The sequence below is a fragment of the Arachis ipaensis genome, chromosome B3 (genome assembly GCF_059453495.1).
Source record: "Arachis ipaensis isolate K30076 ecotype BB chromosome B3, ASM5945349v1, whole genome shotgun sequence".
Taxonomy (NCBI): domain Eukaryota; kingdom Viridiplantae; phylum Streptophyta; class Magnoliopsida; order Fabales; family Fabaceae; genus Arachis; species Arachis ipaensis.
Genome location: NC_142438.1, coordinates 77,717,844 through 77,789,932, shown reverse-complemented (window position 1 = coordinate 77,789,932; position 72,089 = coordinate 77,717,844). Strand labels below are relative to the sequence as shown.

The 72,089-nt window shown below is 33.7% G+C and overlaps 3 protein-coding genes and 1 pseudogene across 4 annotated transcripts; 1 reads left to right on the top strand and 3 right to left on the bottom strand.

The window, feature by feature from the left end:
- Positions 1 to 8,169: 8,169 nt before the first annotated feature.
- Positions 8,170 to 12,514, top strand: LOC107617641 (ras-related protein RABH1b-like). Of its 2 annotated transcripts, XM_016319457.3 has the most exons (6): positions 8,170 to 8,464; positions 9,081 to 9,151; positions 10,036 to 10,124; positions 10,832 to 10,943; positions 11,573 to 11,663; positions 12,125 to 12,418. In XM_016319457.3, the coding sequence occupies exons 1-6, from the start codon at positions 8,342 to 8,344 to the stop codon at positions 12,257 to 12,259; spliced, it is 621 nt and encodes a 206-aa protein (XP_016174943.1). In that variant the 5' UTR covers positions 8,170 to 8,341; the 3' UTR covers positions 12,260 to 12,418. The 2 variants fall into 2 exon arrangements, with proteins under 2 accessions (XP_016174943.1, XP_088365230.1); XM_088509104.1 differs by lacking the exon at positions 11,573 to 11,663 and having other exon boundaries at positions 8,177 to 8,464; positions 12,125 to 12,514.
- Positions 12,515 to 46,033: 33,519 nt separating this feature from the next.
- Positions 46,034 to 50,836, bottom strand: LOC107617651 (chaperone protein dnaJ 10). Its single transcript, XM_016319469.3, has 10 exons — positions 50,591 to 50,836; positions 50,382 to 50,441; positions 50,210 to 50,292; positions 49,719 to 49,872; positions 48,628 to 48,757; positions 48,115 to 48,273; positions 47,840 to 48,012; positions 47,489 to 47,569; positions 46,495 to 46,629; positions 46,034 to 46,407 (listed from the first exon to the last, which is right to left on the bottom strand). The coding sequence occupies exons 1-10, from the start codon at positions 50,675 to 50,677 to the stop codon at positions 46,345 to 46,347; spliced, it is 1,125 nt and encodes a 374-aa protein (XP_016174955.1). The 5' UTR covers positions 50,678 to 50,836; the 3' UTR covers positions 46,034 to 46,344.
- Positions 50,837 to 54,033: 3,197 nt separating this feature from the next.
- LOC107628773 (putative invertase inhibitor) lies at positions 54,034 to 55,049 on the bottom strand. The gene has a single exon (XM_016331373.3). It carries the CDS (start codon positions 54,994 to 54,996, stop codon positions 54,427 to 54,429), a length of 570 nt encoding a protein of 189 aa, XP_016186859.1. The 5' UTR covers positions 54,997 to 55,049; the 3' UTR covers positions 54,034 to 54,426.
- A 2,397-nt stretch (positions 55,050 to 57,446) lies between these two features.
- On the bottom strand, positions 57,447 to 57,862 carry LOC107628781 (uncharacterized; annotated as a pseudogene).
- Positions 57,863 to 72,089: the final 14,227 nt, after the last annotated feature.

Sequence of the window (72,089 nt, the reverse complement as noted above, 5' to 3'; positions counted from 1 at the left end):
TGGACATCCAACGAATTTTTTGCTTGATCTCTCAAAGAAAATGGGAAAAGCATCATTTTGTAGACTTCAGGATCCACTCCATGAGTCTTTACAATGTCACAGATCTGCAAGAAATCTAATATAAACTTGTTGGGGTCTTCCTGCGGAAGCCCATGAAACTGGCAAGTTTGTTGCACCAGGATGATCAATTGTGGGTTGAGTTCAAAATTGTCTAATCCAATAGGAGGTGTACTAATGCTCCTTCCATAGAAGTCAGGTGTGGGAGCTATATAAGACCCCAAAGTTCTTCTGGGTTGTGCATCCTCATTTGGATCCATAGTGATTTTTGGTATTCCTTTACAAGCAAGAGACAAAGAAAAGTGGGAGTCTCTATGTCAAAGTATAGATAGCTCCCAGTGAGATACCCAAAAATAAATAAATAAAATAAGAACTAATTCGAAAAATAAAATAAAAAATTTAATTAAAAATCAAAAAAATAAGAAAAGAAAATATATGACAACCAATTAACTAAAAAAAGAAATTTGAAAATTAAATGGTGATTTTTGAAAAAGGAGAGAGAGAAATTAGTTAGGAAATTTTGAAAAAGAGGAAAGAGAAAGAAGAGTAGAGAAAAGAATAAGATAAAATAAGTAACCAGCTAATCAATAAGATTCAAAAATAAAGTAAAAGATTTGATTTTGAAAATTTGAAAAAGAGAGTTAAAGAAAGATTTTGAAAATTAAAATTTGAAAGAATAAGTCAAACAAGATAAGATAAGAATTGAAAAGATTTGAAAAGATTTGATTTTGAAAATTTTTGAATTTGGATTTTGAAAAAGATTTGATTTTGAAATTTGAAATTGATTCAAGATAAGATATGATAAAGATTTGAAATAATTTTTAAAGGAAAGATATGATAAACATTTGAAAAGATTAGATCTTAAAATTAAAATTAAAAATTGAAACTTTGCCAACAATAAAACACCAAACTTAAAATTTTTAAATCAAGATAAGAAAAAGTAGCAAGATTTTCGAAAATTTGAAGAAAGATAAGATAAATATTTTTTTGGATTTTCAAATTTTTAAAGAAAACAACTAAGAGACACCAAATTTAAAAGTTTTAAGATCAAAGACACTAATTTTTCGAAAATTAAAAAGACAAACAACTAAGAGACACCAAACTTAAAATTTTTAAGATCAAACAAAGAAAAACACCAAGAACAATTCAAATATCAAGAAGAAAAACAAGAACAATTTTTCAAAAACTCAAGAAAAGACAGACCAACAGAAAACCAAGAAAAGGTTCCAAACTTAAGGACTGACACAAAACTCAAACAAAATAAAAAGATTACTAAAGAGAAGGAAGGGTTTTGAAAAATTTTTTTGAAAAAGAAAACAAGAAACACAATTGAAAGAACAATTAAACCTCAAAAAGTACCTAATCTAAGCAGCAAGATAGTCCGGTAGTTTGTTAATCTCAAAACAATCCCCGGCAACGCCGCCAAGAACTTGGTGCGCGAAATTGACTCCGCAAACTTTCGCACAGATGAACCGGCAAGTGCACCGGGTCGTCCAAGTAATACCTCAAGTGAGTGAGGGTCGAATCCCACGGAAATTTTCGGATTGAGCAAGCAATGGCTATCTTGCAGATCTCAGTCAGGCGATTAGAAAAGATGGTTGTTTGGTTGAAAAACGCATAAAACAGAATAAGAAAAGAGTTACCGAATTAGTGTTAAATCAATGATAAGAGAGAGGTTGAGGCTTTGGAGATGCTTTCTCTTTCTGGATCAACTTTTCTCATTGTCTACTTCAATTAACGCCAGGGCTAGTGGTCATTAATCTCCTCTGCTTCAGATCAAACGCCGGTGCTAATGGTCATCCAATTTGAACGAGGGTGAAGCTCTAACAATTCAGTCCCTTGAAGATCCTACTCGAAACGCCACAGACAAGGTCGGATATTCCGGATCAGAGAATGAAGCCTTATGATCCTAGCTTATACCACAAAGGCCCTAATCGCCCCGTACCTTGGCTGAACAGATGTTCCCATGTCCCCAACGAAGTCGTGGATTAACTGTCTAAGAGATGTATAATCAAGCTTGTGGTTCAATATTATCTTGCTAAGGACTCGCAAGATCCCATATAGAAAACGGGTCATACACTCGTTCCACCCGGTTTCATTAGATTGAAGAACGAAGATACATATTAGAATGGAATCAAACACAGATTTAAATAGAAACAGTAATATTATTAATCCATGAGAATCATAAGAGATCCTAACATTAATCTAGGAGGTTTAGTTGCTCATGATTTACAGAGAAACAACGGTGAATTCGAAAATATAGCAAAAAGTCCTGAACAAAGGTGATCCTTGTTCTATATATACTAATCTAGTAACTAGAGATTACAGAAATAAGACGGACTAGACTCTTGGTGCGAAAATGCACTTCTTGAGCCCACTTGGTGAGTGTTTGGGCCGAGCTTTGAGTGAATCCACATGTTGAGGCTCCCCTTGGGGTGTTGGACACCAGCCTTGCTCCCTTTTGGGCGTCCAACTCCAGGCTTGCTCCCTTTTGGGCGTTCAACTCCAGATAGGGGGTAGGATGGGCGTTCAACGCCCATTGTGGACCACCATTTCCAGAGCAAAGTATAAACTATTATATATTTCTGAAAAGATCTGGAAGTTAGCTTTCCAGCGCCGTTGAGAATGCTCCATTTGGACCTTTGTGGCTCCAGATATGCTCGTTTGAATGCACGGAGGTCAGAATCTGATAGCATCTGCAGTCCTTTCTTAGGCTCTGAATCAGACTTTTCCAGAAATTGCCAGAATCACCCAAAAATCACCTAAAATCATAGAAAAACCACAAAAACTTAAAGTACCATCCAAAAAGTGATTTTTGCACTAAAACTAAATAAAACTTAACTAAATATACTGAAAAGTGTATAAAATATCCGCTCATCATTCACTAGCCTATGTTTCACGAAACATTGCATATTACATAAAGAAAATTGAAACCATACATTGACCGATTCGCAATATGCTCAAACATCCCAAAAATTGGATTCCGACAAGCTTCCAAGCACAATCAATCCACCAAACTCAAACCCAAAGCTCCAAATAGCCAAAATGACTCTAACAAACACCAATGCACAAGCTATACACATTTAAATTACCACAATCATTATCTAGGGCTCACAATTACATTAATTCACAAGAGTTTGGAGAAATCTTACCTTATCCAATAGTATTAGGAGCACAAACCAACAATAATCCACTATTTGAATTTCGAAAAATCTTGCCTTACCCAATAGTTAGTTTCAATCATATCAACAGAAAATTCTGCGTATATTTCACATAGATCTATTTGTATTCTCTTTATATTCACCTTCTAAATATTATAAATAGGACTAACAGAAATATTTAAAGTATTCTATCTATCCTTAATCATTATACCTTTTAGACTATATTAACTTAAACATCGGAATTTGATATTCCCACCCCTATGGAGATGCCAACCCAGAACAAGAAGATTCGTTGTAGTCTCGTGTCTCAAACTCTCAATCATACAAATCTATGTTCCACGACTACAAGAGTTAATCCTATAACTATAATCTCACCTTCCGAACAAAAACATCTGCGAGTATTTTTATTAAGAAATAAAAATAATAATATTTAAAGTTCTCGTAATAAATAATTACAAAAACATTATCATATTGGAGAAAGAAAATAATAGGCAGTGTATGTGTTAATATCGCCACCTCATCTGGATTTGGTTCTGACCATAAATTTCAGCAAAAATTATTCATAAGAATAAGAATGTCACTTTTATAAAATGATTATGGAGCCAAATGTTCATATGGACAAAAAAGAACAGGATTAAAAGTTTTGTAGACTAAGAGAATCATCTAAACTCTAAAGTCATTTGGCAGATGTCTAGAGATAGTGGATAGTAGTTGACCTGTATAATTTAAGGTAACATACAAAAAGTGTCTATATATATATATATATAATTTATTAGTTTTTTTTATTGGATTATATATATAATATCATAAACAGAGGCGGATTTAGGAGAATTAACATGGGTCATGGCCCCTCTTAAATTTTCAAAACTTAAAATACATTAGATATAATGTTTAAAAGTTTTGACAAATATATTTTCTAGTTCAGTGGTTAAAAAAAGCTATTATATACTTCAAAGCATGGATTTAAGTCTCATGTCATGCATTTAAAATTTATTTTCTTTTGTTCTTTCAATATTTTTATAATTTTTCTATCTATTATTATATAAAAATACTTTGATTTTTATAATAATTTTTAATTGAATATAATAAAAAATATATACATAAAAATAAATTAGATTAAATTTTATTTTGTATAATATTAAAATCAAAATATATTAAGTGAATTATTTATTAATATAAATATATCTTATATATTATATTCATTAATTTATTTTAAATATATATATTAAAAGTATTAGAAAAATAAATTTATATTATTTATGTTATATCTTTTATAATAAGAATAAAAATTTAATTTTTTTGTAATTCTTCTATCTATTATTATATAAAAATATTTAAGTTTTTATAATAATTTCTAATAGAATGTAATAAGAAAATATATACATAAAAATAAATTAGACTAAATTTTATTTTTTATAATATTAAAATTAAAATATATTAAGTGAATTATTTATTAATATGAATATATCTTATATATTATATTCATTAATTTATTTTAAATACATATATTAAAAGTGTTAGAGAAACAAATTTATATTATTTATGTTATATTTTTTATAATAAAAATTAAAATTAAAATTTTATGAAAAAATTTTTGATATAAATGATTTTTTTAAAATTAATTTTAGTTTAAAATAATATTAAAATATACAATTATTTTTTTATTAAACTTCATTTAAAAAAATAAAAAAGATATATAAAAAAAAAAAAATAAAAAAAAAAAAAAAAAAAATAAAAAAAAAAATAATAAAAAAAAAAGAAAAAGAAAAAAAATAAAAAAAAAAAAAAAAAAAAAAAAGAAAAAAAGAAAAAAAAAAAAAAAATAATAAAAAAAATAAAAAAATAAAAAAAAAATAAAAAAAAAAAAAAAAAAAATAAAAAAAAATTAGAAAAAGAATAGAAAAATAATAAGAAAAAAAATACACTTTTAATTTTTTTTTATTTCTGACTTTTCTTTATAAGATTTTTGAATCCGTCACTCATTATAAAAATATATAATTTTACATGTGCATATATGTAATTAACAAAAAAAAAAAAACGTCCCAATAAAATTGAACTGTGCATTTTAAGAAGAGAGGATAGATCCCATGTTTTAATATAGGGATCGATTTTATGAAGAAGGAGATCAAGAAATAATGTTCTTCCAGCCACTTTTCATGTCTTGCACCCCACTATTTGTCATAAGAATGTCCTGAAACCTCTGCCATTTCTTTCACCGTTTTACTATGTATGAACACCTCATCTTGATGGTTGAATCACCCCCTCATCTTTTGCTCAACACAATGCCACCTTTAACCCAAAGTTTCAAGCTCAACCACGCAAGCAATACCTAAGCTTTGTACGGTCAACCTCTCTTACATGCCAACTTATAAAAATTTTGTGTTCTTATTTGGTGATAAATTATAACAAATTATGAAAATTTAATTTATTTTTATCTTTCTTTTTATTCAAAAAATTTGAGACAAATAATATAATAATAAAAAATATAATTATAAAAAATTAACAAGAATAATAAAAAAAATGAAAAATGAGTTATGTCTCTTGTTAATGTCTTCATGTTCTTTATGTGGACACAAAACACACTAATTCAGTATCTCTGGACATATTGTTTTTGTTATTACAAGAAAAGAGAGCTATTTTAACACTTTTTTTAACCGTCATAATTAAGTATAAAAATTAATATATATTTTTGACAAATATCACAAATGTCAAATTTTCTATGTTTTCTTGATAAATAATTTAACCGTAGAAAATTACTCCTCAATTTTGACACTCATTTATTTTCAATTTACTCCGCTATTCCTCCTTTTCTTTGGGCTCCTTCAATTTCGGCATTACACTGATCTTAGTTTGGGATTATACTACTCATTTTTTATCTTCAAAATCTCAATTTATTTTTCAATTTCAAGATTTCATCTCATTCTTTGTTAAAAATTTTTGTTGAGAATTTTTATGATCAATAAATGTCAAAATAAATAGTATTTTTGACGGTTAATAAATATCACAGAAAATATATTCTCAAATTTTTCTAACAAATTATTTTTGACAGCTAATATTTATCAAAATAAGATTTAAAATTTTTTCACAATTATTTATATGTTAAAAATACTATTTTTGACAAAACTTTTATTAACATATTTTCATAGTTAAAATAGTATCAAAATTTGTTTTTTTTGACGAATTTTAATTCCTTTTTGATACATATAGCTCTCAAAAATAATTTAATATTGTTGTAGTGTATCCATGTCTCTTCTATCAAATATAATTTTGTATCTCTGAGTCCCTGTCTCTGTAAACAAAGCGCAGCTTAAAGTATCGATCCTCTGCTTATAAAATCACCAAAAATCATGTTGTTCATGTTCTAAATCTTTAAGGTGAATTCCAAATACGTTTCTTTGACCCAAAATAATATTTTGCCACTCCAAAAACCTAATAATAACCTCATTATCATGTATTTAAAGATTTATGAATGAAAATGATAATTCTCAAGGCATTATAACGAAAGAAATGGACTTTGTACCAATGTTATACGAAGTTAAGGTCTGAGTTGGCTATTGGTACATTCATACTCATTTTTATGGACAGTCTAGGGCCGGAATTGGCTGTCGGTAATGTCAGTTGAGGGATTGAAAATCGACTCGTGAACTCATAGTCAAAGATATAGAAAGGCATGTGATGTATGCTTTATATAATTGTGTGACACTATATGATAATTGATAATCTAGATGTTGATTCTTGAATAAATGATATATAATGTATTTCACTAATCTCTACTGTAAATCATGTTGCAATTCTCACCCTTATTGTTTTCTTGTGTTGTACCCTTTCTATTTTGAGATTATACAGAAGCTGACCCTAGTGGTGTTCACTGAGTTGTCTAAAATCAAAGAGTTTGTGATAGATTTTACCACCGAAAATATGTACATAGTAAAAATACCTCATACGAATACATATCGTCACTCACCAACACCCACAACGTATTGTTCTCCATTAACTCATGACTCATCTCACCAATCCTCCACACTAGTACATATTAACCATAAGATAAAACCCATACCCAGGATCACTTGGAGAGGCTCTTGCTTCCTTTGTTTAAAAAGTTTCTCCAACATGTTCTGAAGAGAATCCTTTGAAAACCTCATCCGCACTACCAACTAGCATCAACCAAAAGCCCTCCTAAGAGTTTTATGAATTCACTTTAGTTGTTAAATGTTTTAAGCATTTTCATCTTTTGTTATAGCATTTATACTTGAGATTATTATTTTATGCATGTGTGGTTTATGTTTAATGAATTACGAATTCACCCTTTTATCATATGTATTTTTTACGATATGCTTAATTATAAAATGGTCAATAAGATACTCATGCATTAACTAAGTTTAACATCTTACTTAATTTAGCATTTTAAGTGTTTCACAAGTAGGAGTATTACAATATACACTTAATTATGATATTCATATTTGTTAAATATTTCAGGATGTATTATTTTTATTATATTTAAATTATAATATTTTGTTTATTTTATTATAGATTTATTAATAGATAATAACTAAAACATAATAAGTACTTAAATTATTTATAATAAAAAATCATATATATATATATATATAATTTTATTGTCATCTTTTATATATATATGTATTTGATCAACATTATAAGTTATAATTAATAAATAGAGAATACATATAATTAATAGTTTTTATATATAAATAAAATTTATACGAACTATAAATTATGTTGATGTTATTTAATTGGACTCGTAAGTTTGAACTAGCGCATAAGCTTTTGAACCGAATTTAATTGTTACAAACATGCTCTATTTGGCATGGCTTGGCTAGTTGGCTTAGTTATGGCCTAAGTGGTATATTTAATTATTTATATAACATATTTGGTCTTGTAATTATTAATTATTAATAACATATATATAATGGATTTTCTTGTTATTAGATGTAATGGTGATAGAACGAGGGCCAGTATTTGGAGAAGAGAAGAAATTGCAGACAGATTCAAATCACGTATACATTGATTGAATCATTTGTTAAGAACTGAGAAATTAAAGAGGGAAGGATGCAAACGGAAGGCGAATTGAATTGAATTTGGAATCTTTTCGTGTGAGATAAAAAATGGCGGGATTGTCAGTGTCCGCTCTTGCGAAATACAAGCTTGTGTTCTTAGGTGATCAGTCCGTCGGAAAAACCAGCATCATTACCCGATTCATGTACGACAAATTCGACAACACCTACCAGGTTTGTTATTCTTTTTCAGATCCAAGATCATGTCTTCGTTTCTCAAGTAAAATTCTGATTTTGATATTCTTCTTGGAGATTAGGAATTGGTTAGGTTATACTCAAACCACTGGTTACTGGCCGGTGATGGTGAATTGATATATAGCATAGAAGGTTGAGGGAAATGATAGAGACAACAAATTAAAATGGTTTCCTGCATGGGTTCTTGGGTAATGAAAATGAAGTAATGTTTGTTTACTAGTTTTTCATTTTTTATCTCTTACATTGAGCCAACACACGCTCCTCTACCATTTGATGCTGTGTGAGACCCATTTGACGTGGATGAGACAAAAATGATTATGAATGTGGTACCTTAACAAAAGTTTTGTCACCATTATTATATATTCTATTTACCGCATCATAGTTTACATATCATTAATTTGCTTTCCATTTTTCAATCTGGGTTATTTAGATAATTCTTATTTTTTGTTCTTATTTCACCCAAATTCTTGATAATTCATGTTGCAATATTAAGATATAATTTGACTAGACTCTATTGTGCAAATTCCAGCATTTATGTGCATTTTATGTATCTTTGGCTAATAAACAAACTTGTTTTTCCTTTTTTTCCAAACAGGCTACAATTGGTATTGATTTTCTATCAAAAACTATGTATCTTGAAGATCGAACCATTCGGCTGCAGTTGTGGTAAGATATGGCATGCTCATCATTTTGGAAATTCTATTGGGAGGTGAATGGGATGGTACTTGTTAACAAATGAAAGAAGGAAGGATTGGGTGGTTTTCCCTCCCATTATATGGTCTTAGTAGAAGAGATAAGGGGACTGTAATTGCTACTATTGTTACCATTTAATCTCTTCACTAAAATAAAGGATATACTAGAATACTAAATGTTGGAATCATGCAGTGATTTTAGATAACAAAGTGTGATTTCCCCATATCCTAAGTGAAGAATGTAAGCACAGGATCTTATACTTTAAAAACACATTCACCTGTATACTTTTAGGGGTATGTGGTTTGTAGAATATTTTTAAATTCTTGAGGACTTACACTGAAAACACATTCCCATATAAGATATTTTTAGTGTAAAATTCCCAAAATTTAAAAGCATTCAACGAATCACAGACCCCTTGGTTCCTTTCCATGTAAAACAAAATATCTCCATGGAGTTGAGGAATCTACAACCCCTCCCTTCCATTTCTTTCTGTTCTTACATACTACTAATCTTTATTTTATTTCTTTTGTATGTCATACTTTATATTTGAATGACTTCAAGAATTTTTTCTCTATATTGTACTCTCAAGATGTGATGTTTAATGTTTACTAAAATCAAAGCTCTTTCATTCTTGTTTTGGAAAATTCTATCCGTTTGTATTAAATTCATTGACTTCTGTTTTGTAGCTTTTTAATCTTACTATAATGTGTTTGTAGTGGCTTTTGACTATTATTATTTAGTATTTTCTCATTTGTTCATCTGGATTCTACTTGAAAGCATAAAATAGGTTTTGAAGTTGATTAATTTATGAATAAACTAAACATGGTGCTACTTGTTGTATATATTGTATGCTACAGGGATACTGCTGGACAAGAACGATTCAGAAGTCTTATTCCAAGCTACATTAGAGATTCATCTGTTGCCGTCATCGTCTATGATGTTGCAAGTAGGGCATTTATATCATATTTTCTTCTCAACTATCTTTTTTTCCCCTGACGGTCTCAACTGTTCCATTCTTGACAAATCATATCTGCTTGCAGCTTTTGTATCAAAACAGAGGTTATTAGTCTACTAAAGTTATTTTTGTTTGGAACCTTAATTAGTTTAAAATGCTTTAAATAGTTGAGTTTTCCATTTGTAATTTTGCTTCCAGAACCTAGAAATAAATAAGACTGATTATCCCTGAAAGGAATATATTTATGCATCTAAGTGGCATATATAGTAAAGTCTTCCGTTTTCTCCTTATGTAAGTGATTCCCGTTTAGCATGACTGAAATTTTCATTTTAAAAATCCAGAAAACAGAACCCTTACACTCATTTTCATCTAAGTTAAGCACCTTAAAATGGATTGCATGCTAAAACTCCTAAAGCTTGAGGATACAACAGTTGACCTCCATTCTCTAACACTATTTATGTAAGTCATTAACATTGAATCAATGTATCTGAATAAAACTGTATCCAGTAGACAAATATACTAATACTTGGATGTACTAAAATGTGACGATGATAGAGGAAGAGAATGGAAGGATTATTTTCTTACCCACCTTCTTGGATCCCTATAGATGAAATTGCTCATGCATACATGATATTTGTTTGTTTTCTAGATTACTTTGACGAATGCTTTTTAATTGTATATTTATTCTTATGATATAGGCCGTCAGACGTTCCTAAACACAGTAAGGTGGATCGAGGAGGTGCGCAGTGAAAGAGGCAACGATGTTATTCTTGTTCTTGTTGGCAACAAAACTGACCTTTTGGACAAGAGGTAGATGCTAATGAATGTTAAACTAACCTGAAAATAAATAGCTTTTTTCTGTCGCTACCTGTTTGGCTTTTTGTTCTCTTTTGTCTAAGATCAATTTGATTGCAATTTTTTTTTAAATGGCCAATTCAACACTTAGGGCATGTTTGGTTCAAAGGTGAAAAGAGAGCCGGGCAGGATTCATTGATGAGTTTCATCCATAGTTTTACACATCAAACATATCCATACTTTTCTCATTGTTTCCTAACTAGGTGTTAAGCTTGGGACGTGTTATGTTTTGGGTAATGTCTCAAGAAGACAAAGAACTCCGAGGATAAATTAAAATATGCTTGGAGAAGGGGTCAAACAAAAGCTTTAAAGAAACTTTTTTTGCTTCCAAAACAGAGGAAAATCAAAGAAATTCTTATTGATGATTTTCAAGCTACTTTTTGTATCTCCCAAGAGAAAAGAGACACAAGATGCACATCTCTACCACCTCATTGTCTTCATCATTTTTAATAGTTTGGCCATAGAGAATTTTTCTATGTGGGATAACAGCCTTTGTTAACTTTTACATTTTTTTCCAATTGCTCATTTCTAGCACAGTCATATCCTTAGAAGTTAGAAGCAATATTTTTTGCATAAATATACAGGCAGGTCTCTACAGAGGATGGGGAAGAAAAGGCACGTGAGCTAAATGTTATGTTTATTGAAGCTAGTGCAAAAGCTGGTTTTAACATAAAGGTAACTAAGTCCCTCTTCTTTTGTCATAGAAATTTAATTTAATTGTTTACCGTCAGGTTGAACATTTGAGAATAAGTTGTTCACTGTGGCATAAACATTGGTAAATGTATTTTTCTTTATGATTAAGCATGGAAGAAAAAATAGATAAAATCTTGTATTTTCAACTATATACCTTATGCACTAGTGTGTTAGGTGTCTTTCAATGAAAGTGAAAAATCTTTTAAATAGATACATTTCCAACCTTTGTTTAGCACTATTTTATTTTATTTTTATTTTTATTAAGTACTATTTATTAGGAAGATTATTTGGAGAATGATTTTGAAGGATCATTCAAAAGGCCACCAATTTTAGTAACCAGAGTAACACCATTTGCCTCCATGTATCTTTATTTATTTATTTCATATTCTATGGTGTTTGACTTATTTATACTACTTTATCTCAAACCTATGTAATATATTTAGGCTCTCTTTCGTAAAATTGCTGCTGCGTTACCCGGAATGGAAACATTATCTTCCTCGAAACAAGATGATATGGTCGATGTCAACCTTAAAACTTCTGGTGGCAATGATTCTCAAGCTGAGGGTGGTTGTTGTTGATCCTGCCTTGTCTTCCAGTTTTTATTTATTTATTTATATTTATTTATTATATTTGTGTATCTGTCTGCTCCATGCTGCCTTGTTTTTGGATGTGTTTGCTTCATATTTGTAGAAAAAAAAGGTTCATTAGTCTTTTTAGACTTTGTTAGCATATGCAAGAGGAAAACAAATTAGACAAAACAAGTGAAGATTCGGCAGTGACAAATTTGTTCTCTTTGTTATATGACTAAATTAATTTAATTGAAAGAATTTTTGTAATGTTCCCGGATCCTTTTGATATTAGAAGATAAATTATCATCTTTTATGTATTATTACTAAAGGTTTGTGAATGCCCTAGGAGAAAGATGGTTGAATCTATGGTTTTTTTTTTTAATTTCCTTTGGCTTTTTGTTTTTCATTATAATAGAAACTTTGTTTTCTCTTTACAATGTGTTTAGGAACAGAGCAACTCTTTATTTTTGGATAGCTGTGACTTTTGAGAAATATACAATGTAGGAGATTTTTTTATTTTGTCTCTTAACGAAATAAAACACAAAAAGAGTAGAGAAGAGAAAATCACAGTTATGTATCCTTATTCAGCCACCATGTGCAATGTGACCTGCATCTAGTCTCCCCACAACAATGAAAAAATTTTCACTATGTTTTACAAAGATTATTGTTCGGTAGGTCGGGTACCGGATGGATCGGATTGCTATGCTGATTGGTGATGATGGGTCTCGCCTCGTCGTGAACTGCCGGTCTGGTGCAGGCGAGGTCCCGAGCACTTCTTGTAGAGAGGGGGGAGGGGGTGTCACCTGCAAAGATACTCCGACGCTCTAGTCAGTAATGTGCAGGCGAAAAGGGGGAGAGTGATGTGTGACGTACCTTGGGGGAAGGGCAAAACCTTCCCCTTATATACTGTGTCAGAGGTGGGCCCTACAAGGACAAGCCCACCTTTTCCGAGACGTTCTCCCACAGCTGTTAGTGAGCTGTCTGGGACGCGTGTCCGGGTCGGTTTCGGGGCGCCTCACCCTTGACCGTTCGGGTCGGGTGGCGCTCGGGTCGGGCTGATCCGTGGAGGGTTTGGGCCAGGTCATAACATTGCCCCCACGCGCCAGTGATAGTCGCGGGAGCTATTCGTGGCGTGTTATTTCACGTTCCACGTATCGTCGTTAGGTCGGCCGCCCGTGGAAGGGACATGCCCCCTGCGCGCGTGTCTCTTGGTTGCTGAGGCAACCGTTCGTCGCTTCGTTCTTCGCGCTGAGCATTAAATGCTCATAATGGGTCGCAAAACCCCATGCGCAAATACTATTTTGCCCCCAAATCTTTCGCGCTTCCTGAGTGGCAGTTTTAAATAGTTTGCCTCAACTTTTTTCCTTTTACACTCCTGTTTCTTCCATCTCCCTACTATCTCCCTCTTCTTCTTTCAAAAATTTCAGAGCGTTGTTGCAGTATCCTCGTGCATCTTCCCTTCATCCTTCTCAGTTTTCGCAACAAATTCAGGTAATCCTTGGTCCTCCCTTTTTCCTACTTCATTGTTGTATGCTCGTTGTTTGTATTTGTTTTGTGTTCTTGCTGTCTTGTTTGGTTTTTGTTGTTAGATGACCTTTTAGTGCTAAGTAGATGTGTTAGGGGAGGGGTACCATTCCAGGGTAGGTTTTTAGGTGGTTTTCGTGATAGTTGTAGCTTTGGCCATGCTTGAGCTTAACTGTTGAATAGGATGGACATAGTTTCTGGATTTTTTTCGGACTCCCGACCTCATAGACTGATGGAGTGGTACCCCCATTGTAGGTATGCCTCGCGTCGTCTCCCGGGCTTCTGTTTCCGCCGCGAACTATGACCCCTACGCCTGGGTGACCTCAGATGTGAAGGACTCGCCAAACCAGATGGATCTGGAGGAGTTGACGGAGTTCCGGCAAACCGGGTATCTCTGCAGGGGGACAGATGAGGAGGCCAACTACGAGACCTTCGTTCCTGTCCCCAACGAGCGATTGTATGAGATTAATTTCCGTTCTCCCCGGGTCACCAACTGGATTTGGTTTTACAAAGCCATGTTCACCCAGGTTGGCGTTCGCCTGCCATTTTCCGATTTTCAGATGTCGCTTCTTAATCGGATATCCGTGTCGCCGTCGTAACTCCATCCGAACAGCTGGGCTTCTATCCGCTGTTTCGAGATGGTTTGTGAATATCTCGAGCTGCCGGTGTCAGTGGATGTCTTCCTCTTCTTCTTCAACCTTACCAACCCCTCCAAACAAGGGAAGGCGAGAAAAGGGTTCCTGTCCTTCCGGTCTGCCCAAGGCCGGAGGATATTTGGCCTGTTCGAGGACTCTTATCATGGGTTCAAGGACAAATTTTTCAAAGTTCGTCCCGTTGAAGGTCATCATCCCTTTTGGTTATCGTTAGAGGGGGAACGCCTCATCCCGACTTATTGGAGCTTCGGGGCGGGGTCTAATTCTTTCCTTAAGGTGACCTACAAGGGAATGTCCCCTGTGAATAAGAGGATTGTCGATGTGCTGTTTGTTCTTTTTGGAAAGAATCCCGTGAACCCCCACCTCCTTATGGGTGAACGGAAGTCCGCCATGAGTTATATTTGTGAGCTGTTCTGTTTTGTGCTTTTGCGTTTTTTGCTTTTTAATTTGTTCTTCCCAACTTCATGACTAACGTGTTTGTTTCTCTGTTGTAGTGGAGATGTCTGCTTCGGTGACCGGACTCGAGAATTTGGTCAAGACCTTCTTGGAGGATAGCGATGAAGAGAAGGCTGACGAGAAGGATGCCGGGAAGCCGGAAGGTCCTTCCGGGGAGAAGGAGAATCAAGCTGTACCTTTCTCCCGGGACGTCGAGACGTCCGATAAGAATTTCGCCGGGAGGCATGCTTCTCCCACTCCCGATGAGACGGTCGGTATTGAGCAGTCGCCCCCTACTCAGCGGGAGCATGATGACATGAAGATTGTCCCCACTCCCAAAAGACGAAGGGCATCTTCCAGCCCGGAGGGAGCTCTCACCGTAATGGAGAGGAACTTCGATGCCGGGGCCTTTATTGATAATCAACTGATTCCCGGCACGGAGGATCATTTCCTTGGGACCGAGCTCGCAGGGCAGGCGAGGTGGATGTATCATACCCTTCTTCGTGGGGAGGTGATAGCCCGGAAGGCCGAGTTCGAGTTGTTGGGCATGCAGGCGTTGCGAAGGAAGCTCGATACTGCCACCCAGGCCAACAACGAATTCAAGGTCCAGGTTGAAAAGCTTCAGGAGCAATTGGCCGCGGCGGAGAGGGGGCGCAAGGATGCCGAGGAGAAGGCTGCGTCTTTTGAGAAAAAAATGAATGCCTCCGACGCCACCGTCTCCCGTTTAATCGAGCGGGAGATGACTCTAGAGAGCCAGCTCAACGCCACGCAGGGTCGAGTGGTCGCTGCGGAGAAGGAACGTGACGCGGCCGTCTCGTCGGCTGAGGCTGCGCGAGCCAAGGCGGAGGAATTGAAGAGGAAATACAGGGCAGTCAGGGAGCAGAGAAAGAATGCGATCTTTATGACCGAGGAGGCTCTGAAGGCCCAGATGAAGATCGTGGTCCCAGAATTCGATACTTCGGCTATTGGAGTCTTCAAAACAATCCAGGATGGCAAGATTGTTGATATGCCTCGAAAATGAGCTCTTGTAACTTTGTGTTATTGTGTGGCTTTGTAAGATACTTCTTATAACTGTTGAGACCTTTGTTGCTTTTTAGTGGTCGTCTGATCGACCTTTTATTATCGCTTTTATTCTGTTTGTTTAGTAGCACCTATGTTTTGTTACCATTTTTCTGGTGTGGACTTATTGCTTGTATCCGTTTTGTCGTTTATGTTGGTAACGGCTGGAACTGTCTTGGTCGTGTTATCACGGCCGTTAGTCATGGTTATGGTTCGACTGGCTCCCGGGGTGATCAGTCCCGGGTTGCCGTTGCAGAGCGCGATTGTGTGGAATACGTATTGGAGAATAGTAGATAAAAGAATTTAGACAAGTAAAAATTAGTCGTTAGCCAGACAAATTTGTGAACATGGCAGGTATTTGATAAAGATAAATCGCTAGTAATTGACACGTGAATGGAGTAAGCATCTATTGGCTCGTCAGGCCACTTGGCCGGTGTGCCCAAGCTACGAATAGAATCTCCTTAGGTTACCTGCATTCCATGTTCTCGGGATTTCTTTGCCGTCGAGTCTCTCCAGCTTGTAGGCACCTTTGTCGAGCACTTCTTTGATTCTGTAGGGGCCTTCCCAGTTTGCCGCCAGCTTTCCTTCTCCTGGGGTTGGTAAACCGACGTCGTTGCGTCGCAGGACGAGGTCTCTTTCCTCAAATTCTCTCCTGAGGACTTTAGTGTTGTACCGTAGAGCTATTCTTTGTTTCAGTGCTGTTTCTGACAAGTAGGCCATCTCTCTGGTCTCGTCCACCAGGTTCTTTTCCACTGCTTCTTCTACTCCTGCAAGAAGTAGCCGCGGGCTCGGTTCGCCAATCTCCACAGGTATCACCGCGTCGACCCCGTATGTTAGGCGAAAGGGGATTTCTCATGTGGAGCTTTGTTCGGTTGTCCGATAGGACCAGAGGACCGAAGCGAGCTCGTCGGCCCATGCGCCTTTCTTGTTGTCTAAGCGCTTCTTGAGGCCTAGTAGGATGACTTTGTTTGCGGATTCCACTTGTCCATTCGTCTGGGGATGTTCAACTGAGGAAAACTTTTGCTTTATCCCCAAGTCGGCGAGGAACTCCGTGAACTTCTTGTCGGTGAATTGAGTCCCATTATCCGAAATGACGACCTCTGGTATGCCGAAACGGGTTATCACCTGCCTCCACATGAACTTCCTGCAATTGGATGAGGATATGCTGGCTAGCGGTTCAACCTCTTTCCAATTGGTGTAGTAGTCGATGCCAACTATGAGGTACTTAACTTGTCCTGGGCCGACCGGGAAGGGCCCCAAGAGGTCGACTCCCCATTGAGCGAAAGGTCGGGTAGACGTCAGCAGGCTCAGCTCGGAAGCCGGCGCTTTGTGGAAGTTGGCGTTTTCTTGGCACTTTATGCATTTTCTGACAAATTCCCTGGAGTCTTTCATCATTGATGGCCAGTAATACCCAGCTCGGATGAGCTTCCTTGCTAGGGCTTTGCCACCGATGTGGTGACCGCAGCATCCCTCGTGGACTTCTCTAAGTACGTAGTCCGTCTAGTCGGGGTGCAAGCACTTCAGTAGGGGTTGGCTGAGTCCCTTTCTGAACAATTGTCCCTGTATGATTGCATATTTGGCTGTCTCTCTTCTCAACACTTTGGTCGCTTTCTCATCATCAGGTAGTGTGCCATGTTCCAGGAAGTTTATGATGGGGTCCAACCAGGAGGGGCTTGCTTTCGCCAAGTGGAGGGCGACCGTTGGCTCCTTTACCATGCCTTGGATGAGAGACTGGTTGCCCGCTCCTGGCTTTGTACTTGCTAGTTTAGACAGGAGGTCCGCCCGTGTGTTCCTTTCCCTTGGAACGTGTTGGATCGTGACTTCCTGGAATTGCCTGGTCAATTCTCTAACCTTTTCCAAATACCTTTGCAGCAACGGGTCTCTTGCTTGATAGCTTCCGTTCACTTGCGAGGTGACGACCTGTGAGTCGCTGCACACTTCCAGCCTTGTCGCCCCGACTTCCCTAGCTAGGGTCAGTCCTCCCAAGAGGACTTCATATTCTGCTTGGTTGTTCGATATGGGGAATTCAAATTTGGTCGATTGCTCGTACACGACTCCGGCTGGGCTCTCTAAGATGACCCCAGCGCCCCCGGACGTCTAGTTGGAGGCCCCGTCTACATGGAGCCTCCACCGTGTGCCCGTTTTCTCGGGGGGATCGCCTGTTACCTCCACTAGGAAATCTGCCATTGCCTGCGCCTTGATTGCATGCCGGGGCTCGTACTGCAAATTGTATTGGGAGAGCTCGATGGCCCATGTCATCATCCTTCCCGCCAAATCAGGTTTTTGGAGTACTTGACGGATTGCTTGGTCCGTTCTCACGACAATACGGTGGCTCTGGAAGTACTGCCTCAGCCTTCGGGAGGAGGTTAGGAGTGCCAGCGCCAGTTTCTCCAATTTGCTATACCTCAGCTCTGCTCCTTGTAACGCCCTGCTTACAAAGTAGATTGGTTGCTGAGCTTTCCCTTCCTCTCATATCAACACTGCTGCAAGCGCTTCCTCTGTTACGGCCAGGTAGAGGTAGAGTGGTTCTCCGGCCATTGGCTTCCCGAGCACTGGAGGTAACGCTAGGATCTCTTTGAAGTGGTTGAACGCTTTCTCACATGCAGGAGTCCATTCGAACGCTATCCTTTTTTTCATCAGGTTGAAAAAGGGCAGGGCTTTTGCTGCCGATGCGCCGAGAAAACGGGATAACGCCGTCAGCCTTCCTGCCAATCGCTATACGTCTTTAATACAACCCGGGCTCTTCATGTGGAGAATTGCTTGGCATTTCTCAGGGTTGGCTTCTACCCCTCTTTGGGTTATCATGAACCCTAGGAACTTCCCGGCTTCCATGGCAAAGGCGCATTTGAGCGGGTTGAGCCTCATGCCGTTTTGTCGGAGGGACGCGAACACGCCCCCCAGGTCGCTTAGGAGATCGTCGGGTCGTGTGGTTTTCGCAAGGATGTCATCCACGTAGACTTCTACTGTCTTGCCTATGAGTTCGCTGAATTTCTTGTTCATCAGCCTCTGGTATGTGGCGCCAGCGTTTTTCAAGCCAAATGGCATCACCTTGTAGCAATAGATCCCTCCAGGCGTTATGAACGCCGTTTTGTCTTCGTCGGGCTGGTACATCGGTATTTGATTGTACCCAGAGTAAGCGTCCATGAAGCTCAGATACCGGTACCCGCCGCCGCGTCGATGAGTGTGTCGATGTTGGGGAGGGGATAGCAGTCCTTGGGGCATGCCTTGTTGAGGTCGGAGTAGTCCACACACATTCTCCACCTCCCATTGTGCTTTTTCACCAAGACCACATTCGATAGCCATGTCGAGTAGTCCAGCTCTCGGATGAACCCCGCTTCGAGGAGGTTGGCCGTCTGCCTGGCCACCTCCTCCGCCCTTTCCTGCGACATCTTCCTCCTCCTTTGGGCCACTAATTGAGCTCCCGGCTTGACGGCCAGACAATGAGACATGAGTTGGGGATCTATTCCAAGCATGTCGGCCGGTGTCCAAACGAACAGGTCGGCATTGGCTCTGATCATCTCCATCAAAGGTCCCTTCAATCTATGGGGGAGATTTCTGTTTATGAACGTGAACTTCTCCTCCGTGTCCCCAACCTTAAATTTTTCCAGGTCCCTTTCTGGCTCGGGTCTGGGTTTGTCATCTATTCTGGCGTCCAGGTCGGCTAGAAAAACCCCTGATGCTTCTTTAGACTTTTTTCTCAGGGAGAGGCTGGCGTGGTCGTAGGCGACTGCCGTTTCCAGGTCTCCTTTGATGGATCCGATAGATCCGTCATCAGTAACAAACTTCATTACAAGTAGTTTTGTGCTGATCACCGCGCCAAGTTCATTAATGGTTTTTCTCCACAGAATGATGTTGTAAGCTGTGGAATCTCGCAAGACCACAAATTCTGCCATTACTGTCCTCCGTCCCTGTCCTTGTCCCACTGAGGTCGGGAGGGAAATGATCTCGTCCGGCTTGATGAAGTGGTCGCCTAACCCTACCACACCGTGCTGGTGGGTCGCTAGGTCGGTGTCACGCAGCCCCAGGGCGTCAAATACGTTGCGAAACATGATGTTCGAGTCTTCCCCCGTATCCACGAGGATCTGTTTGACGAGGCCAGTTCCGACTCTGGCCGTAATGACCATAGGGGGACTTTCCAATATCTCGTCAAACCAATGGTCTTCGGGACCAAAGGAGATGGATGGGAGCCTTCGGGAATTTCTCGCAGATGAGGAGGAGACGGCCATGACCTTGGCGTCTTTCTTCTGTGCCGCTTTCGACTTCGGGGCTGAATTCTTGGCAGTTACCACGTTCACCACCGTGAGGCCGTGGTCGTCTCCATCCGGTTCTTGGCGTCGCCTTATCGCCCGGGGCTTGTCTTCGCCTTCGTGGTCACGATTCCGTCTCCTTGGCTCTCTAATGAGGTGGGAGAATTCGGCGAGCTTCCCATCCCTGATTGCTTGCTCTAGCGCATCCTTCAGGTCGAAGCAGTCTTGGGTCTTGTGTCCGTACCCCTTGTGATATTCGCAATAAAGGCTCTTGTTTCCTCCTGTTCGGTCTTTCAGAGGCCGGGGTTTCGACAGTATTCCATTCTCGGCTATCTGTTGGTAAACTTCCACGATCGGTGCCACCAGGGGGTGTAGTTGGTGAACTTCCCGACTCGGGGAAACGGCCTTGGTGTTTTGCTCGGACCGCCGTCCCTGGCTTGTTCCTTTCGTCTTTCTCCGCCCTCGTAGTGCCGGATTTGGGAGTAGAGGATTGCCGTTTATTGGCAGCCACGACCCGGCTGACTTCTTCATCATTAATGTACTCCTTAGCCACACATTGGATCTCCTGCATTGTCCATATTGGCTTCATAGTGAGGTGCTTTCTGAAGTCCTCGTTCAGGAGTCCGTTTGTCAAACACAGGCTTGCCACTGAGTCTGTCAGCTTGTCGATTTCCAGGCACTCGTCGTTGAATCTGTCTAGGTATTTCCTGGTCGACTCGTCGGGTCGTTGGGTCACCCCAAGCAGGTTGATTGGGTGCTTCACCTTTGCAATTCTGGTTGTGAATTGAGCTAAGAAGGCATGGCTGATGTCGGCGAAGCCGGTCACCGAGCCCTGCGGGAGGTTATTGAACCACCGTATTGCAGGTCCTGCTAGGGTAACCGGGAAAGCACGGCATCTTACCTCGTCCCCGACTCCCTCCAGGTTCATCCTGGCCTCGAAGGCCGTGAGGTGCTCCAGAGGATCTTGCGTTCTGTCGTATCTCATGTCCGTGGGCTTGTCAAAATGTTTTGGCAGCCGGACTTCGAGTATGGAACGATGAAATGGGGTCGCCCCCATTATCACGGGTCCTCGCGTTCTCGTCGCTCTCCCTTTGTCGTTCTCCCCACGGGCGTCTTCGGTCCCGCGATCTGTAGTACGCCGCCTCTCATGCCTGGCATAAATGACGGGGCCATGGCATCTTCTCGCGCGTCCCCTTTCCCCAGCGCTCTCGGACTCAGCTTGGGGGCTGGGCGTGCGTCTGGAGTGGCTCCTCGAGTGGGAGCGGGAGTGGCTTTGTTCTGGGGTGTGCTGATCGTGTTCTCTTTTCGCCAGCCGACGTTCCAAGTCTTGCATTCTGTGGCGTAGCTCTTGCATTATTCTGGCGTGATTGTCGCCAGTTCCCCCGAAGGGGCGTCTCTCGTGAGGTTGTATTGTGTGTCTCAGAGGGGATCCCGTGCACTGCGGGGGAGCAATCGCGGCGGGGTCCCCTACGGGCTCGGCCTCGCGGGCTGTCTCACCTTGGACCAGTACGAAGTCCATGGACGATCTCCACAGACGGCGCCAATGTTCGGTAGGTCGGGTACCGGATGGATCGGGTTGCTATGCTGATTGGTGATGATGGGTCTCGCCTCGTCGTGAACTGCCGGTCTGGTGCAGGCGGGGTCCCGAGCACTTCTTGTAGAGAGGGGGGGTGTCACCTGCAAAGACACTCCGACGCTCTAGTCAGTAATGTGCAGGCGAAAAGGGGGAGAGTGATGTGTGGCGTACCTTGGGGGAAGGGCAAAACCTTCCCCTTATATACTGTGTCAAAGGTGGGCCCTACAAGGACAGGCCCACCTTTTCTGAGACGTTCTCCCACAGCTGTTAGTGAGCTATCTGGGACGCGTGTCCGGGTCGGTTTCGGGGCACCTCACTCTTAACCGTTCGGGTCGGGTGGCGCTCGGGTCGGGCTGACCCGTGGAGGGTTTGGGCCAGGTTGTAACAATTATAAACACTAATTTTTCTAAGATTCAACTCAATCCTTTCGGGGACAAACCCAACTTCTACCCAAGTTAGATTTGGCTAGGTTTGCTCCTTAGTCTTGCAACCACTAAGTGTTCATCCAACTTAGCAAAAGAATCCCCTCAAGATCATGTGTACAAAAAAAAAAACATACAAAAGAGTTTTGATATAATTTTGAAACTTAGTTTGAACATCTTTGGCTTCTTCTTCCCTAAATACATCAGCAACAACAGCATCAACGCAAAAGATAGCAGCCATGATTAAAACTAATCATGCAAACAAACCTTGTTGTTTCTCTTTCATTCATTTTCAATATTTTTCAAAGATCTGAGTTGTTCATCAATGTTTTGGCTCCAAGTTTCATTTTTGACTCTTAATTTGTAACAAAGCTTCAAAGCTTTGCTTTCTTCAAATTCTCAGTTCGGTGCTTGTAGGAGGAGAGCATTTTCAATAAGTTACCAATAAAGTAGCAAGATGAAAAAAATTTTCTGATTTACCTCTTGATTTCATCTTAGCTTCTGAATCTTAATTTTTAACTTGCTTAAATTTGATCATTCTTTTTTTTTTTTTTTTCAATTTGAACCCTAATCAGACTTCATTTTTTTTACTTTTCTTGGTGACTTCTTCACGTGTCTAAGAAAAAAGAAAAGAAAGAAAATTAGTTGTGGTTCACTGAGGCTTCCTTCTTTTGATAGCAACCATTTTCATGGATTATGAATGAGTGAATGAGCCCATTTCTTTGATCATGAGACTGGACCATCTTGTTTGCTTGTTATTAGGCATGTTTAGTTTCTGTAAATTATTGCACAATAAGCAAAGTTAATAACACATCATTGGACTTTTAACCTAATAATAATAATATTTAATTATCATCACTAAATTTGTTATTATTTCTTTAAACTCAACCATTACATAATAAGTCTTTTTTACATATTTTTAACATATAGAATAATAATTTATTTAATACCCAGTTTTTGATTAAAAAAAATTTGAAAAGGTGTTACTTTATTTTATATTTTATAAATAAAAAATTATATACTCGTGTTTGTAGCTTTTAAAAATTAGGAATAATTTTAAAAATAACTAAGGAAGAGTTTTTAAAATTGGTTTATGTTTATATTAAAATTAAAAAATATAATATAATTTTAAATATTAATAAATTTTTAAATTTATTTTTATATTGATGTCTATTATGATGTCTTAAAATTTTTAAATTTATTTTACCAAATATAATTGTTAGTGTTTGTGTTTAAGTCATTTTTGGTGCCAAACATTGTTATAATTTTTAAAAAATTATCGTTCACAAGCCATTTTTAATAAACTACTTTGAAAAAGATAAACACTTTACCAGATAAAGGCTAAATACACACTACAGTTTCAGGGAATATTATGCCAATATTTCTTACGTTTTATAGTTGCATGAGAAAAGATATAATGCGATCAATTAATTTTCTAGAATTTAATTGAAATATAATATTCTATATCCAAATTAAAATTGTAAGAAAAAATATTTCTTGCGTTAAATACAAATAAAAAAAGTTATACATTTAACTCTTTTTATTAATTAATTTTAACTAAATTAATCATCTAATATAATAAAAATTAATTATAATTAGCATTATTCTAAGTTTTATTGTTAAACTTTGGTTTATAAAAAGATTTGAACGTATATTATTACTCATATAAATATAATTAAGCTTATTATGCGATAATTATTTCTTGTAGTTATTTATATTCTAATTTTTGAAAGATATCGAAGTAATAAATCAAAATCTTCTAAAGTGATAAAATTTCTAAAGCAATGAAGTGAAGAATTAATTATTATTAAATTAATATGGTGGAATATACATTTTATAATAGCTACAAATTCAATTGTAAATAATTTTTTACTTTATTATTTTATCAACTTTTTTATTTAGGCTATCTAAATTCTAAAATATGTATTTTTGTAATTAATGTCAAATTTAATTTAATAAGTGTTCAAATAATATACATCCGTTCGATTTCTTGTTAACTGGTCACTTGCTTTACTTTCGAGGAGCCACGTCCATCTCTCATATAGTCCTTTCAAATTTTAAGAACAATTTTATTTAGGTGTATGTTATGACGAAGAATAAAATTGATGAAGAGATAAAAACAATTTTTTTTTTGGTGATTAGATAAAAACAAATTTCTTACATAGTTAGATATTCATATAAAAAATATATTATTTTATTTTTATTATTTTTAAAATAAATTATGTACTCTTTTTTTTTTTTACACAAACACTTTTTTATGATAGAAGATATTTTAACATGAAATTAAAGAGCTAATTTTTTATCCAGAGATCAGTCAATGGAACAGTTGACTGCATCACTAAAAAATTTTTATTGAGTAAGAAACATTATGTAAAGTACCTGTAATTTTCGGATGAGTTTTTTCATCTAATTCTTATAGATTATAACTCTCTCATGTGATTTGGCATGTTTTTTTTCTTTTTTTTTATTGTTTGTTTTTTTTATCTTTAGTTATTAAAAAAATACTGTTTTTACAAGTGTAGTTTATCCTTCTAAAAGTAAATTTTATTTTATATTACTGAACTTAACTATTGTAAATTGTAATTTTTATAAAAAAAGAAAATATATTTTTAAAAAAATTATAAAATAAGATAGTAAAATTTTATACATTTTTCTTCATTTTCTCTCACACAAAAACCTCTTTCATGATAGAATTGTTATTTCATTGAATATTATTTTCGGAGATGTAGTTTATCTTATTAAAAGTTAATTTATTATATATTGCTAAACATAACTATAATAAACAGTAATAGTTAAATTTGAGAAAACAAAAATAATAATTTGATGATGACTAAAAATTATAAATTTAGGTCAAAAATTTAATTCTGTATTTTTGTCTTTCAAGTAAAAAAGAGACATAACTGAACAAATGATGAACCTCTCTAGGTTTTCTTGATCAACGTTGAATGTGCCCTTTTTTTTTTATCAATATGGGTCAAGCTGAACTCTTTTTTGGTGGTCCCTTGTGTTTCTATAAAAATCACCACTGGATTCAAAAGAAAGTTTTATTCTATAAAGTGGAGCTCATCATATTTTTTTTTATCATAAATCTAAAATATTTGCTTTTATGTTTTTTACTAGGTCAAATCATGTTCAGATTCTCAAAGATATTTTTGACTTGTCTTTCACATGCCTACTTGCAAATATTTATAAAATTTTTTTTGAAATACCTTTTCAAAATACTTTGAAAGATTATTATGTGTATAAGCATTCATTGCAGTTACTAGAAACCTCTCATCTTCCTCGTCTAACCTTCATCATTTTCATATAAAAAAAAAAAAAAAACTGTTTTCATTAGTGTTCATTATAATGAGAAATAAGGTGGCTACCTACTAGGCATGGCAAAAATCCCCAGCGGGCCGGGTACCCGCGGAGATTTACCCGCCGGGGAGCAGATTTGAGGGCAAATTTTCACCCGCGGGGACGGGGGACGGGGCCCGTATAATAAACGGGACGGGGGCGGGGGTAGAGGTCCCCGCCCCGTGGGGATCCGTTAAATCCCCGTTTGTGTAAAAAGACAAAAATCTCCCTGTTATATATATATAACCTAACCCTAGCCGCCGCATACCACATTCACAAATCACACATCCTTCCCTAATCCCTATCCCTGCTTCAGAGAGTGAGAGTTCCTCTCCTCTGCCTCTCCACTCCTCCTCAAGTGCTCAGCCCGTTGCCCCCTCCTGTCTCTTTCCCGCCGACCGCTACCTTCCACCCTATGGGTCCCTCAGCGCCACAGTCAAGTCTCCTCTCTTGTCCATTCCTCCTCAAAGTTCAAATCCCCAGACCCCGCAGTTCAAGTCTCTGCCGACAGACTTCCCACCCTCTGGGTCCTCAGCGCTGCTTCCCACCCCAGACCCCCTGAGTGGCTCGGTCGCTCACTACAGGTGTCGAGCTCACCGTCGCGGGCTCACGGCAACGTCGTCTTCTTCTCCTTGTCGTGGCAGACTCGTCGCTGGTCATCATCGCTGGTCTTCTCCTTTTCTCCGTCGGGTAAGTCAGCCTGTGGTTTCTGATTAGGTTAATTGGATTTCTTAATTTCTGATTAGGTTAATGAATTTCTGAATTTCTGATTAGGTTAATGAATTTTTGAGTTTTGAATTTCTGAGTTTCTGATTAGGTTAATGAATTTCTGAGTTTTGAAATTCTGAATTTCTAATTAGGTTAATGAATTTTCGAATTTCTGAGTTTTGAATTTCTGATTAGGTTAACGAATTTCTAATTAGGTTAATCTGATTTCGATTCTGAATTTCTGGTTTTTAATTTATATTTTTGAGTTAAGTTGATATGATTTTGATTTCTGATTCTGATTTATATTTCTGAGTTAATATTGAGTTAATATGAAGTTTGGTTAATCTGATTCCGATTCTGAATTTCTGATTTTTAATTTATATTTCTGAGTTAGGTTGATGTGATTTTGATTTCTGATTTTGATTTATATTTCTGAGTCAATTTTGAGTTAATCTGAAGTTAGGTTAATGAGATTCTGATTCATGATTTATATTTTGAGAAAAGTTTACGATTTTAACTCTTAATTGTATTCTTCTTTTTGATGTAGGATTCAAACAAATCAGAATCTACCATCACTACCATTACATCATGAAAAAGGCTTGAGGATTCTACAATGTGATGAATTATTCTTTGTAGTTTTTGGATATGTTTGATACTTTGGTTGTTTTATGGATATGTTTGATATTGTTTGTTGTTGTTAATGTCTTTGGAGACTATGAACATGTTAATGTCTTTGTTGTTGTTAATGTTGTTAATGTCTTTGAAAAAAAGAAACATGTTGTTAATGTCTTTGTTGTTGTTAATGCTTTAGAGACAAAGAACATGATGATTGATATGATTTTTTCAATTTTTTCCCATTTTTTTCAAATTTGTTTAATTTTTTAAAAATTCGTAGATATCCGTGGAGTCCCCGATCCCCGGCGGATACGGAGTCCCCATTACCCGTGGCGGAGACGGGGCGGGGACAGGGACTGGATATGGAGGCGGGGGGGAGGGGGAGGGTGGGGGGCATGTCCCCGCCCTCGTGGGTGCCCGTTGCCATCCCTACTACCTACAGAGGTTCTTTGGCAAACCATCCTCCTTGAAATCCTCCTCCAAATAGTCAAGCTCACACCCATATAAACATTCACTCACATTCCTCTTCACACTCCTCATCCATTCCCGAGACAATGACTCGAACGAAAACCACCTCTCGCCGTCCTTCAACAGCGCCTCCAGACACTGGCACTTCTAGGGTAAATGCGGCAAACTGTAAGAAGCCTATAACCGAGGAAGAACCACATATGTCTCCTCCTCCTCGTTCCTCATCTCGTCCACAAGGACGTTCTATACCCAAAGCTACCTCAATTCAATTTACGACTCTAATCCATCGACCTTTTCTTCAGTCTGTAAAAAAATCTTACGACTCTAATCCCATCGGTTTCAAGTCTCATTTTGGTAACCTTTCTCATTCTCAGTTTGACCCTTTTCGCTTCTCCTCAAGCATGAATTTTGAATTTCACAGGGCTGTGGTATCTAAAAATGCCTCTTATGTTCAACATATCTGGTTGATTTAGATTCTTTGGCTAAAAAATATTTGAACTTTGTTGAAAATATTGTTTACTTGGACTGGAAAAATCTTTTCAAAATTCGAAAACCAATTTACCCTAAGTTGGTTCGAGAGTTCTATGCAAACATATACTATCATGAAGAAACTGTTCATTCATATGTTAAGGGCCATGAAATTCATTTGAAGAAATACTCCATTAGGTGAAGCCCTAGATTACTATGACATAGTTGTAAATGCTTACACCTTTGGAAAATGGGATAATGATATGGACATTTCACATAAAGATGTTTTGGACAATATATGTGTAAATAATTTTCTTATGGAAGGTGTAACTCCAAACCACCGGTCTTTAGGTCCTGTTAGAGCCTTGCTGCACCGAATCATCACCCACATTCTCTTGCCTCAGATCAATAAAGTGGTTCCTATCAAAAGGTTACTCTCTGTGACACTTTAGTTCTCTTTGTCATTCTCAACAAAGATGAAATCTCTTTTGCATACTTGATTATGTGTCACATGTATGATTGCATTTATAGTAATAAAAATATTTTCTTAACATATGGCATATTTTTAACCTACTTTTTCAAATATTTTGGTGTTGATTTAACTAATGAGAAACAAGAGAATAGAACTTCTTATCTGAAAGGCGGTGGTACAGTAAAACAAACTAAGGGAAAAGGGACTAAGGCTACAAGAGACACTGTCATGGAAGAAGAAAACGATGAAGCATCCATCCACCTTCGGCTGCCGGTACATCCTCCTCTAACAAGTACTTGGTCAACAGCATTGTGAAAGATGTTTTACAAGAATTTGTGAATTTGACCAAACATATTATCAACTCGAGCAAGCAAGCAAGGAAATTGGCCATTAAAAATGAAAATTCTTTGAGAAAGTCTCAGAGCCGAGTTGAAGTACTTCTAAAGTACATTGACTCCTTGAAAGATGAACTGATGCAATCTGATCAAGAAGATGAAGAGATCTTGAAAACCGAAGATGAAGAATCTGATGTTTGGTCATACCTCCTCCTCCTCCTCCTCTTCCTCCTTGATAAACCACTATTTTATGGTTTATCTTGTGCTCAATTGAGTGGATTTCATCAACTCTTTACCCACTTATTCATATTATTTGCATGGTTTTACATTTGCCTTCCTAATTATATGCTTTGATTGAAAACATGCTTCTTTGATCTTATATTTGCTTATTATTAATCCTCTCTTATTACCATTAGATGCCTTGATATGTGTGTTAAGTGTTTTTAGATATTATAAGGCAGGAATGGCTTGGAGGATGGGAAGAAAGCATGCAAAAGTGGAAGGAATGCAAGAAGTTGGAGAAATTGCTAAGCTGTCCAGCCTGACCTCTCTGCACTCAAAGGGCTATAACTTTAGCTACAGAGGTCTAAACGACGTGGTTTCAGTTGCGTTGGAAAGATAACATCTGGGGCTTCAATTTGATATATAATATGCCATAGTTCCCCTGACGCTAGGCTACGCGACCGCGTGATCCATGTGGCCACATCGCAGTGACGGAAATCCAGCGTGGCAAAATTCGAAACCAGCGAATTCTGGACTGTTTTTGACCCAGTTTGCGGCCCAGAAAACACAGATTAGAGGCTATAAAGTGGGGGAATACATCCATTCATGAGGAGGCTCTCATATTCACAATTTTAGGAGTAGATGTAGTTTTTAGAAAGAGAGGTTCTCTCCTCTCTCTTAGGATTAGGATTTAGGATTTCTCTTAGTTTTAGGAGTAGCTCTCAATCCCAGGTTCTTTAATTTTATTATTTTCCCAATTTTATTTATGAATTCTTCTATGTTACAGATTACTCTTTGAATTAATGTTATTTGAGGTATTTCAGACTTATGAATGCTCTCTTTAATTTATTAATGCTCTGTGTTTATCCAAATTATTTTCATTCAAGTAGACTTTCTTCTCTTTTGGCTTTGGTTAGGTAATTGGTAACATTTGAGTTGTCAAACTCAGGAGTGGTTGAAATTGGCTGATTTTGCTTTAGCTAGGATTGCTCTAACACTAGTCTCTCCACAGGAGTTGACTAGGACTTGAGAATCAAGCTAATTAGTCCACTTGATTTAACTAAGTGGGATTAAAATCCAATTCTCATCACATCTGATAAGGATAACAAGGACAGGATTTCCGGTTCTCATACCTTGCCAAGAGTTTATTTTACAGTTATTTATTTATTTTTATTGCTCGAAAATATACCTATGCGCATTGCCCAAACTTCCAAAACCCCCAATTTACAATCTTCATAACCAATAATAAGAACATACTTCCCTGCAATTCCTTGAGAAGACGACCCGAGGTTTGAATACTCGGTTATCAATTTCAAAGGGGTTTGTTACTTGTGACAACCAAAACGTTTGTATGAAAGGACTTTTGAAGGTTTAGAAACTATACTTGCAACGAGGATTCATCCGCAAATTTCTAGACCACGCAAAAGTTCTCTCATCAAAATGGCGCCGTTACCAGGGAATTGCAAACGTGTGCCTTATTATTAGTTATTGTAAATATTTTCTTTTGCTTGTTTATTTTTTTTATTTTTGTTTTTATTTTTGCTTTTTCATAAATTAAGAGGTTATTGGTTTTTATTTAGTTATTACAAAATTTTCAAAAATTTGTTCTTAGTGTTCATATTGATCTTCAAGTTGTTCTTCACGTTCATCTTGACCTTCAAGCTGTTCTTAGTTGTTTTCTTCGTTTTGATCTAAAAATTTGAAATTTGGTGTCATTTTATTGTTTTTCTCTTTCCTCATTAAATTCAAAAATATTTTTAATTAATTTTTTTCAAAAAAAAATTTTCAGATTTTTATTTTTAAAATTTTTATCTTATCTTATCTTATTTCAAAAAAAAAAAATCAAATTTCAAAATTCAAATTTAAAAGTTTTCAAATTTCAAATTTCAAAAATTCAAATTTCAAAAATTTAAATTTCAAAATTTCAAAATTTTAAATTTTCAAAATTTAATTTTCAAATTAAAAATTTAAATAACCTTTTAATTTCAATTTATTTTTATTTTTAATTTCTATTTACTATGAACTCTCACCCCTTTGGCTATGAGTCTGGTTACAATTATGTTGCACGAAGAAGAAATTACAATGAGAACAGGCATCAAGGTTAGAACAATCAAAGATGGGAGGAGCCACAAGGATTTGATCAACCCTCATGGCAACAACCACCTCCAATGGACTATCAACAACCACCACCATATGCCTATGAACCCTTTCCTCAACACAACTTTGAACTACCACACTCACAAGCCCCTTTCCACCATTCACCTCCATATGACCCTAACCCTCAACCACCATACCAACCACCTTATGAGCCATATGAACCATATATAGAACCACCCCAATTCCAATCCAATCACTCCCAACCACCACCACTTTCTTTTGTAGCATGTCCAAGTCCGGCAACCCAAGAAGCAGAGGATCGCCTAAGGGAAACAGTAATTAAATTTCAGGCAACCGTTCAACAACTGGGGCAAGTATTAATTCAATGGGCTTCTAGATGCTTAAATACACAAGGATCAGCCACAGGCCCATGTGGACAGTCTAACGAAGAGCGTAGCATGAAGGAGATACTAGAGGCTCCAGTGGACAAGACAGAGCATGAATTCATACTAGAACAAGTAGAAGAAGCTGTCATTGTTCAAGAAGAAGAGTTGGTTGAAGACTTAGGAGATGCAGAACCTCCATGGGAAAGTCCAGCCATAGAGCCTCCTTCCGAGACGGTTGAAATTGATGCTGAGGAGGGTGTACAACCCCCAAAGCATATCATAGTTGAAGACTTGGAAGAGGTTGATCAAGAGATGGAGATTCAAGAAGAAGAAGCACAACCTCCCATGCCCTTGGAAAGCAATGAAGAGGAGATTGAATTGAAAGAGAGCTACCAAGAGGAAGAGGTTGAAATTGAAGAAGTTTGCAAAGAGGTGGTAATTATCAGAGAAGAGCACAAGGGAGTGGAACTTGCAATTTCATTAAAAATACCTCCCCCTAAGTTGCCATCATCCTTCACAACATTCAAGTGGGTAAAATTCATATCCCATAGCTTTCTAATCCCACTTGAATATGGGCTACTGGAGATGGATGGTCAACTTAGAGCTCTTTGTGACATTAAGAGTAAGAGAAAAATGGCTAGTGGTAAGAATTGTCCTGCAAGGTTCATCATGGTTGGAAGCTTTAAGTTTAAACGTAAAGGTTGGTATAGAGCTCAACTGAATGGGTCTAGGAAGCTGTTTGGTAGCTGCAGTGAGAATTCAAATTACTTATCACCCGGCTGGAAAAATACAGATCCCGACAAAAATGGGTGTAAAAGCAAGGTTTGGGATCCTGGAATCTGTTCTGACATCCAACACCCCGGGAGCCTAAGAATATTTTTGAAGCTGCTCAAGGGTTTTACATGCCTAGTTTGGGACCCCGGAGGTTACTGGAATCACAAACACTGGTGGAGATTCCTGGATCAGTACAAGCACAAGCCACCATAGCAGGAAGCTCATCAAATGTCCAACTTAAGGACTATAACTAAAAGTGCTAGGTGGGAGACAACCCACCATGGTATGATCGTCCTTTTTCATTTTTATTTAGTTTTATTTGTTTTTGAATTTTATTTTATTTTGTTATATTGAACCTGGAGTTTTGCATCACATTCATATTAACACTGCATTCTTCATTTTTCAGATTACAAAAAAAAAAAAAGCGAGCACGCGACGCGACCGCATCAGCAACGCGTCCGCGTCGCAAGGAGATGGGAGACAATATTAATATTAACAGAGAGTTTCGCAGGAGCAGCGCTGGAGGCGTGCCAATGGCACAAATCACCCCACGCGACCGCGTCATATGGGAATAATGGCCTCCCACGCGACCGCGTGACCCACGCGGCCGCGTGACCTGTAATCGGCGTAAAAAGGGTGTATGGCCGAAAGTTGAGCTGGAGTTGGGCTGGACTCGTGCTGGTAGCCCAAGCCTCACCACGCGAACGCGTGCCCCACGCGTCCGCGTCACCTGACCTTATCACGCACCACGCGACCGCGTCACTCACGCGTCCGCGTCACAGGCGGCGCACAGAATATCCAGATCAGCCAATTTTCTTATCTTTTCTTCCCTAATCCTTATTTATCTTCTCTTTTCTTATTTCTTTCTTCTTCCTTTCTTATTTTCTTTCACTTCCATTCTATTTTATTTCATTTATTTGCATACTTTCATTCATTGCATTATTTTCATTGGTGTTAGAATTTTATTTGAGTCATTATTCCTCATTATATGTTTGACAATTATTATTATCTTCTTTAAAGGATTGCTTGCATGTTCACTGTAATACTTTCTATACCTTCTTCACCATGCATGCTATGTGTTTATGAAAAAACTCATATGGCATTATGCACTTCTCTATGTTATTCTATTATTCAATGCTTGCTTTTCATAAACTCCCTTTACTATTTTAATTGAATATAATTGTCAATACAAACATGGTAATTTATTACAAGTAATGCTTGGTCTATGCTACTCATGCCCTTTTTCGGCATGCCAGTAAACACCCTGCATCCACTTATCTTTCGATGCACTGGCTATTTTTCATTGCTGGCTTTTCACATATACTCAAGAGCATGTGTTAATGTCAATTACATCCTAATGTGCACCCATCACCACTCTTCCATTCTCTTCATTGCTATATATCTATTTGAATTTAATTTACTTTCTCTTCCCTTCTTCAGGATGGCCACCAAGGAAGGAAAGGAGAGAGCTACTCCCAAACCGCCGGCAAGGAAAGGAACAAAAAATAGAGCCCAGCTGAGAAACCACAACCCCTATCCACTTGCACATCTTAGCATGCACCGAGGACGGTGCAATCTTTAAGTGTGGGGAGGTCGATACCGATCTCCATGGGTTAGTTACTCCTCTATCTCAACACCAATGATTTATTTTCTTTATTCATTGTTACATTTGCATGTTTGATTGCATATTTGTTTGATTTTTTTTGCATATTTTACCACTTGGTTAAAGTAATATTTTCTTTTTCAAGAAACCTTTTAGAGCATTTCACTAATTTGAATAAAATTTTTTGTTACACTTGTTTGAAGAAATATTATATTGGAACATGGTTTAGAGGTCGAACACACAAAACCTGTGAGATTTTGAGCCTATTTGAATTGGTTGCATTTTATCAACCAATATTTTATTTTTGTGTGTGTGTTTTTCTCTCTAAAATTGTGATCTTTGTCTTGCTTAATTCTATATTTCCATGGTTTAATGTATGCATGCACTTACATGATTGAGGCCTTTGTTTCACTGAGCTTACATACCCATATGGCCTTACCTTTCATTATCCTTTGCGAACCAATTTGAGCCTATTATACCCCTTTGTTCCTTACTTTAGCACATCATTAACTCTAAGCGGAAAATAATAATGTCCTTAATTTGAATCCTTAGTTAGCTTAGACTAGTGAGAGTGCTCATAAATTAAGTGTGGGGAAGCGAATTTGGAAACAATTGGTTTGAGAATTGAGTATGTTAGAATTTTCTGAAAATGTGAAAAAAAAATGTTTAGGACATGATTCATGCATCCAATAATTTAATCATATGCATTGAGAAAAATAAAAGAAAAAGAAAAATTATGTAATAAAAAAAAGAGAAAAAAAAGAAAAAAAAAAGAAAAAGAGAAAAAGAAGAGAAAAAGAGCAAATAAGTAAAAGGGGACAAAATGCCCCAAAATATGTGGTGAAAGCAATGCATATGAGTTGTACTTGAAATTAGAATGCATGAATATGTGAAAAACATGGTTAATGGATGGTTAGATGTTGTATTATGATTACATGGATTGTTTAAGTTAGGTGGAAAAAGTTTAAAGTTAATTAAGGATTCAGATTTTAGTCCACTTGGCCAAATGCAATTCTACCTTGACCCTAACCCCATTACAATCCTTAAAAGACCTCTTGATATGTGTATTTGTGCATTAAATTTATGTTGATTGTTAGATGAAGAGCAAGCCTTAGAAAGCAAGGTCAGTAGAGAATTGAGAGAATCGAACCTAAAACACTTGAGTGATTAGAGTGTATACACTACCAGTGAGGGTTCGATGCTCAATCCCTTGTTCCCCGCTTTCATAAGCTATTTTCTTCTTACAAGTCTATTTGTGCTTCATTTTTATGATTTGAATTAGTGAAATCCAGTTCTTGTTCTTGAAAGATTTGTTTATTTTTAACCAAGTAGGTAGAAACATCTTAGCATGTAGTTACATTCATAGGTTGCATTTCATACCCTTCCTCTTTCATCTTTATAGCTTCCTTGAGCTTAGCATGAGGACATGCTATTGTTTAAATGTGGGGAGGTTGATAAACCACTATTTTATGGTTTATCTTGTGCTCAATTGAGTGGATTTCATCAACTTTTTACCCACTTATTCATATTATTTGCATGGTTTTACATTTGCCTTCCTAATTATGTGCTTTGATTGAAAACATGCTTCTTTGATCTTATATTTGCTTATTATTAATCCTCTCTTATTACCATTAGATACCTTGATATGTGTGTTAAGTGTTTTCAGATATCATAAGGCAGGAATGGCTTGGAGGATGGGAAGAAAGCATGCAAAAGGTGAAGGAATGCAAGAAGTTGGAGAAATTGCTAAGCTGTCCAGCCTGACCTCTCTGCACTCAAACGGCTATAACTTTAGCTACAGAGGTCCAAATGACACGGTTTGAGTTGCGTTGGAAAGCTAACGTCCGGGGCTTCGATTTGATATATAATATGCTATAGTTTCCCTGACGCTAAACGATGCGACCGCGTGATCCATGCGACCGCGTGATCCATGCGGCCGCGTCGCAGTGACGGAAATCCAGCGTGGCAAAATTCGAAACCAGCGAATTCTAGACTGTTTTTGACCCATTTTGTGGCCCAGAAAACACAGATTAGAGGCTATAAACTGGGAGAATACATCCATTCATGAGGAGGCTCTCATATTCACAATTTTAGGAGTAGATGTAGTTTTTAGAAAGAGAGATTCTCTCCTCTCTCTTAGGATTAGGATTTAGGATTTCTCTTAGTTTTAGGAGTAGCTCTCAATCCCAGGTTCTTTAATTTTATTATTTTCCCAATTTTATTTATGAATTCTTCTATGTTACAAATTACTCTTTGAACTAATGTTATTTGAGGTATTTCAGACTTATGATTGCTCTCTTCAATTTATTAATGCTCTGTGTTTATCCAAATTATTTTCATTCAAGTAGATTTTCTTCCCTTTTGGCTTTGGTTAGGTAATTGGTAACATTTGAGTTGTCAAACTCAGGAGTGGTTGAAATTGGCTGATTTTGCTTTAGCTAGGATTGCTCTAACACTAGTCTCTCCACAGGAGTTGACTAGGACTTGAGAATCAAGCTAATTAGTCCACTTGATTTAACTAAGTGGGATTAAAATCCAATTCTCATCATATCTGATAAGGATAACAAGGACAGGATTTCCGGTTCTCATACCTTGCCAAGAGTTTATTTTACAGTTATTTATTTATTTTTATTGCTCGAAAATATACCTGTGCGCATTGCCCAAACTTCCAAAACCCACAATTTACAATCTTCATAACCAATAATAAGAACATACTTCCCTGCAATTCTTTGAGAAGACGACCCGAGGTTTGAATACTCGGTTATCAATTTCAAAGGGGTTTGTTACTTGTGACAACCAAAACGTTTGTATGAAAGGACTTTTGAAGGTTTAGAAACTATACTTGCAACGAGGATTCATCCGCAAATTTCTAGACCACGCAAAAGTTCTCTCATCACTCCTCCTCCTTCTTCACGTACGCAGATTCTTCTTCTGCTTCTCCTCTTCTTCTTCTTCTTCTTCTTCTTCTTCTTCTTCTTCTTCTTCTTCTTCTTCTTCTCTTCTTCTTCTTCTTCTTCTTCTTCTTCTTCTTCTTCTTCTTCTTCTTCTTCTTCTTCTTCTTCTTCTTCTTCTTCTTATTCTTCTTCTCTTTCGTTATCGTCATCACTAAAAATACTAACATTTTGCTAATGGATTTTTTTCAATCTAATTGAACAGAATGTAATTGTTAAATTGAATTGAATTGAATTGAATGGACGCAGGTGTTCTAAATTGAATTGAATTGATAATCTCTAAATTGTAGACACAGGTGTTTTGAATTTGATTTTATATAATGGATAATATTCCGTTCATTTAGTACTTTATAATTGTTTCACCTTAATACAGTGTTCGGTTCATTATGCAGAAAGCTGTTTTGAATTTGATTTTATATAATGGATAATGTTCCGTTCATTTAATACTATGCAATTATTTCACCTTAATAACATATTTGGTTCATTATGAATTGAATTGAATGAATTGATGCAGGTGTTCTAAATTGAATTGAATTGAATTGATAATCTCTAAATTGTAGACACATGTGTTTTGAATTTGATTTTATATAATAGATAACGTTACATTCATTTAGTACTATACAATTGTTTCACCTTAATAACGTGTTCGGTTTATTATGCAGAAAGCTGTTTTAAATTTGATTTTATATAATGGATAATGTTCCGTTCATTTAATACTATACAATTGTTGGATAATGTTCCGTTCATTTAGTACTATACAATTGTTTCACCTTAATAACGTGTTCAATTTTTTATGCAGAAAACTATTTTGAATTTGATTTTATATAATGGATAATATTCCATTTATTTAGTATTATATAATTGTTTAACCTTAATAACATGTTTGGTTAATTATAAATTGAATTGAATTATTTTGAATTGAATGGACGCAGGTGTTCTAAATTGAATTGAATTGAATTAATAATCTCTAAGAGGAGGAGAAGAAAGAGGAGGAGAAGAAGAAGGAAAGAAGAAAAACCTGCATGTGCAAATTTGGAAGAAGAAGAAGAAGAAGTTTGCGTGTGCTTCGTTGGAAGAAGAAGAAGAAAAAAGAGGAGGAGAAGAAGAAGAAAGGAAGAAGAAGAATCTGCGCGAATTTGGAAGAAGAAGAAGAAGAAATACGAGGAGAATGAGAAGGGGAAAGAGAAAGAAACGGAGAAGGAGAAGGAGAAGGAGCGCATGATTTGAAAAGTTGTTACAATAACTTGGATAGACTTGGATAAGGATTTTGCTTGGATGTACAACTTTATTCTATAAAAAATGTCACCATTAGACTTCTCCTAAAGGCTAAATAATTTTAATATGGATTTTAGAGGTGTGCTTTACCTAGAAATGGAGGTTTTTGGTGTATATACAAGTGGGTGGACATTGTAGATATGCAGGCACAAGACGCAGGTAACGTGCTGAGCCAGCACGCAACCAACGAGTTGGACACGTGGCAGAATCGCATGCAACACGTAGGTAACATATTGCCACGTGGCTCACAGCCGCTCAACACGCAGGTAACATGTTGCACACGTGGCACAAGCTAGTTGGATGGCTTTCAACACGCGAGTAACGTGTTGCACACGTGGCAGAAGTTGGTTGGATGGCGTTTCAACACGCAGGTAACGTGTTGTACACGTGGCAGACGCTAGTTGGATGGCGTTGCAACACGTAGCCTGCGAGGTGACTCTTCTGTCTATAAAAACCAAAGCTCGTAGCCATTTTGCTTCATTGTGAGAGAAGTGTTAGGTACGATGGAGGACACTGCAAATATAATGGTATACCACAATGGTGAGGTCGTACGAAATACGTATGAAGGTGTGAGCTTTGCGTGTGAGAATATGATTTCGTTTGTGGTTCCGTACACTATAACATTCGCGGAACTATAGTACAGGCTCTGTCAAAACATAGAGGCTGATATTGTAAAGAGGGTGACCAACATTCTCTATAGGAGTTCGGTTGTCGTATTTGGTGACCTTATACAGTTTGAGGTTATGCCAATCCTCGACGAAACAAGTATTCAGCGGATATTTCATATTCACCAGCAAACTCAGGTGCAACACCCGAGGATTGAATTATACGTTGAGTTTGAGCATATTGCTACAGATGAGGTTCAACATGACCCAGATGTGCAAGATGACAAAGACGAAGCGTGAGAAGCAGTAAAATACAAGACTTCTTGAGTTGATTGTAATGCATTCATTATAAAAAGTGGTGGCCTTACATTTATTTTCTGAATGCATGAATTAACTGTGCATAATTGTCTTGAAGTTGTGCATAATTGTCTTGAAGTTGAGGGTGTTGGCTCTTGGAAGAACAGTGAATTTAGAGACGTATTATTGGTTTTCAAAAAAATCCCAATTATTTATATTCTTGAAGCAAAAGAAACAACATTCCTATTCAAATATATATATATATATATATATATATATATATATATATATTTTCCAATGCAAGAAAACTAATAAAAGGATCCAAGGCTTTCAGCATCAATGGTTAGGAGGGTTAAACACTATCCTAAAAAGCTCAATGAAGTTGATATCCCTAACTAAATGCTTGTGATGTGAAGGTGTCAAGTGAAAAAGCTTGAAACTGAGCAGTTAAAGTCGTGATCCAAAGCAAAGGATTACACTTAAGAACTCTGGGCACCAATATCTGGGAATTTAAGCAAAGCTAAATTTGAATCCAAAAGATTCTCCTAGTTAAGTGCCTGTGGCTTTTATGTATCCGGTGGCAATACGGAAAAATATAACGCTTAGAGTCACGGCTAGGCTAAAAAAGGTGTAAAACACCGAAAGGAAGCTGTGTTCAAGAATCAAGAAGAGCTTAAAGAAGAGAACCAATAATATTATCTAGACTCTAATTCTGAGAGATGCCAATGCCTCTGAACTTCAAAGGACAATGAGATGCCAAAACTGTTCAGAAATAAAGAAATATTAACCCTACTCAGTAATTGGAACTGAGCTTCATTGAAAACTTTGAGACTTATTGTATTTTTCTCTTCTTTTTAGTCCTACTTGTTTTTTGTTGCTTGAGAACAAGCAACAGTTTAAGTTTGGTGTTCTGATGAGTGGTTATTTTATACACTTTTTGGCATTATTTTCTTAGTGTTTTCAGTATATTCGTTAATTTTTATTATGTTTCAGTAGGTTTTAATGCAAAATTTTGGATACTACTTTGAGCTTTTATGTTTTTCTTATGATTTTAGGTGAATTTTGGTTGAATTTGGCAAGTTTTGGCAAAGTCTAATTCAGAGACAAGGAAAGCATAGCAGATGCTGTCAGATTCTGACTTCCGTGTATTCAAATGAATATTTCTGGATCTACAGAGGTCCAAATGATGCGTTCTCAATGGCGTTGAAAAGCTAACTTCCAGAGATTTCCAACAAAATATAATGATTTATACTATTCTTTGGAATGGACTGCCCAAAACAGACGTTGAATGCCCAAACTACCCCCTTTCTGGCATTCAACGCCCCAAGAGGACCAAGGCCAGTGTTGAGCACCCAAACATGGCATTCGGCGCCACCAAGGGAGCAAGGAAGCATCATTTTTACCCCCTAGTGGGGGTTCAACACCCACTCCTTCAAGTTGGACACCAAGCTCAACCCAAACACTCACCAAGTGGGCCCAGAAGTGGATTTTCGTACCTTTAGCTTAGTTTATTTTATTTTTTGTAATTTCTAATTATTATTAATGTCTCTTTAGGTTTAGTATTAGTATATATAAGGGAAGATCACAATTGTTTAGGATCTTCACCACCACATTCGAACATTACACATTATTCTCTGTACAGTATGAGCAACTAAACCTCCTATGTTAAGGTTAGGAGCTCTGTTGATTCCTATGGATTAATGCAATTACATTTTTTACTTCAATCTATGTTTGATTTTATTCTATGATGCATTTTCGTTCTTCATCCTTATGAATTTGGGGTGGAACAAAAGTATGACCCCCTATTCTACATGAGTTCCTTCCGAGTCCTGACCCAAATAGTATTGAACTATAGCTTGAGAGTGCATCACGGGTTCCAACAAGTCACTTGGGCTAATTGGGATATGTGACATGAAATCTTGTTAGTCATGGGTAATTGAAGTTCCTGTGGCTCTAAGAGCTAGAATCATAGAGCGTCATTCTCTGATCCAGAAGATCCGACCTTGTCTGTGGTGTTTTGAGTAGGATTATCAAGAAATTGAATTGCGCGTGCTTCACCCTCTCCCAGATTGATATAGCATGTTCGGGTATTTGGTTTGAATCTGAGGAGATTAATGACCACGATCAATGACTTAATCACTTACAACCTTGCCATTGAAGGAATCATTCGTCGTTGAAGTAGTTAGTATGACGTGTTAATCCAGAAGAATAAGCATCTCCGAAGCTTTAACTGACCTCTCACTACTGTTTTCATGTTTTATTATTATTGCTTGTTTATGCACCTATAACAAACAACAACTATCCTTCTATTCGTCTGACTAAGATCTGCAGGATAACTACATCTTGCTCAATCTGGCAATCCTCGTGGGATTCGACCCTCACTCACCTGAGGTATTACTTGGACGACCCGGTGCACTTGCCGGTTCAGTTGTGCGAGTCACAAATTCGCGCACCAGGGACCTGTCATGAAGTTCCTAGCAATATCCGCCTCATGCCCAGCAAAGAACTCATGTGATGGTACATCGTAAGGGAAAGTAATCGAAGGACCCTCAGAGATCTCCTCTTGTCGTGTGTACTACGCCTCCTCGTAAGAGAAATGCTCATCCTGCTGTGCTGGAAACCCTTAATAAGTCCAGGCCTTCCAAGCTGGCCTACGGGTATCATCTCTAATGTGTCTTTTATCCCGTCACCTATGATCTAGAGCATCTTGTGGAAGGTCTAACACACCCCATTGACCCGGGGCTACCGAAGGAATATCAGGTGCTGGAGCTGCCTCCCTCGAATCAGCCAAATTAGATAGAAAACAAACAGTACACGCTCTCTTCCACCATAACCAGTAGTCTTGCATGGGTCGAGGATCTGGGTCACCTTCAACGGTGACCATCATGTGCTGCTGGCTGATGAGCGGATATTTTATACGCTTTTTGGCATCATTTTCATATAGCTTTTAGCATGTTTTATGTAAGTTTTATTATGTTTGCATAGGTTTTAGTGTAAAATTCACATTTTTAGATTGTACTTTGAGTTTGTGTGTTTTTATGCAATTTCAGGTATTTTCTGTCTGAAATTGAGGAGCTGGAGCAAAAGTCTGATTCAGAGACAGAGAAAGCACTGTAGTCCTAAAATTCACATTTTTTAGGTATTTTTAGATGCTGTCAGGATCTGATCTCCGTGTACTCAAAGGAGCTTTTCTAGAGCTACAGAAGTCTAAATGAAGCGTTCTCAATGGCTATGAAAATCTAACATCCAGGGCTTTCTAGAAATATGTAATAGTCTATACTTTGCTTCAGAATTGAAGGCCCAAAACTGGCGTTCAACGCCAGATATCTACCCCAGTCCTGGCGTCCAATGCCCATAAGGAGGTGACCAGCGTGGGCCCTTAGCCAGTGTTCAATGCCCCTAAAGAGTCCTAGCACGTGGGAGACACTAAAGCTCTGCCCAAACACTCACCAAGTGGACCCCATAAGTAGATTTTTGCACTACAAGCCTAAGCCTATCATATTTCTATGATCTTTAGTTATTAGATTAGTATATATAGACAAGAGTTCACCATTGTTAAAGACACTTAGACACTTGCCCACTTTTACGTTTTATTCTGTATTTCTTCTATCAGCATGAGTCATTAAACCTCCTAAGTTAAGGTTAGGAGCTCTGCTGAGTTTTATGGATTAATAAAAGTACTATTGTTCTATTTTCAATCTGTGTTCGATTCTATTCTAAGATGTATCTTTGTTCTTCAACCTTACGAATGAGTTGAACTGGCACAAGGTTATCTCTATTCTACATGGGTTTAGCAAGCGTCTTTCATTGGATATCAATGAACCACTAGCTTGAGGATACGTCTTTTAGATGGCTAATCCACGACTTCGTTGGGGACTTCTCAAGAGATCAGTTCATCTGAGGTTTGGAGAGATTAGGGTTTTTGTGGTAAAGGCTAGAATCAAGGCGCAGCATTCTCTGATCTGGAAGATTCGACCTTTTCTGTGGCGTTTTGAGTAGGATCACCAAGGGGATGAACTGCAATCGCTTCACCCTCATTCAGACTGGATGCGCACTAAACCTGGTATTCAGCCTAGAGGAGGATTGGCGGCTGCTCAAACCGGCGTTGATCACATACAGCCTGCTATAGAAGAAATCATTTACAGTTGGAGTAGACAGTAAGAAAGTATTGATTCAGAAGAACAAAGTATCTTTGAAGTCTTAACCATCTTCTTATCATTCGAATTCACAATTACTGAGTAACGTTTTCTTTATTTTACTTTTATGCACATAAACAACTAAACAACTTTTTTATCCGCCTAACTAAGATTTACAAGATAACCACTATTTGATCCAAGCCGACAATCCTCGTGGGATCGACCCTAACTCACCTCAGGTATTACTTGAACGATCCAGTGCACTTGCTGGTTCAGTTGTACGGAGTGTGGGAATCCGTGCACCACTGGCCACGCTCCCTTTACAAATCATACCACGCATGATGTCACTCAGGCCGCCACACGTCGTCTTCCCAAGTCGTCCTGAACAAGAACTCATCCATATTGACCGGGTCCTCCAGCCGATGATGCTCACCATCGAGTTGTTTCTTGATCCTTTCCACGTGATGGAACTCGACAAAATGAAAACACACTAACGGCACCATAGATCGCCATGTATGAATCTCTCTGATGCTCTTAATCCAGTCAGGTGTCATCTGTCGTAGCTGGGGAACATCATATGGTGTCCACCGAAACTGAAAACACGCACAACACTATATTTAGCACTAGAAGGGTAATTTGTGTATAACATTGGATGATACCAGGTGTCGTACCTCGTCAAACCTAAGCGCATCCAGACTAGACCGCAATCTAAGGCCTTTGTCATGATGGTTGTCCCGAATTTGCTGTCCAAGTCCCACCAACCTAATAATCGAAAAACCGTTATCATTACTTTTCAATATTGCAAATTCATAGTATTACAACAAAAACAAAGATATTAAATAATTACCTCGAAGCAAGTGAAAATTTCAAAGTATCGAATCCGGCAGGACAAAAAGTAGGAAACCTGTGATAAATCCACGACATGACCAATGGCACGCACCTGGTAATGTCCGTCGTATCATGCCTGACAGCACTGCCCAACGAATGATAGGTGTGCGACAGCAGTGCAGATCTCCTGACAAACGTCTGCAACTATCAAAGTCAGCCAGCAGCGGCAGCCATCGGATGAGGACAAGGTTGTGTGAGTTGTCTGTAAACAAGTATCCCCCAATCAACATACATCTAGCATACTGGCAGAGAGTAGATGCATCAGCCCCTGTTGAATTGTGGGACACCTTATTCCTGAGCCAAGTCGTCTTCAATCTGAAATTCCGCTTCTTGTCCTCGTGCTGGGGAGGAGGCCTATCACTAAGCAAATCCGTAACCCATTGCCACGTGGGGTGCCCATGAAACTGTTGAAAATCTTTTGTACATCCGCCTATTGAGTCAACATTTGTGCGCGACCCAATATGGCATACCACATCCTAGAGCGTGATGGTGACCTTGCCCCCATGGAAGGTGAAAAATATGTGTCTCCGGTCTCTATCACTTCACAAATACAGAGAATAGGATATTGTCGAAGATAAAATCCCTTAACTCTACTGCGGCATGTTCAAAGCCAGCTTCCCTGATATAAGGTAGTAGAATCTCAGGCCGCGAGATCCCCAGAATCACACGACGTGCCAACAAATTCCTAAGTGACTGTACAACTATTATTCATTAGTCTTCTTAAACTAATTTCTTATTGTGTTATTGCTTTATAATAAAATAATTACGAATATAACTTAATTAATTTTAAGCATGGCTCATTAAATAATTTAATGCATATACACAAAAAGAGAATGCATTATTTACTAAATAATATAATATCATTTAATTAAATTTAAACATGAATCATTAACTGCTGATTTAATTCATAAAATAGTATATTATTTAATTAAGAATAACAAATATAAAATATAATTATTTTATAATAAACTAATACGACAGATAAAAATTATTTCATAAATACTTAATTAAATTTTAGTGTTCTACTCTTTCAACAAATTTCATCCAAGTAGACACTAAATATCTAATTAACATATAAGGGTGTATCAATTAAAAACTAAATAAATCAAAATATATTAAATAATTAAATATTAAAAATAATAGACGTAAAAACTGACCTCAAAATCCAGTGCCTCCGCTACATATCAGGTTGCATTCAGAGTGTTAATATTGTCCGATCGAATGTAACCTCCTCGTCTATCAATAATTGTTGTGAAATTTTCAAAAACCCAAAAGATACCAAATGAAATAAACAGATCTCGGCTACACTCCTTTTATCATGTTTTCATGTATCTCTGTGTCTGATTTTTCTGCAATGTACATATTTTGAGTACACAATATCTAGTTACCGAATTTTATTCGTATCCAAGATGCTTGTGTAACTTAATTTATCCTATTGTACTCGAGATATGAGCAATTACAAATAAAAGTACATACTCTACATTTTACAAATTTATATAGTTATTATATTTAATTAATTTAAATAAAAAAATCTTAAATAAATATGTTGTTTAATTAAATATGAATATCACAATTGTCACATGAATCACTTTATCCCTCTAGACATTTAGTTTTATTTGTTTTTTAAAATATATATTACGTAATAGGCTAAAATAACCTTGCTATTAATTATGAATATCGCAATTTTATTTGTTTTTTAAAATATATATTACGTAATAGGCTAAAATGACCTTGCTATTATTAATTATGAATATCGCAATTATCACATGGATCTTTTTTATTTATTTTTAAAATATATTATTGTCCTTTGCATTTTAATCACATGTTTACCATTTTTCTTTTACTCCTCCTCTTGGAATTTTCACTGCCACATGTCACTAAATCACTCACAACTCACAAGTTAACTTCTAGCCATCGTTAGCCACTGGAACCTTTGCCACCAAAGAACTCGCCTTTCAAGTTTAGCACAAATGAATGCACCAAGTGTGGAACGATAATAAAGAAATGGGATATTAGAAAATGAGTATTGATATGAGCACTTAAGTTTGACATCGCTTAAGGTTCCTTTTTTTTTTTTTTTCAGTTTATAATTTTTCATACTTGAAGCTTTTAATTTTAAGTTTCCGAAACAATAAAAATATAAAACAAGAAAAGAAATACAAAGTAGGTGTTTGAAGTATGATGTCTAAGGTTTGTAGGCAAATAGATTTTCACTCAGAATACAAAAGTAAGGAGGAACAATATGATCCGTGAGATTACCAGTGGTAATTACAACAGGCAACATCGAGTATACATAGCCTAAAAGTGACATGCCAAATGTAAGTTGGTAAAATGGTAACAGTGGTAATTACAAGCAGCAACAAACATGATTCTCCCTGGTTTGCACCATTTTCTTCACAAAACTATGTTCCAGCACTACCAGCGTACTACAAAGCCATGTTATTAGTATATCGTCTCACTCTCACCAATAAAATGTTGAGAAGGGATGAATCTTTGTTTCATACTCCTTACGTTTTTGCAGATCATTTACTTTTGTAAACTACTCTTCATCGTCCACATCAAATGCTGGATTACAAAGGCATTTGAATAGCCTGCCAATACCCTGCAGAAGCAAAATGAGAATTAATATGCACATATTTTGCAGTAGTTTGCATGCGCATGAGTTGGCTTTAAATTGTTTTGAACATGCCTGAGTAAAAAAGGGAGCTCGATAGGAAAGAGCTCTATGTGATTCATCTTCTGAAGAATCAGAACTGCTTCCTTCGTCGTCAGAATCTATAGCGATTTTCTTCTTCAATGTCTCTTCTACTTTTGGATTCTTTTCCTGATCATGTTATATCCATTATTAGAAGACATAGGCACATAGCAGTTCATCATCATTGTGACTTGATTATGTTTTAAGCTACAAAGTAATCATAAATAAAATCAAAGAAATGTGAAAGAAAAAAAAAGAAATGGATCAAGTGAAGTTTTCACATAACATGATCATATATGTTTACCATTGATTAGGAAAGTGGTATCTAGTATGAGATATACAAAAGAATCTAGTCACTGATGAAAGTTTACCATGACAAGTTTTCACAGGCACATTGCTTTATAGCATTTGAAAATGGGATCATGGTGATGAGGTTAGGGATGACAATAGGGCGGGTAGGTGGCCGGGTTTTGTCCTATTAAATCCTGTCCTGTACTACAATAATCTGTATAGAATCTATTTCACTCCTATCCATACGTAGTAAAATTGAACCCTAATCGGCTTCTGCAGGTACTTTATCCGTCTCTATAATTATTAAAATTCAACAAATAAAATTAAATTTTAAAATTTATATAACCATCCTCACATACATAACATAAATTAAAGTAAAAATTTAAAAATAATACAATATTATTAATATTTTACTAATTATTTTATATATATTATATACATACCAGGGCGGGTATTACCTAATCCCGCCCTGCCCAAGACTCCGTCTCCGCCCAAAAACCCGTCTCGCATCGGGTCGAGGTATTACCTGTCCCGACTGGACAGAGACGGGATGGGTCCCGCGAGTCCGGATAATATTGTCATCCCTAGACGAGGCTCACATGAGTAAACAAGAATATTAGAGAGAACAATCCTTATGTTGTATTCTTTAAAAGTTGAAAGATAGAATACTTGATGACAAGTAACTTAAGATGGGCACCTGAAATATCTTCCCAAGAATTTTAAGAGCATTTGCCCGTACTTTAAGTTCCTCTTTCTTAACATTTTGTTCCCTTAGCACCTGAAAGAATATATTAGTATGAATATGAATCTGCTATCCCTTTCAGTTCCTGAATTCTGCTAGCAAGTGATATCTTCCATCTCTTCCAAAAGAAGTCAAATCTTAAGTTCATTGTCGCTCTTAGATTACCATATGGAAAAAGAAGTTATCTTTACATAGAATAGCTTTATTTTTATATGGATTATTGATCCATACTACAGTAACTAAATATACCAGATTGCACGAACACAAACACAAAATAATTTGAAGTAAAAGAATTTAAGAACCTACCATTTGGCACACATGTGCAAGAGTTACTTCTATGTCCACCACATTTAACTTCCACAAAGAATTCATCAATGTATCCTTATTAATATGAGAGTCAATATCATTTTCTGGGCCACTACCATCCGTTTTACGTTGCTTGTAGATGTCTTCTTGAAACTGCAGCAACTGATAAGCACCTAATTTGTATGTGCTCAATAAAATCAGACATTTAAGTTTGAATAACTAGCAAACAGAAAATTTTTGGGAGTGGGGGGTGGTTAACATTGGAATTGTTATACCTTTAGCAGCCGTAAGCTGTGATTTCCAGAAATGTCCTTTGTTGCGAGCCCACTCAGCCAAAAATGGCACTCCAAGATAAATGGCTTTCTTCCCTAGTTCTTGTGCTGCCTGTCTTGAGTATATATACCCTATGGTGTGTAACATATCAACTCCAAAGGCTGCATTGGCATTCAGAGATGACGGAGAGTGAAAATTAATTGGTAGTACCATTGATACAATGACATGTAACAAATTCAATTTTTGCGTAGTGATATAGTGGTTGTGCACTTATGAATCATGATGAAGCTCATCATTTACAAGACATCATGTGAAACATCAAATATGTAGCATCTAAGTTGATAATTTCAGAATGAACTCAGAGAAGTGTTAATTCATGGTTAGAGTTTTTGTGGATTTTTCTCTGTACGAGGCACTAAATAATCTGCAGCATTTCATTACTAGCAATTGCATCATGTGCTCAGTTCAAAAGGAAATAATAAGAAGAAAATAAGTTGGATGGATGTTTAACTAACCTGCGCGAGAAAGCCGTCTTGCTTCAGATTCTGCTTGATGTAAGAATCCCTTTTGGTCACCATGAACATATTGACCAAGGAAATCTTTCAAAAACCTTGCCAATTTTTCCTCCCTTTCTCTTTGGACAGCCTACAATTTATTGAGACAGAGTACACAATTGAAGACAAAGTAAAATAAAATAAGGGGATAATATTTTCCTTTTACTAAAGCTGAGCTAACTCTCAATCTGATCTCATCTCTGGCACTGTGATTTTTTCCCAATAGATTGTGCCTAAGGAAAGAATGCATTATCAATACAACAGAAAGAAAATGATCCCAGGTATGGAGTGAAATGGTATGGTTAGGAAAATGTCATAAGAAAGTGCTATAACAGAAAGAAAATTACAGGTATCTAAAATTCCTAGTAAAAGAAAAAAATTAAAATAAAAGTCGCTTAGATTTTAATAGAACCCACTATCCAGCATCATAGTTCCAGTTAAAATGAACTGATATTTTGTAGCTGTGAACCTGAACACCTCTCAGCTAAGATAACTATTACAAACTTCAAATGGTGCATGCAGGCTTGATATATAAGGTACTGTCTTTTTAACTTAACTGTTTTGGAGAAACGAAGTTAAATCATCAAGAAAATTGGGAATTACCTGGAGTAAGAAAAAAAAATTATAATAGGTAAATTACCCTGATGGGATATTCATAATAATTTTAAGTGAGCAATAGGAACTTTGCTAGTTATACATCTTTTCCATCAACATAAAGAATGAACAGGAACAATAAGCTTACAATCTAAACTATGACAGTATGGCCTAAGCTGTCACTTTAATTGAGTGTTTTGAAACAGTAATATTATTCATATTATCAGCAATATAAGGATTCAGGAATGAACTTTGAGTTTTTTGTTAAGAAAAATTATTATCTTATATTAAACAAACTACCCTGATTGAATTTTCATCATAATAAATGAAAGTAGGAGTAGGAACTTTCTTAGTTATACATCTAGTTCTACCAATCTAAAGAAAGAACAGCAACTGTAAAATTACATCGTTAACTATATGGTCTGAGCTTTTAGTTTCTTTTGGCAAAACCTACTTGCCTTTAACTTTTCATTCATTTTATCAAGGTCATTGCTTTCTTCGGATAGTTCAGAAGAAGCCATCGATGCCACAGCTAGATGCCCTACATAGTCCTCGAACAATTCACTTCCGAAGAGCAGTGCAAACACAGCCGTGGGGTCAAGCATTGTTTCTCTGTCAAGGAACCAATTAATCATTAAATAATAATAATAATAATAAAAAAGAAAAACCATCTTCAATTTCTCGGGAGATAACTATTTTGGACTATACATGTAGGTACAGTACTGATCATTGCTTCAAGAATGGACTATACTGGTTACATTCTTCATCCCCGCTTGAGTAATTAACTCAGGTTACAATCATCAACAAACAAGACTAAGGGAAGGGAAGGCTTTCAGATTCAATTCAATCAAATCCTGATTGTTATCACTTATCAAACTACATAAATTGCTTTGGCATAAAATGATATTAAGCTGAAACACATCATCATCATCATCATATTCATGCGTACCTAGACACAGAATGCTTCCCATTCTGATCATACGCATTCCTCTGTACCGGATCACTCAAAACCTGGTAAGCTTCACCCAAAACCTGCAAAACCACCACAAATAGCGTTCGTTCTTATCTAAAATTAGCATAATTAATTGTTATTCAGTAATCTGAACAAGCTCAAGCAAAACCTGAAATTTTTCAGCTGCACGAGGATCGTTTGGGTTTTTATCGGGATGAACCTGCATTGCCTGCATATCACAGTAAAACAACCGTAAAATTCACCGATCATAACAGGTGAATAATAGCAATAATCACGATTCCAATAAACCACAAAAAACAGGAGAGAACTACGTCAAAATTGCGAAAAAAGAAATGATAAAATTAAAAAGAAATTAACCTTGAGGTAATAAGCCTTGCGAATTTGGTCTTCAGAGGCAGAAGAAGAGACTCCGAGAATATTGTAGTACTCCATATCCTTCACCATTGTGTGTGTGTTTGCAAAGATCGAAGAGAAACGGAATGAGGAACTGTAACTGTAAGTGAGTGACGCTGGGAACGAACCAAAGAAAGAAAGAAAGAAAGAATAAGGTATGGAGATGAAAAGAATCACGAGGGAGAGCTGGCTTTACAGTTCTGAGTTGCAATATTGTATTTCACGGGAGCTCCTTTTTGCGCGGGAGGATACAATTTTTTAAGAACGATTCATTTGCTTCGGTGGCGCTGGCCACTGTCGCTATCATCACAACCATTAAGCCGCTTTTTTTTAGGTGCCAGCAACTTTTGTGATTAGTAACCATTAAATAGTCATTAATGATGATTTAATGGTGTGAAATTGGTATGAAATTTCATTCAATGGCTCACATTTCTGCTGGTTATATGCTGGCTAAAATTTAATAAAATTGCTGGCCTCCTAAACTTTTTCTTTTTCTTTTTCTTCTTTCACTAAAAGGTAAAAGCTCTGTTTGGTCACTTCTCCTCTTACTATATTCTTTACACTATGTTTGGTTTAAGGGAAAATAAGAAGAAAAAAAAATGGTGAAAGAAAAATGAGTGAAAATTTTTATTTTCCTTTGTTTGGATACCATAGAAAATGGGAAGGAAAGAAAATTTTGGTATGATCCCACAAAAAAATTTTTTCTTTTCATTAGAAGTAAGAAAATAAGAAAGAAAATGTTACTTTTAGTGTATTTACAATACTACCCCTAATTCTATTATTATTAATAATTATTAATATAAATTTAGTTTTAATAGTTTTAATACATTATTATATAAAGATTTATATTTAAACATTATATATATTAGATAAATAATTTATAAAATTATAATATTTTATAATATTCATAAAATGCAATAAAACATAAATAAATAAAAACATTTATACTTTATTTTATTATAAGGGTATTAATGTAACTTTATACTATTATAATTTTCTTTCTTCTCACTTTTTTTTTCATCCAAACAAAAGAAAATTTTCTCTTTATTTTCTTTCCATTCATTTTCTCTTCATCCAAACAACACATAAATAATTCTACTTTTCCTTCTATTTTCTTTTCTCTCATTTTCTTTTCTCTTATTTTCTTTCTTTCTATTTTCTTTCCTATATCCAAACAAAACCTTAGGTACACTTTTTTTTTTTTGAATTTTATACAAATTAATAAAACGTAGAACGAAATAAGGACTGATTTTTTTTATATTGGAACAAATTATGTGATGTGCCCTAATATTTTAATGTATGTGAATTTTATTTTTGTATGAAATATATATTTTTTTTAAAAGAACACAAAATATCACCTATATTTTATATGTAAAAATAATTTTTAAATTCATTAAATATAAAATGACAATGCCGTTTTCATTTAAATTTTTTTTTTTTACAAAATGACAAAACCGTTTTGTATGGATAATTTTTTTTAAATTGGGAGTAGAAAAACGTTAATGATGTTTTGAGGTTTTTGATTTTTTTTAATTAAAAAAGTTGAAAAAAGGCGGTGACGTTTTGTATATTCCCACAATGAAGTTAAATATAATTTTTTAGACATTTTGATGAATTACATCAATATAGACCCAATATTTAAAAAAAAAAAAAAATACTCCGAAACCGTCACTAACATTAAGCAATTTCCCCCTTATTCGATTAGAAACTCAATTTGGTCATCTCTCTTTCGAATTATCTTTTAACTTGACTCTTTAAATATACACTTTCTCATTTTGGTGTTGGATTTCTAATGGTATTTTTAAAAAATGTGAAGATTTGATTTTTTTTTTACATAGTGAATACAAATTTAAGGGTTGAATGTATAATTTTTAATTTTTTTTAAACATGCAAATCTAAAAATTAGATTTGAGTTTTTTATTTAAAATTTTTTTAAACATATAAATTTAACATTAAGAATATTTTAGTATTAAAATTTTTTTAAATATGCAAATTAAATCCTAAGTTTTGTATTTTAGACAATACTAAGCCTTCAATTTATTCATCACTTTCACCATATCATAAATCAAACTTTAAGTTTTATATCCCAAATAAAACTGAATCTCCAAATTTATCTCCATATCCATAAAAATTACGCCATAGCTCCACAACGATATATAACACATATTTGGTCTCCTTTACTAAAAAAATTAGCTTTAAATATACACATTATTATTTAAAATATGGAATAGATATTACTATTCCCTTTTAATAATATCATTCTAAATTTAATAAGTATTTCATTATAGATTGCAAAATTTTGCAAATAAAAAAGTGCTGTCAATTTTGAAGAAGCGAAGTAACAATATTCACTTCCCATAAAATAATTCCTCAAACTTTGTAAAGACAAATACTTCTATTATCAATTGAAAAATGGTTATGCAAGTAAAAAGTGTGAATAACAATGTAAAATTATTTTGAATACATTAATTTTCTTTTGTTATTCCTACTAATATGGTTAGAGTAATATTAGGGAATAATAATAAAAAAATAATACTAAGAAAACAATAACACAAAGTTACCTTATTTAATTTAACATTTATAATTTTATATATATAACATCTATAATTACATATTTATTACATCTAAAATTATTTGTTTATTTAAATAATAAGTAACGAATACAAAATAAGAAAACAAATGCAATAAAAAAAAGTTTAAAAAAGTAAGTTATGACTCTCTATAATTTCCAATCTATAGCTTTCAAACATTATACTATTGTCATTTAGTAGTCTTTCAGTCCTCTAGTATAATATTTTATTTTATATAATTAACCTACATCAAAATTTGTTTTTACTCCGACTAATTTTTAATATATTCTCATATTTTGTTTTATACATTATCATGAAATGTGTACAAAACTCATATATTATGCTAAGTTATAGGATAATTGAAAAAAATTGTGATAAATTTATAAGTTCTTAAGAAAAATAAAATATTTAATAAGTTATTGGAAATTTTCTGTAATAGACTTGTGAGATTTTGAGAAAAATATTAAATAAAATTCAGAAAATTGCATTGCTGGACACAATTTATTTTCTGTTAGGTGTTTATAAGTGTATGATAATTTTTTAAAAACAATTTTGGTACTTTATTTTTTTAAGAAAAACTATAAACCCATCATTAAATGCTTAGATACATACATACTTGTTTTATTACTCTATTAAGCTATAGTATATGTTAATAATATGATATTAAAGTCATTCAAAATTAATAGAATTAAATCAATATTAGAGATTTAAATTTTGATAATAGACTAAAAAAAGCTCTGGAGAAAAATTAAAAATAACAGTAATGTTAGTAACGTTAGAATTTGTTTTTTTTTTTATATTTATTAATTATTGTAATAATTATTATAATAATTAATAAATACTAAATAAAATAAATTTTAGCTATTTTTTACTAATTTTTTTTGTTATCATCTTTTACAGACACTGAAGAAAAAAAAGTGGCTACTTTACTAGTACCAAAGCAATATTACAAAAGCAAAAGCTAAAAATGAAGAAAGGAACTAAAACAGAGAATAGGTAACTACTCTGCCTGGTTTGAATTTTACATTTCCATGTCCCTTAATTTATGAGGAAGACATACAACAGCCAAATTGATGGAACCAACTTAACACACTTTTGTGCTGTTGAACTTGCAGTTCAGTAACTCCCTTCTTTCTCGCATGTTTTTTTTTTTTTTTCAAATACTTACTAAAATTAATTCCTGACCTCACTACTATAATAAGAAAAAAAAAAGGAGAAAAAGAAAAAACACTAAGAAGCTTTGGCAACTGGGTTAGACATTTGGATGATGCAAACTGCAATACCACATAACTGGAAAAGATTGTAATTCTCCGTTGTCAATGGAGAACCCTCACCCTTTTTCCCAAACCCTTGCTGGCATGTTGATGCAGATTCCATAACAGAACTCATCCAATTAATTGGCACTTCATAGTTCCCTGACAAGAATGCCCCTATTGAATTCACTATTGTCCACGCCGCATCACTGTACAGCTCCATGCAATCTTTCAAGTTATCAATAATGCTGCTTACATTTTCATCATCCAATAATTTGTCTATGGTTTCAATTGAGCTTGTTACGTTCTCTAGTGCTAGCTCCATTGCGATCAGCGCGAGACCTTGGAGGTTCGCCGAGTGGCTCACAGGGATTACAGGGAGGGACGTTGAGCATAGAGGGTAGCTCAGGATCTTTGACTGGTTTGCGCATTTCTGGCATGTTTGATCAACCAAGTCCTTTGGAGACATCAATGTTATTGAGCATGTTACTAGTGGGGTAATTGTGATGATGAGAAGCAGCAAGAATAATGATGGAGGCTTCAGCATTTCTTTTCTTTATTTGGTTATAATATTAAACTGATAATAAATTAAAGGCAAGTGTTGCGAACTAATGTTGGGGTGAGATATATATAATGTAAGGAACATATATTAAATGGTTCATGAAGGAAACTTCATTGATATGTTGCTTAATTAATTATGTGTTGCGTTGTGCATGTGTCCATAACAAGACAGTATAGTGTAGCTTCTACATTTTGTTGCACAAATTGGCATTTGAAACAAGAAATTTTGAATTGAGTATACACAAAGATAGGACTTTATTGGCGTCTTGTCATCTTGTGGGGAAGGATTTTAAATTACGGAAGCTTCCTGTGCCATGCACGGATTAAAAATAAAAAATAAGAAACAAGATGGGAAAAACCAAAATTTCGCTTAAGGCGAGCTACGTTATAGGAAGTAGTTATGGTAAAGTACGTACTGTTTTACAATCAACGAGCTTGCAACTTTTCTTTTCCCTTTTTATTTTTCTTTTCTAAGGATTTGGTTTTTGATGTGGCCTTTTAAAATGATAACACAGCCCAACTTTAGTAGGTGGGGCATTTCCGTCTCAGTAACTTAGATTCTGACCATTACCAAAAAATTACCAAAAAAAAAAAAAGTTTGACCAACAAAACTAAACTGAAACAGGTTGATAAAATATTCTTAAGGTAAATAATTTTTTTCTTTTAATCATAACCAAAAACAGAATTTTTTTAATCCGAAGTAAAAATGCTTCCAGTTTTTTAATTTGTTTAATTTTATTAACATTTCGAATATTTTTTTATTATACTTGTTGTTAATATAGACATTTATGTGATAATTCTACGTTAAAGATAAGTTTAAAAGTAAACATTAGTGTTGAGGATAAAAATACATATAACCCAAAATGACATTTTTTTTAATAAAAAATAAGATTATCTAACCTCTTGAAACAAAGTAAACAAAATTTTGGGTGAAAAAGGAAAGTTTTTCCAAAAATGAATAATTAGCTAGGATTATCGGATGTGTCATTTATTTTTAGTTAGAAATCGCATGATATTTCTAAAAATTATTAAAAATATAGTTGATATTTACTTTTTTAATTATGATTTGAAAATTTTATAATAAAACGAAGTATAAAGAAAAAGTTAGTTTAGGGTAATTCTCTCAAGTTCAAACAGAAATATCTTTGTTAATATTAAGACTTGGTAAAACTTGAAAGGAAATGGACACCATGAAAGGGACTTGGTTAAGTAGAATATAGAAATCTTCATCTTCCTAAGTCCTAGACACAATTGAACTTGAACATCAGTCCATTAAAAAAAATCAGAAATCATAGCTGAAACAACTAACAAATGACAAGGGGAATTGAGCAATAACGGACAAAGAGGAGGACAGTGAGTAGCATGTAGACACAATGCTACTTAAATAATTTTTAATGAATACTAGTGTATGTTTCATATGAGATAATATATAAAATTATATAAAAAATTTTATTAAAAAATTAAATAAAATATATATAATAATTATTATTATAAATATTTTTTAAAGTTATAATTAAAATCAAACTCTTAAAAATTTTAATATTAAAAATAATTAATATTTATTTTAATTAATTTGTCTTATAATTAATATTTTTTAATAATTTTTAAATATTTAAATTTTTATATTTTTAAATCAAGTATAATTATTTAATTTTTTATAATTAGACGCTAAATTTTAGACAATAAATTTAAAAAAAAACAAGTACACGTAGAAATTAAAGAAGTACATATCCAGCAAATATTACTGCCACAAACTAATTTTAATTTCATACCAAGTTATATTAATTTTTTAATTTCAATGACCACAAAATAATTTTAAGAAACACTTTCAAAAATATTTTTTTTAAAGAAAAACAAACAATTTTCACTTTTGACTCTTTAGTAGAGATGAAACTGTTATAAGGCTATGGGAGAACAGTGGAGTATTAAAGCACGACTAACAACAATTCTGAGTCTAAAAACTTCACACACTTAAAAGCCAAAAGCTTTAGTAGTTTATTGGTATGTGAGGTTTTGGGGTATAATATATATAATGATGGATGTCATAAAATAAGTGTTGTTTACTTATACTTTTATACTTGTAGTGTTGCTAAACCACCATGTTCATGTATTTTTCCCCGCTTTGCTGGAAATACACTACTATCAAAAAAAGAAAAAAAAAAAAGAAACCTCCATTACTTATGAGTACTATTTACTATAGTACAGAATATGAACAATTTTTTATTGGTCAACAGCCATTACTACAAGCTTAATCATACAGGTACAGCATATTTAAGCGAGCATACTCGTTCTGTTAATTAAACTTATACATAGCACTAATTTCTATTTCACAAATTAATACAAAAGGTTAATAAACTAAGGAAAGAAAATTAGCAGACGAAATTAAGTTAAGATAACATCCTATCCGATATTTTTATCGGAAAAAAAGAAAAACAACATAGATTCATGATTTTATTCATATCATGCATGAGACATAAAAACGAAGGTGGGAAAAAGTGTAAGAAGTGTCAACTTAAATTGGAATAGCATTAGTGACTGAAGGGTAGACCACGGTGGCAGGATGAGCCATGATTTTGCGGCCCTTCATGTGGCGGAAACAATAGATCAGAGCACCCACCGGCCACTCCACATCGCCGCCGCACCAAACGCCAGGAACCCCACCGTTGGGCCCACCACCTTGCACCGGCAAGGGTTGCCAGGGTTACGACATTGTACACATATTGGAACCCCTATTCCAACCATATCTAATTGATCTAATACTTAGCTTATAATATAAAGTAACAACTTAAATGTGTAATCAACGAGATGAAGAGGGAAGCACCAAAAGCGGTTTGTGAAATTGAAATCGAAGAATTGCGCTATGCAACTTGATTGTATCCAATTGTTAGGGCTTGTTCTTTATATAGAACGAATTTGACTTCCTTAGTAGTAGGGGAACTCAAACATATATGTAATTTAGGAAGCTCGAACACTTCGTTAAATTGTCGTATGTGCGTATTGGACACATTTCGGACAAGATACTTATCGATATTCGTCCGACACGCGTGTCTATTGTGTTCGATCGTGTCTTAATAAAAAATAAAAATTTTTTTTTGATATATTTGGATATACCTAAATACCATCACGTGTCAGCGTGTCCTGTTTTATTCTTAACATATATTTTTAAAATAAATTTAGATATAGTATATATTATTATTTATTAAAACAAAAAAATATTTTAAATACTTGATATAATTAAAATAAGACATTAAAAATAATTAAATATTTTAATTTATATTTTAATATCAATAAAATATCAAAATATCATTACGATTTATATAAAAAATACTTTATATTTTATCTGTATGCGTGTCCCCGTGTCATATAAAATTTTAAAATTCGCATGTCGGTGTATCCCGTGTCGTATCGTGTCTCGTGTGTGTCAGTGTCTATTAGGGGTGGTAATATGTACCCTACCCGCGGGTACCCAACCCGATCCCAGCTGATCGAGTAGGGTTGCCAACCCAATCCGCAGCGGATAGGGTAGAGTGCGGGTAGGGTTCTCGTGCGGGTCAGGTAGGGTGCGGGTTGAGCCTCAACCCTACCCGACCAACACACACTCTATATATGTTTATATTATATACTTATATAAAAATATGTTTTAAGTGGATGTTGAATCAAAGATCTCTCACTAAATGCAAAAGATCCTTAACCATTAAAAGAAAATCATTAATTGATAATTTAATATATTTTTTTACATAAAAATCAGTTCTATTTTAAATTATCATCAAATTATATAATAATGTTGTATATTTTTTGTAACCCACGTGTAGGATCGGATACCCATGGGTTAAGAGCGGGTAGGATTAGGGTTGAGATATTCTCAACCCGCAGATAGAGTAGAGTTGAGTTTATATAAAAATTTTAACCCGCGGGTAGGGTTAGGGTTGGATCTAAACCCTACTCTACCCTACTCATTGCCATCACTAGTGTCTATGTATCAGAGCATATAATACACACATTATACACTAGTACACTAGTGCTTTTAACGTTATGTGATTGGATGATCTACGTGTCAGAGGAGGAAGGAACTTAGGTACCGTTTGGTTGATGTCTGTGTATGCTAAAGACAGAGACACGATGGGACTGTTCTTTGTTTGGCACGTGAGACACAAATTAAGAGAGACACGGTGACACAGGGATATCCACAAAAAACATGTATTCTGTGTCTTTCCAATTAGTTGAGACACTCATTTTTAAGTTGAAATACGAAAAATTTTTACCATTTTATCCCTTCAACCTATTTTTTTCTTCTTTAACCATTCTTCGTTTCCTCTCTCAGCCTCCATTGTTTTTGCCCGATTTGGATTTCAATGGCGTCGCTTCCATCCTCTCTTTGGCGACACTGTTTGTCTTCTGTCTTCTCCTTGCAGGTAGCGTCACAGCAAATAAAAAAGTCTCTCTGCCTCACCCTTCGATTAGCATCAATAACGACTGTGTAACAACGAAGACGCTCTCCCCATTCGTATTTTGTTCTTCTTCTCTTCATCTTCTTTTCATTCTTCTCCACTTCTTTCTTTATTTGGTCCTGTCCTTCCATCTTTCTTCATGTTCATCTTCTTTTCATTCTTCTCCACTTCTTTTTTTTTTCATTTACTTTGTTTCCTTATTCTACTCTCAGATTCAATTTGTATTTGTTTTAAAAAAATTTTAATAAAATATTTGAATGTTTGTATTGTTCAATTAGAATGTTATTGAAGTATTTTTGTTTATTTTATAAATATTAAATTTCGGATTAAATTTTATTTGTGGTGTTCTTTGCCATGGATGAGGTGATAACTTATTCTGTATTTGGATTGATAGAGATTTGTGTTTGTTATGCTAAATTTTAGCAATTTTGGGTAAATTTTTTATGCTTATGAGATTGATTTTATTTTGGACGAAGAATTACCAAAAATTAAAAAAAATCTATGTTGGTTTTGAAGATGATGATGCCATGGTAAATTGTGATGATTTTGAAAGAGTATGAAAAGGCAGAAGTGGTGATGGTGATACTAGAATGAATGGGATAAAATTGATTTTTTAATAAAATTGTGAATGGTGTGTTTTGTCCATGTCTTAATTATCAACCATAATACAAAATTAATGTCTTCTTATGTCTATGTACTCTTGTGTATTTGTGTTTATGTCTTCATAATTTTAAGACATAAACCAAACACAGCCTTATTGCACACGTGTCCTTATTTTGTGTGGTTATAAACACGTGTCTTATTTCATTGCTTTCAGTACATCTGCCCACCTGGGCTTGGTAAGCTGGTTCCACATATTGAGTTTTGCACATGTTATTTAATTATATTTAGCACTCTTATTATATTTATTTTATTTAATTTCATATCATATTTTGGATGTGGTAGAGCATAGACTTTGTTGTTGATATATGTCATTTTTAAGATTAATCTTAATCACCTTATAAACAAAGACTCATAGACAAACTAAAATGAATTACATTTTTCAATTTCACAACTAAATCATTAGTTTTTAAATTTCAAAATTAAAGTGAAATAGATAAATAACTTTTTGTTTGGTAATTTTAACAACATACTAATAAAAGAGCACTACATCTGTTTGGAATTTACGATAATTTCGAGAGTAAATAGTCAAAATCGTCTCTGAAAGATACCTCGATTTTTATTTTGGTCCTCAAAAGATAAAGATAATCAAAATTGCCCCCGAAAGATACACGATTGGTCACGTTTGTCCTTCCGTCAGTTGGATGATGACGTGGAGGGCTAATGCCACGTGTCACAAGATGATTGGTTGACATGTCAAATCGGTGACACCTGGCATGCCATGTGTCAGGTCAGTGACACGTGACATGCCACGTGACACTTGATATGTAAAAAAATTATTTATAATCAAAATAGTCCTTGAAAGTTCAGACGTAAGTCATTTTTATCCCTAAAATTTTAAAAATTAATCAAATTAGTCCTTATATAATTTTTTTATTTTTCTTGATAATATTAAATTTAAAATATTTTTTGATACTACTAATTTTAATAGAACTGTAATTGACAATAAAAAATTAGTAATTGTATCTTTTCTTCTTAAAAATTTGTTCAATAAAATATATATATACTCAAAATTGAAATGTATGTATTTGTTAACCTAAACAAAGTTAATAAAAATTTATACATCTTTTTTTTCATTACGGTATTACTTTCATTTAGGTTAACATACATAAATTTTGATTTTGAGCATATAACTTTGTTTAGGTTAACAAATACCTACATTTCAATTATATATATATATATATATATATATATATATATATATATATATTCCAACAAAATGTAATAATGTAAGAAAAATGTTTTAGAATAGAAAAGAATAAGAGAGATTTTGACAAGAATTAAAGGAGAGAGATATTTTTATTGAAAAAATTTTTAAGAAAAAAAGATACAATTACTAATTTTTTAATTGTCAATTACATTTCTATTAAAATTAGTAGTATCAAAAAATATTTTAAATTTAATATTATTAAGAAAAAATAAAAAAAATTATATAAGGACTAATTTGATTAATTTTTAAAATTTTAGGGATGAAAATGACTTACATCTGAAATTTCAATGACTATTTTGATTATAAATAACTTTTTTACATGTCAAGTGCCACGTGTCACTGACCTGACACGTGGCATGCCAGGTGTCACCGACCTGACACGTGGCATGCCAAGTGTCACGGATCTGACACATCAATCAATCATTTTGTGACACGTGACATTAGCCCTCCACGTCATTATATGCCACGTGGCACTTAACGTGACACGTCATTATCCAATTGACAGAAGGACTAACGTGACCAATCGTGTATCTTTTGGGGACGATTTTAATTATCTTTATCTTTCGAGGACTATGAAGCACGGACACTTCGCTGAGTTATCGTGTCCGCGTATCGGACACATTTCGGACACGACACTCACCGACACTCGTTCGACACGCGTGTCTGCTGTGCCCAACCGTGTCTTAATAAAAAATAAAAAATTCTTCTCTGGACACGCCTGGACACACCTAAATACCATCACGTATCCGCGTGTCCAATCTTATTCTTAACATATATTCTTAAAATAAATTTAGATATAATTCTTATTTATTAAAACAAAATATTTTAAATACTTGATATAATTAAAATAAGACATTAAAAATAATTAAATTTTAATTTATATTTTAATATCAATAAAATATTAAAATATTATTACAATTTATCTAAAAAATACTTTATATTTTATATATATGTGTGTCCTCGTGTCATGTAAGATTTTAAAATTTGCATGTCAGCGTGTCCCGTATCGTGTCGTGTCCCGTATCCGTGTCAGTGTCCGTGCATCATAGTTTGAAGATCAAAATGAAAATCGGAGTATCTTTTAGAGACGATTTTAGCTATTTACAATCTCTGATCGATACATTAAATTAAGAGACTTCACATACATTTATTTATTATTGGTATAAAAGAAACATTTAACAAAAGTATTATATACACACAAAAATCACAAACTATAGAAATATTTAAGTTACCGACGACGTTCTCATTGATGAACCCGTTGATAACCAATTTAATTGATAGTAAAGACTTCTGTAAAAGTCCGTATAGGCGAAAATCTCAACGAAAAAAGATTCAATTATTTTTAACAATGTCGGTGTCAGTCGATAATAGTAAATAATATCAGTAAAACACGAGTTAAGTCTTAAAATATTTGTCTACTGTGTATTAAAATTATTTTTAAGATTTTAATTATATTAATTATATTTGTAGAATTGATAAAAATATATTATATTAGTTTGTGATTTATTTTTTATTAACAGCAAATTGATATGATTCGATAACATAAACTATTTAGTGATATGTATTACTTTATAAATTGGCCACATATAATTATAAGATAATGAGTCAGACAGTGATACATAATATATTGATGTAGATAAATGTATCATATGGCATAATATTATTTATGTGTCAGTTTGTTTTAGGAATTGAAAAAATATTGGTTGAAAAAATCTAAATAAAAATAAATACCAGTTTGATTGAAAAAATTTGTTAAGAATGAATTTAAAAAAATGTCTTATCTTTCAAGAACTAATTTTACACTTAATTTTTTTTAATGAATTCTAAATTCTCAATATTACTAATTTTATTATATTTTTCACATATATTTTTAAATACAAATATTTTGGTAAATATTTTTAAAATATTAGTTTTAGTCGTACACTTTTTTCATAATAATTTAATTCTGAAAATTACGCGACATCAGATAACTTGTTAACTTTCCATGTAATAAAAAAAGGACTTACATACTCATTTTAGATAAAAAATTTTTTAATCAAAAATAGGAGATTCAAACCCACAACCTCTTAAATGAATATGGGAAGACTATGCCATTTGAACTATAACTCATTGACTCATTTTAGATAAGATTATCAATTCAGATGATTAAATTATTATTTTTTTATAAATATCTCAACAAATTCATGTATTTTTCAACTCATTCTCACATACATTAACTTAAATTTTTGCTGATTTATGTATCAAAATCCCTTATAAATACCTTCAACTGCCATTTTGAAGTTAATGTAAAGACACTTCAAACACTCTCACTATTATCTCGAATCTCTTTTATCTTCAAGCATAAGATGATACATGATTAAATAGTATTATGAGACGTGACATACTCGTTTACGTCGATATGTCACTAATAAAACCATTATCATATCATTATACTGGTCAAATCATAAAGTAACATGTATCACTAATGTCTATATCATCAAATCACTTTAATATGCTGTTAATAGAAAAGATTGATGTAATATATTTTTACTAATTTCAAAAACGTAATTAGTGTAACTGAAATTTTAAAGACAATTTTAATAGAAAAAAAATGGAGATGATCCATTCCCATTTTAATATACAATATTAATTTTAGGGACCAATAAAACTTAACACTAAAGTATAAATTAAAATCTTTAGTAATTATATTAATGATTTTACTGACATAAATATTAATTAACTACAAAAATGCAACACTTTTGTCAGATAACGATCTAACTCGTAGCAGATAATAATCAAACTCGCATTTTAGATATGACAACATATAGTGAAAGTAATTTTTTGGTATTAGATAAATTGCATAGATTTTTTATGGGTTTGTCCAAACCAATAAACACTCTTATCTACTATTAGTAAATGAGAGGTGAATGTTAGCACGCGCCTCGCCGAATCAGGCGGTTCGAGCGCATCTCTTATGTGGCAGAGCCTGACATCCGGTTAATAGTTTTTTTTATGCCTTTTCGTAGTCTGTCCCTTACTTAACATGTGTTTCATTTTGAGCTTTTAGTTCTCAATAATATGCAATTTGTCCCAATTTAAATATTTTTTTGTTTAAGATGGATTGGTCCTACTGAAATGAGGCCGGGTCGGATAATAAATTATGATAATTGTTGTTTCAAAAAACCATTAAATATTAAGACTCAGTTTGAATAAATAATTTAATTAAATTATTTTAAAAAATAATTTAAATAATAAATATTTGTATTAAAAATAATTTATAAATAAATTATTTTATATTTAATTTTTTAATTTTAAAAGTGTTTATTTTAAAAGAAATATATTAAAAAAATTATTTTGAGAGAGATAATTTTTTTTTAATTTCTCTATAAACACTTAAATAACTTTTTAGAAAACTACAATTTGATTTAAAAATTGTACTAAACATTAATACTACTACTTTTTATAAGTTAAAAACTCAAAAAATAACTTTTAAAATTTTTCAAATGGACCTAAAAGGTTTATAAATATATATTGCAGGAAATTAATTTACTGTCATAATTCAATATTTAGTTCATTAAAATGAGAAGATAAAAAAGATCAAAGATGAAAATAAAATCCTGAGCTGCTGGTGTGTTGTCCAGTCTGATACAGGTCGAAGTTGAGATTCAGGCTGCTGGTCAAAAATTCTACCAGTATGAGTCGGTGACTAAAATGCTATGCGATAGTGTTGGAAGGCGACGAGGCAGATGAAAGAGCGCGCAAATATTACGAGAGCTCAGAGCCACCTTCCTATAATATAGTACTACTTTTTTCTAGATTTTAAAGTTCCATATCCAATCCTCTATGTGTCTTTAAAATGATGACCAGAGTCCTAATTATTATATTAAATATCTGTTAAATGAGTTACTAAGTTTTGTAATATAAAACATATTAATATTATTAATATAATATATATATTATAAATAATATAATAATAATATTATATAATATATTATTAATATATATATAATAAATTTAATATAAATTAAATATTATTATTATAATATTTAATATTAATTATATTATATATATTATTTTAATAATATATTTATATATAATATTATTATTATAATATTATTATATATATAATATTATATTATAATATAAAATATAATATATTATTATATATTAATTAATATTATTAAATATTATATATTTATAAATATAATAATTATAATATATTATTATATTATTAAATTATAATTATTATAATATAATAAATATATTATTATAAATATAATATTATATAAATATAATATTATATTATATATATTATATAATATTATTTATATAAATTATTAAATATATATAAATTTATTATTATAATATAATATTTTATTATTATAAATATATTATAATATATTATATTAATATAATAATTAAATATATTATTAATTATAAAAATATTAAATTATATATATATAAAATATTTATATTATATATTATTAAATTATATATAATAATATATAATATTATTATATTTATTATAAATATATAATAATAATATATTAAATTATTAAATATTATATAAATATTAATATAAATTTATTTAATATAAATTTATAATTATATAATAATATATATTTAGAATAATTATATATTTATAATAAAATAAATATATTAAAATATATTATATATTATTAATAATATATTTAAATATATATTATATTAATTATTATATATAATTATTAAATTAATAATATATATTATTAATAATTAAATATATTAATATTAATATTATATTATAATTATTATTAATTAATATATAAGATATTAAAAATATTATATTAATTATATATAATTATATAATTAATAAATTTATTAATAATATAAATAAAAAATATTTATATATAAATATTAATATATTATTATAATATTAATAAATATATATTAAATAATTATATATATTATAATTAAATTATTATATATAATTATAATATATAAAATATATTATATAATATATTTTATATATAATTAAATATATTAAATTATTATAATTAAATATATTAATAATATATATATATTATATTAAAAATTAATATTAAAAATTATTAATATATATATAAAATTATAATTATAATATTATAAATATAATTATTATATATATAAATATATTATAATTAATATATAATTATTAAATAATAATAATTTAATATAATATTATTTAATATATTTATTAAATATTATATATTTTATATAATATAATTAATATATTAAATAATATTATAATTATATTATAATATTAATTATAATATAATAATATTAATATTATATAATTATTAAAATAAATAATATAATATATATATTAGATATAATATATATATTTAATATATAATAATTAATATATAATAATATTATATTAATATATAATTTAATAAATATATAATATTAAATAATTTAATTATATAAATTAATATAATTTATTATTAATATAATAATAATTATATAATTATTATAATTATATTAATATTATATTAAATATAAATAATATATTAATAATTTAATATATTATATTATAATATATATAATAAATAATATTATAAATATAAATATTATATAATAATTATAAATTAAATAAATATTTAATATTATTATATAATATAATATATATTATATAATTATAATTATTAAATAATATAAGATAATTAATATTAAATAAATATATATATATAATTAAATAAAAATATATTAATATTATAATATTAAATATTAATATAAATTATTAATTATTTAAATAATATATTATATAAATTATATATATATTAATATATTTATATTAATATTATATATAATATTAATTATTATTAAGATAATATTAAATAATTATAATTAGAAATAAATTATATGATATATTATTATATAATATATTATAATTAAATAATATAAAATAAGTATAAGATAAAATATATAATATATATTATTATATATATTATAATATAATTTATATATAAATATAATTTATTATATAGTAAAAATTATAATATTAAGAAATAATAATATAATAATATTATAAAAATATAGTAATATTATTTTATTATATATATTATATATATTATAATTATTATTAATTAAATATATTATATATTAATATTAAGAATATTAATATATTTATTATATTATTATAAAATTATTAATTAATATATATTATTAATATATTATATTAATTTAGATATAATATATTATTATTAAATAAAGATTATTAAAAGAATAATAATATATTAAAAAATTAAATATTAATAAATAATTATATAATAAATTATATAATTAAATTATTTTAAAATAATAATTAATAATATTATATATTATAATTAATATTAATAAATATATTATATATTATTATTTAAATTTTTTATTATAATTATTTTATATATAATAAAAATATAATATAAATTAATTATAATTAATATTAGAGAGATAATTTTTATTAATTATATATAATTAATATATAATAATTATAATATAAAATTATTATATTAAAATTATTATAAATAATATATATTAATAATTTAAATAATAAAAATTAAATTAATATTATAAATATTAATAAAATATAGATATAAATATTATTATAATATATTATATATAAATTAATATTAATATATATTAAATATAAATTGAGATTCAGGCTGCTGGTCAAAAATTCTACCAGTATGAGTCGGTGACTAAAATGCTATGCGATAGTGTTGGAAGGCGACGAAGGCAGATGAAAGAGCGCGCAAATATTACGAGAGCTCCAGAGCCACCTTCCTATAATATAGTACTACTTTTTTCTAGATTTTAAAGTTCCATATCCAATCCTCTATGTGTCTTTTAAAATGGATGACCAGAGTCCTAATTATTATATTAAATATCTGTTAAATGAGTTACTAAGTTTTGTAATATAAAACATATAATGTATTTCCATTTCCTCAACCTAACTATTTTCTATCATTATTATTTTTATTAGTAATCTTAGAAAAAAAAAGTCAAAATTTATTTTATTTAATATTTATTAATTATTATGATTATAAAACTACAAATATTTCTGTACTTTTGGTAATTAAAAAATATTAATAAAAAATAGTTAAAATTTGTCTTATTTAATATTTATTAATTATTATAATAATTAATAAATATTAAATAAGATAAATTATGACTTTTTTTTTTCTAATATTACCGTTTTATTATATACCATGGACGACAAAAGACAAAATTAAAGAAATACGATTCAAATTTAAACATCTCAAAATTAATTTTCATACTATATTTTCATTTCTTTTTTAGTTGTTTTGGGTCATGAGTTCCATTTTTTAAATTCATCTTATTAACATTATTTATTTGGATACCAAACATGAAGAACGTTGATTTAAGAAGAAAATGATTTGGATACCAACTGAATGGCCCATTAGTAAGTCCAACTTAACTGGTCCAGTCATTAACCAAAAAGAATAATTTCAAACCAAAAATTTAAAAATTTACCACATATATTTCATATTTCATGTATTCTCCCTTCAGATGGCCTACAAATTAAAATATTTACAAGATCCGCTGAACTTGCTGCCTGGTAAGATGTACCACCGCATGCTAATTTCCAAGGTTCTGAAAACCGAACCGGTCATCGAACCGCTCTAGACACTGATTCACTAGTTTATAGGTTTAACCAGTTTGATCGTGGTTGAACCGTAAAAACCGTTTTATAATAAAATAATAAATAAAATATAAATAAGCACATACATGAAAATATAATTATAGTCTAATCTAAACTTTAAAATATCATTCAAATTAAAAGTACTACATAAACCAAATGTTATAATCTCATTCAAATACAAATTCAAAGTTCAAAAGTCAACAAACAACCAATCAAACATAACATAGCAGCATCAAAATGATCCAAGTTTGTCATCAATCATCAAAATCCAAGTTTGCCAAATGCTTTTTCATTCTATTAATTCCCCCGCCCCCAAAAGTACTCAGACAAAATAAGCATTGGTAATGCGGTTTTCCATTTATATTCTGTAAAGCAACGTATCTCCAAGCAGGATCAGTTTTTCCCTGAATACTACAAGTTTGTGATTGATTTTCGTTACTCGCGGAGGAAGAGAACGTTCATTCGAAGCAGAATTATTTTCAGCATTATTATTCCTAGGTAGGTCTTGGTTGATACTTTCTTCCATACCTAAATATTACCAGCAATCCAACCCAATAATCTCAACTCTCAAGTTCACAACAAATGAACAAACAATATCCAAATTCCAAAATCAGAGTATACAAACAACATCTCAGGTTCAAAAAATCAGAATTAACACAATGAGATTTCACAAAATCATGTCACAAAATCAAAGTTAACACAATCAGATTTCACAAAATCAGAATTCACACAATCATGTCACAAAATCAGTTCATATTTCATCACAAAATCAGTTCATATTTCATCACAGTTTCATCAGAGTTCACAGAGTTCACATATCACTATATTAGTTCATAATAGTTTCAGAGACTCAGAGTTCAGTTCATCAGAGTTCAATTCATCAGAATCAGTATCAGAATCAGAATTCAGTTCATCAGAGTTCAGTTCATCAGAGTTCAGTTCATCAGAATCAGAATCACTAAATTAAAATTTACTTGGAAATGAGGAAATCTATTGCTTTTTCTCAGAGCTCGAAGGACTTCAGGCTTTAATTTTTTCAACGCTTCAATGCTTCTCTATTGCTTTCTCAGAGGCAGAGCTCGACGGAGGTGACATGCGAAGTGGCTGAGGGCGCGACGGAGCTGGCGGCGGACGGTGCTGACTGCGTGAGGTATCTGAAGGCGCGACGGACCCAACGGCGCCACGGAGCTGACGGCGCGACGCTGCTAACGGCGTGACAGTGCTGAAGGCGCGACGGAGGTGAGTGCGTTGAGGGCTTCAGGCGTTCTCTATGTCTCTCACAGTCTCACTCTCTCTGAAGTCTGACCCATGCTGAACTGTGGTGGGTCGTGGCGGCCTCGTGGAGTCGTGGGTGTTGCTCTGTCTTCACTCTTCTGTGGGACGACGGAGTACAGAGCAGCTGGAGTGCTGGACGAAAGTGGGAGCTGCGAAGGGGAAAAGGGAATTAGGGTTCCCAAAACACAAAACGGCGGCGTTTTGCTGCAAGGTTAAAAAACCGGCCGGGTTTCGGTTCGGTTCGACCGACCGGTAACCGGCCGGTTCGTCGGTTCAACGTCGATTTTCAAATTCTGCGGTTTTTCTTATTATCCGAACCGCTTCAGCGTCCGGTTCACAGTTCGACCGGTTCGACCGGCCAGTTCGAACCGGTTTTCAGAACATTGCTAATTTCTTCCCACTCAACACACCACGTGGCTCATCCAGGCCTTGACAACAACTCAAATGATAAGAGGTGTTCGAACCGCCTGATTTGACGAGGCGCGTACTAGCATTCACCGTAAATGAGACAGTAGGTTAAATTGGTGAGTTTTAGCCTGTGCCTATCCAAATCAGGCTCTCACAACGCCTCTTATTTTTTGTCAGGAAGAATCAGAGGTTTTTTGGTTTATTATGAAATTTGGTTGCTCCCACATAAATTTTTTTATTTACAAAAGTAAACCTTATTTATTTGAAAATTGTTTGTGGGTGCAACAAATATTGGGCCGGCCCGTCTAATGTCATAATATCTTCGCCCTTTTTTTTGTTATAGTTACCCGCAAGTATTATTTATTGTGTCTAGTGGAGGAAAAAAACATTTAAACATGGAAAGTTCAAGTAAAAAAAAACATGGAAAGTTGAAGACCAAAAAAAGAAAACCTGAGCAAGTTTTACACTTTTATTAGAGAAAAATTGAAAGACAAAAAACAAGAAAGGTATCATCTTATTGTTTGAAAGTGGCTTCTCTTCTCTAAAACTCAAATCTCCAAATTGAAAAAGTATTCTATTTAAGAGTTTGATTGCAGCCAAGTTGCATAAAATACTTTGATATCCGCGGTAGTTTCCATGATCGGTAGCTGATGGTCAGCATTTCGTTCTATTTGAATTTTTGTATGGAGTTATACATTGTACATTGAATTAAAGCAGTGTTGTTCAAGGATAAGCAGGAGTACACTTATTTCATGGTTTTTATGTTATGTTTGTAGGCATTATTAGAGAAAGATCTGGACATGTACTGTGACGATTCGATGTATGCATCATTCCAGGAAAAATGGGTGTTTAAGGAGAATGAAGTGAGCGACGGAGATGATTTCGAATGGGTTGGGGGACATTCGGATGAGTTCCGTCAGGAAGGCGATGACATTAAGAGTTCTTGAAAGATAGTTATTTTTGTTAAAATGACGTTATGTAATTAGATGCACGTGTAAAATGATTTTACACTTATTTATACTTATAGTGCATCAAAATTAAATTCTTTAAATAATGACATTTTAAAATTTATCTGTTTGAATTGTAAGTATATATCTATCATATAAGTTATTTGTGCAATTTTTTAAATTAAAAATGTAATAGACTAATTTATTTTAGGGTAAAGTACTAAATTGGTCCCCTATGTTTGGGCGTAATTCTGTTTTGATCCTTAAGGTTTAAAGTGTTCTATTTGAATCCAAAAAAGTTTCATTTAGCATCAATTTAGTCCCACAGTGAGGTCAAAGTTAAATAATTAACGGAATGTCCTACATAACAACAGTACAAGAACAAAATCGATAATCTGGAGAACAAGTACAAGCTCCCAGAGACACAAAATCAACCGTTGATGCATCAATACATTTATTTATCATTCTCTTTAGTTCTATAGAAAA

Bases quoted from the DNA above. Each gene is read 5' to 3' on its own strand.
- LOC107617641 (XM_088509104.1), top strand. From the start codon at position 8,342: ATGGCGGGATTGTCAGTGTCCGCTCTTGCGAAATACAAGCTTGTGTTC. The intron at 9,152-10,035 runs GTAAGATATGGC...TGTATGCTACAG, and splicing joins ACCATTCGGCTGCAGTTGTG to GGATACTGCTGGACAAGAAC. The intron at 10,125-10,831 runs GTAGGGCATTTA...CTTATGATATAG, and splicing joins CATCGTCTATGATGTTGCAA to GCCGTCAGACGTTCCTAAAC.
- LOC107617651 (XM_016319469.3), bottom strand. From the start codon at position 50,677: ATGGTGAAGGATATGGAGTACTACAATATTCTCGGAGTCTCTTCTTCT. The intron at 48,758-49,718 runs GCAAGTAGGTTT...AATAAATTGTAG, and splicing joins AAATGAATGAAAAGTTAAAG to GCTGTCCAAAGAGAAAGGGA. The intron at 46,630-47,488 runs GTGCCCATCTTA...TAACATGATCAG, and splicing joins TTCTTGGGAAGATATTTCAG to GAAAAGAATCCAAAAGTAGA.
- LOC107628773 (XM_016331373.3), bottom strand. From the start codon at position 54,996: ATGCTGAAGCCTCCATCATTATTCTTGCTGCTTCTCATCATCACAATT.